General features: G+C 37.6%; 1 protein-coding gene across 1 annotated transcript; it reads left to right on the forward strand.

Annotated features, from left to right (window-relative positions):
* Positions 1-42,645: 42,645 nt before the first annotated feature.
* Positions 42,646-60,214, forward strand: TMEM8B (transmembrane protein 8B; the record flags this gene model as incomplete). Its single annotated transcript, XM_075849232.1, has 11 exons — positions 42,646-42,860; positions 45,434-45,641; positions 48,429-48,562; positions 48,725-48,996; positions 49,084-49,436; positions 51,841-51,937; positions 56,714-56,837; positions 56,918-57,060; positions 58,192-58,370; positions 58,467-58,613; positions 60,098-60,214. Coding segments are annotated over 11 exons (1,989 nt in total), but the record flags the coding sequence as incomplete, so codon positions are not given.
* Between the last annotated feature and the right edge of the window lie 1,316 nt (positions 60,215-61,530).

A 61,530-nucleotide genomic window follows, 5' to 3' on the forward strand; every position in this document is an offset into this window, starting at 1 on the left:
TACTCCCATCATTATTATTATTATTACTATAGAGGCTCTGCTGGGAGTGTCTCCTGTATATTATTATATAAGAGATTATTATTATTATACAGGATGAGGATGATGGGTAATAATCTCCTCTATAATAACATATAACAGGAGGAGCACTCTCATCATTATTATTATTATTACTATAGAGGATCTGCTGGGAGTGTCTCCTGTATATTATTATATAAGAGATTATTATTATTATTATACAGGATGAGGATGATGGGTAATAATCTCCTCTATAATAACATATAACAGGAGGAATACTCTCATCATTATTATTATTATTACTATAGAGGATCTGCTGGGAGTGTCTCCTGTATATTATTATATAAGAGATTATTATTATTACTATACAGGATGAGGATGATGGGTAATAATCTCCTCTATAATAACATATAACAGGGGGAATACTCTCATCATTATTATTATTATTACTATAGAGGCTCTGCTGGGAGTGTCTCCTGTATATTATTATATAAGAGATTATTATTATTATTATACAGGATGAGGATGATGGGTAATAATCTCCTCTATAATAACATATAACAGGAGGAATACTCCCATCATTATTATTATTATTACTATAGAGGATCTGCTGGGAGTGTCTCCTGTATATTATTATATAAGAGATTATTATTATTATTATACAGGATGAGGATGATGGGTAATAATCTCCTCTATAATAACATATAACAGGAGGAATACTCTCATCATTATTATTATTATTACTATAGAGGCTCTGCTGGGAGTGTCTCCTGTATATTATTATATAAGAGATTATTATTATTATTATACAGGATGAGGATGATGGGTAATAATCTCCTCTATAATAACATATAACAGGAGGAGTACTCCCATCATTATTATTATTATTACTATAGAGGCTCTGCTGGGAGTGTCTCCTGTATATTATTATATAAGAGATTATTATTATTATTATACAGGATGAGGATGATGGGTAATAATCTCCTCTATAATAACATATAACAGGAGGAGCACTCCCATCATTATTATTATTATTACTATAGAGGCTCTGCTGGGAGTGTCTCCTGTATATTATTATATAAGAGATTATTATTATTATTATACAGGATGAGGATGATGGGTAATAATCTCCTCTATAATAACATATAACAGGAGGAATACTCTCATCATTATTATTATTATTACTATAGAGGATCTGCTGGGAGTGTCTCCTGTATATTATTATATAAGAGATTATTATTATTATTATACAGGATGAGGATGATGGGTAATAATCTCCTCTATAATAACATATAACAGGAGGAATACTCTCATCATTATTATTATTATTACTATAGAGGATCTGCTGGGAGTGTCTCCTGTATATTATTATATAAGAGATTATTATTATTATTATACAGGATGAGGATGATGGGTAATAATCTCCTCTATAATAACATATAACAGGAGGAGTACTCCCATCATTATTATTATTATTACTATAGAGGATCTGCTGGGAGTGTCTCCTGTATATTATTATATAAGAGATTATTATTATTATTATACAGGATGAGGATGATGGGTAATAATCTCCTCTATAATAACATATAACAGGAGGAGCACTCCCATCATTATTATTATTATTACTATAGAGGCTCTGCTGGGAGTGTCTCCTGTATATTATTATATAAGAGATTATTATTATTATTATACAGGATGAGGATGATGGGTAATAATCTCCTCTATAATAACATATAACAGGAGGAATACTCTCATCATTATTATTATTATTACTATAGAGGATCTGCTGGGAGTGTCTCCTGTATATTATTATATAAGAGATTATTATTATTATTATACAGGATGAGGATGATGGGTAATAATCTCCTCTATAATAACATATAACAGGAGGAATACTCTCATCATTATTATTATTATTACTATAGAGGATCTGCTGGGAGTGTCTCCTGTATATTATTATATAAGAGATTATTATTATTATTATACAGGATGAGGATGATGGGTAATAATCTCCTCTATAATAACATATAACAGGAGGAATACTCTCATCATTATTATTATTATTACTATAGAGGATCTGCTGGGAGTGTCTCCTGTATATTATTATATAAGAGATTATTATTATTATACAGGATGAGGATGATGGGTAATAATCTCCTCTATAATAACATATAACAGGAGGAATACTCTCATCATTATTATTATTATTACTATAGAGGATCTGCTGGGAGTGTCTCCTGTATATTATTATATAAGAGATTATTATTATTATACAGGATGAGGATGATGGGTAATAATCTCCTCTATAATAACATATAACAGGAGGAGCACTCTCATCATTATTATTATTATTACTATAGAGGATCTGCTGGGAGTGTCTCCTGTATATTATTATATAAGAGATTATTATTATTATTATACAGGATGAGGATGATGGGTAATAATCTCCTCTATAATAACATATAACAGGAGGAATACTCTCATCATTATTATTATTATTACTATAGAGGCTCTGCTGGGAGTGTCTCCTGTATATTATTATATAAGAGATTATTATTATTATTATACAGGATGAGGATGATGGGTAATAATCTCCTCTATAATAACATATAACAGGAGGAGCACTCTCATCATTATTATTATTATTACTATAGAGGATCTGCTGGGAGTGTCTCCTGTATATTATTATATAAGAGATTATTATTATTATTATACAGGATGAGGATGATGGGTAATAATCTCCTCTATAATAACATATAACAGGAGGAATACTCTCATCATTATTATTATTATTACTATAGAGGCTCTGCTGGGAGTGTCTCCTGTATATTATTATATAAGAGATTATTATTATTATTATACAGGATGAGGATGATGGGTAATAATCTCCTCTATAATAACATATAACAGGAGGAGCACTCTCATCATTATTATTATTATTACTATAGAGGCTCTGCTGGGAGTGTCTCCTGTATATTATTATATAAGAGATTATTATTATTATTATACAGGATGAGGATGATGGGTAATAATCTCCTCTATAATAACATATAACAGGAGGAGCACTCTCATCATTATTATTATTATTACTATAGAGGATCTGCTGGGAGTGTCTCCTGTATATTATTATATAAGAGATTATTATTATTATTATACAGGATGAGGATGATGGGTAATAATCTCCTCTATAATAACATATAACAGGAGGAGCACTCTCATCATTATTATTATTATTACTATAGAGGATCTGCTGGGAGTGTCTCATGTATATTATTATATAAGAGATTATTATTATTATTATACAGGATGAGGATGATGGGTAATAATCTCCTCTATAATAACATATAACAGGAGGAGCACTCTCATCATTATTATTATTATTACTATAGAGGCTCTGCTGGGAGTGTCTCCTGTATATTATTATATAAGAGATTATTATTATTATACAGGATGAGGATGATGGGTAATAATCTCCTCTATAATAACATATAACAGGGGGAATACTCCCATCATTATTATTATTATTACTATAGAGGATCTGCTGGGAGTGTCTCCTGTATATTATTATATAAGAGATTATTATTATTATACAGGATGAGGATGATGGGTAATAATCTCCTCTATAATAACATATAACAGGGGGAATACTCTCATCATTATTATTATTATTACTATAGAGGATCTGCTGGGAGTGTCTCCTGTATATTATTATATAAGAGATTATTATTATTATTATACAGGATGAGGATGATGGGTAATAATCTCCTCTATAATAACATATAACAGGAGGAATACTCTCATCATTATTATTATTATTACTATAGAGGATCTGCTGGGAGTGTCTCCTGTATATTATTATATAAGAGATTATTATTATTATTATTATACAGGATGAGGATGATGGGTAATAATCTCCTCTATAATAACATATAACAGGAGGAATACTCTCATCATTATTATTATTATTACTATAGAGGCTCTGCTGGGAGTGTCTCCTGTATATTATTATATAAGAGATTATTATTATTATTATACAGGATGAGGATGATGGGTAATAATCTCCTCTATAATAACATATAACAGGAGGAGCACTCTCATCATTATTATTATTATTACTATAGAGGATCTGCTGGGAGTGTCTCCTGTATATTATTATATAAGAGATTATTATTATTATACAGGATGAGGATGATGGGTAATAATCTCCTCTATAATAACATATAACAGGAGGAGCACTCCCATCATTATTATTATTATTACTATAGAGGCTCTGCTGGGAGTGTCTCCTGTATATTATTATATAAGAGATTATTATTATTATTATTATACAGGATGAGGATGATGGGTAATAATCTCCTCTATAATAACATATAACAGGAGGAATACTCTCATCATTATTATTATTATTACTATAGAGGATCTGCTGGGAGTGTCTCCTGTATATTATTATATAAGAGATTATTATTATTATTATACAGGATGAGGATGATGGGTAATAATCTCCTCTATAATAACATATAACAGGAGGAATACTCTCATCATTATTATTATTATTACTATAGAGGCTCTGCTGGGAGTGTCTCCTGTATATTATTATATAAGAGATTATTATTATTATTATACAGGATGAGGATGATGGGTAATAATCTCCTCTATAATAACATATAACAGGAGGAATACTCTCATCATTATTATTATTATTACTATAGAGGCTCTGCTGGGAGTGTCTCCTGTATATTATTATATAAGAGATTATTATTATTATACAGGATGAGGATGATGGGTAATAATCTCCTCTATAATAACATATAACAGGAGGAATACTCTCATCATTATTATTATTATTACTATAGAGGATCTGCTGGGAGTGTCTCCTGTATATTATTATATAAGAGATTATTATTATACAGGATGAGGATGATGGGTAATAATCTCCTCTATAATAACATATAACAGGAGGAGCACTCTCATCATTATTATTATTATTACTATAGAGGATCTGCTGGGAGTGTCTCCTGTATATTATTATATAAGAGATTATTATTATTATACAGGATGAGGATGATGGGTAATAATCTCCTCTATAATAACATATAACAGGGGGAATACTCTCATCATTATTATTATTATTACTATAGAGGATCTGCTGGGAGTGTCTCCTGTATATTATTATATAAGAGATTATTATTATTATTATACAGGATGAGGATGATGGGTAATAATCTCCTCTATAATAACATATAACAGGGGGAATACTCTCATCATTATTATTATTATTACTATAGAGGATCTGCTGGGAGTGTCTCCTGTATATTATTATATAAGAGATTATTATTATTATTATACAGGATGAGGATGATGGGTAATAATCTCCTCTATAATAACATATAACAGGAGGAATACTCCCATCATTATTATTATTATTACTATAGAGGATCTGCTGGGAGTGTCTCCTGTATATTATTATATAAGAGATTATTATTATTATACAGGATGAGGATGATGGGTAATAATCTCCTCTATAATAACATATAACAGGAGGAATACTCTCATCATTATTATTATTATTACTATAGAGGATCTGCTGGGAGTGTCTCCTGTATATTATTATATAAGAGATTATTATTATTATTATACAGGATGAGGATGATGGGTAATAATCTCCTCTATAATAACATATAACAGGGGGAATACTCTCATCATTATTATTATTATTACTATAGAGGCTCTGCTGGGAGTGTCTCCTGTATATTATTATATAAGAGATTATTATTATTATTATACAGGATGAGGATGATGGGTAATAATCTCCTCTATAATAACATATAACAGGAGGAATACTCCCATCATTATTATTATTATTACTATAGAGGCTCTGCTGGGAGTGTCTCCTGTATATTATTATATAAGAGATTATTATTATTATACAGGATGAGGATGATGGGTAATAATCTCCTCTATAATAACATATAACAGGAGGAATACTCTCATCATTATTATTATTATTACTATAGAGGATCTGCTGGGAGTGTCTCCTGTATATTATTATATAAGAGATTATTATTATTATTATTATACAGGATGAGGATGATGGGTAATAATCTCCTCTATAATAACATATAACAGGAGGAGCACTCCCATCATTATTATTATTATTACTATAGAGGCTCTGCTGGGAGTGTCTCCTGTATATTATTATATAAGAGATTATTATTATTATTATACAGGATGAGGATGATGGGTAATAATCTCCTCTATAATAACATATAACAGGAGGAATACTCTCATCATTATTATTATTATTACTATAGAGGCTCTGCTGGGAGTGTCTCCTGTATATTATTATATAAGAGATTATTATTATTATTATACAGGATGAGGATGATGGGTAATAATCTCCTCTATAATAACATATAACAGGAGGAATACTCCCATCATTATTATTATTATTACTATAGAGGCTCTGCTGGGAGTGTCTCCTGTATATTATTATATAAGAGATTATTATTATTATTATACAGGATGAGGATGATGGGTAATAATCTCCTCTATAATAACATATAACAGGAGGAGCACTCCCATCATTATTATTATTATTACTATAGAGGCTCTGCTGGGAGTGTCTCCTGTATATTATTATATAAGAGATTATTATTATTATTATACAGGATGAGGATGATGGGTAATAATCTCCTCTATAATAACATATAACAGGAGGAATACTCTCATCATTATTATTATTATTACTATAGAGGCTCTGCTGGGAGTGTCTCCTGTATATTATTATATAAGAGATTATTATTATTATTATACAGGATGAGGATGATGGGTAATAATCTCCTCTATAATAACATATAACAGGGGGAATACTCCCATCATTATTATTATTATTACTATAGAGGATCTGCTGGGAGTGTCTCCTGTATATTATTATATAAGAGATTATTATTATTATTATACAGGATGAGGATGATGGGTAATAATCTCCTCTATAATAACATATAACAGGAGGAGCACTCTCATCATTATTATTATTATTACTATAGAGGCTCTGCTGGGGGTGTCTCCTGTATATTATTATATAAGAGATTATTATTATTATACAGGATGAGGATGATGGGTAATAATCTCCTCTATAATAACATATAACAGGAGGAATACTCTCATCATTATTATTATTATTACTATAGAGGATCTGCTGGGAGTGTCTCCTGTATATTATTATATAAGAGATTATTATTATTATTATACAGGATGAGGATGATGGGTAATAATCTCCTCTATAATAACATATAACAGGAGGAGCACTCTCATCATTATTATTATTATTACTATAGAGGATCTGCTGGGAGTGTCTCCTGTATATTATTATATAAGAGATTATTATTATTATTATACAGGATGAGGATGATGGGTAATAATCTCCTCTATAATAACATATAACAGGAGGAGCACTCTCATCATTATTATTATTATTACTATAGAGGATCTGCTGGGAGTGTCTCCTGTATATTATTATATAAGAGATTATTATTATTATTATACAGGATGAGGATGATGGGTAATAATCTCCTCTATAATAACATATAACAGGAGGAGCACTCTCATCATTATTATTATTATTACTATAGAGGATCTGCTGGGAGTGTCTCCTGTATATTATTATATAAGAGATTATTATTATTATACAGGATGAGGATGATGGGTAATAATCTCCTCTATAATAACATATAACAGGAGGAATACTCTCATCATTATTATTATTATTACTATAGAGGCTCTGCTGGGGGTGTCTCCTGTATATTATTATATAAGAGATTATTATTATTATTATACAGGATGAGGATGATGGGTAATAATCTCCTCTATAATAACATATAACAGGAGGAATACTCTCATCATTATTATTATTATTACTATAGAGGCTCTGCTGGGAGTGTCTCCTGTATATTATTATATAAGAGATTATTATTATTATACAGGATGAGGATGATGGGTAATAATCTCCTCTATAATAACATATAACAGGAGGAGCACTCTCATCATTATTATTATTATTACTATAGAGGATCTGCTGGGAGTGTCTCCTGTATATTATTATATAAGAGATTATTATTATTATTATACAGGATGAGGATGATGGGTAATAATCTCCTCTATAATAACATATAACAGGGGGAATACTCTCATCATTATTATTATTATTACTATAGAGGATCTGCTGGGAGTGTCTCCTGTATATTATTATATAAGAGATTATTATTATTATTATACAGGATGAGGATGATGGGTAATAATCTCCTCTATAATAACATATAACAGGAGGAATACTCTCATCATTATTATTATTATTACTATAGAGGATCTGCTGGGAGTGTCTCCTGTATATTATTATATAAGAGATTATTATTATTATACAGGATGAGGATGATGGGTAATAATCTCCTCTATAATAACATATAACAGGGGGAGCACTCTCATCATTATTATTATTATTACTATAGAGGATCTGCTGGGAGTGTCTCCTGTATATTATTATATAAGAGATTATTATTATTATTATACAGGATGAGGATGATGGGTAATAATCTCCTCTATAATAACATATAACAGGAGGAATACTCTCATCATTATTATTATTATTACTATAGAGGCTCTGCTGGGAGTGTCTCCTGTATATTATTATATAAGAGATTATTATTATTATTATACAGGATGAGGATGATGGGTAATAATCTCCTCTATAATAACATATAACAGGAGGAGCACTCTCATCATTATTATTATTATTACTATAGAGGATCTGCTGGGAGTGTCTCCTGTATATTATTATATAAGAGATTATTATTATTATTATTATACAGGATGAGGATGATGGGTAATAATCTCCTCTATAATAACATATAACAGGAGGAGCACTCTCATCATTATTATTATTATTACTATAGAGGATCTGCTGGGAGTGTCTCCTGTATATTATTATATAAGAGATTATTATTATTATTATACAGGATGAGGATGATGGGTAATAATCTCCTCTATAATAACATATAACAGGAGGAATACTCTCATCATTATTATTATTATTACTATAGAGGCTCTGCTGGGAGTGTCTCCTGTATATTATTATATAAGAGATTATTATTATTATTATTATACAGGATGAGGATGATGGGTAATAATCTCCTCTATAATAACATATAACAGGAGGAATACTCCCATCATTATTATTATTATTACTATAGAGGATCTGCTGGGAGTGTCTCCTGTATATTATTATATAAGAGATTATTATTATTATTATACAGGATGAGGATGATGGGTAATAATCTCCTCTATAATAACATATAACAGGAGGAATACTCTCATCATTATTATTATTATTATTACTATAGAGGATCTGCTGGGAGTGTCTCCTGTATATTATTATATAAGAGATTATTATTATTATTATACAGGATGAGGATGATGGGTAATAATCTCCTCTATAATAACATATAACAGGAGGAGCACTCTCATCATTATTATTATTATTACTATAGAGGATCTGCTGGGAGTGTCTCCTGTATATTATTATATAAGAGATTATTATTATACAGGATGAGGATGATGGGTAATAATCTCCTCTATAATAACATATAACAGGGGGAGCACTCTCATCATTATTATTATTATTACTATAGAGGCTCTGCTGGGAGTGTCTCCTGTATATTATTATATAAGAGATTATTATTATTATACAGGATGAGGATGATGGGTAATAATCTCCTCTATAATAACATATAACAGGAGGAGTACTCTCATCATTATTATTATTATTATTACTATAGAGGATCTGCTGGGAGTGTCTCCTGTATATTATTATATAAGAGATTATTATTATTATTATTATACAGGATGAGGATGATGGGTAATAATCTCCTCTATAATAACATATAACAGGAGGAGTACTCCCATCATTATTATTATTATTACTATAGAGGCTCTGCTGGGAGTGTCTCCTGTATATTATTATATAAGAGATTATTATTATTATTATTATACAGGATGAGGATGATGGGTAATAATCTCCTCTATAATAACATATAACAGGAGGAATACTCCCATCATTATTATTATTATTACTATAGAGGATCTGCTGGGAGTGTCTCCTGTATATTATTATATAAGAGATTATTATTATTATTATACAGGATGAGGATGATGGGTAATAATCTCCTCTATAATAACATATAACAGGAGGAATACTCTCATCATTATTATTATTATTATTACTATAGAGGATCTGCTGGGAGTGTCTCCTGTATATTATTATATAAGAGATTATTATTATACAGGATGAGGATGATGGGTAATAATCTCCTCTATAATAACATATAACAGGAGGAATACTCTCATCATTATTATTATTATTACTATAGAGGATCTGCTGGGAGTGTCTCCTGTATATTATTATATAAGAGATTATTATTATTATTATACAGGATGAGGATGATGGGTAATAATCTCCTCTATAATAACATATAACAGGAGGAATACTCTCATCATTATTATTATTATTACTATAGAGGATCTGCTGGGAGTGTCTCCTGTATATTATTATATAAGAGATTATTATTATTATACAGGATGAGGATGATGGGTAATAATCTCCTCTATAATAACATATAACAGGGGGAATACTCTCATCATTATTATTATTATTACTATAGAGGCTCTGCTGGGAGTGTCTCCTGTATATTATTATATAAGAGATTATTATTATTATACAGGATGAGGATGATGGGTAATAATCTCCTCTATAATAACATATAACAGGGGGAATACTCCCATCATTATTATTATTATTACTATAGAGGCTCTGCTGGGAGTGTCTCCTGTATATTATTATATAAGAGATTATTATTATTATACAGGATGAGGATGATGGGTAATAATCTCCTCTATAATAACATATAACAGGAGGAGCACTCTCATCATTATTATTATTATTACTATAGAGGATCTGCTGGGAGTGTCTCCTGTATATTATTATATAAGAGATTATTATTATTATTATACAGGATGAGGATGATGGGTAATAATCTCCTCTATAATAACATATAACAGGAGGAATACTCCCATCATTATTATTATTATTACTATAGAGGCTCTGCTGGGAGTGTCTCCTGTATATTATTATATAAGAGATTATTATTATTATTATACAGGATGAGGATGATGGGTAATAATCTCCTCTATAATAACATATAACAGGAGGAATACTCTCATCATTATTATTATTATTACTATAGAGGATCTGCTGGGGGTGTCTCCTGTATATTATTATATAAGAGATTATTATTATTATACAGGAGAGGATGATGGGTAATAATCTCCTCTATAATAACATATAACAGGGGGAGCACTCTCATCATTATTATTATTATTACTATAGAGGATCTGCTGGGAGTGTCTCCTGTATATTATTATATAAGAGATTATTATTATTATACAGGAGAGGATGATGGGTAATAATCTCCTCTATAATAACATATAACAGGGGGAATACTCTCATCATTATTATTATTATTACTATAGAGGATCTGCTGGGAGTGTCTCCTGTATATTATTATATAAGAGATTATTATTATTATTATACAGGATGAGGATGATGGGTAATAATCTCCTCTATAATAACATATAACAGGAGGAATACTCCCATCATTATTATTATTATTACTATAGAGGATCTGCTGGGAGTGTCTCCTGTATATTATTATATAAGAGATTATTATTATTATTATACAGGATGAGGATGATGGGTAATAATCTCCTCTATAATAACATATAACAGGAGGAATACTCTCATCATTATTATTATTATTACTATAGAGGCTCTGCTGGGAGTGTCTCCTGTATATTATTATATAAGAGATTATTATTATTATTATACAGGATGAGGATGATGGGTAATAATCTCCTCTATAATAACATATAACAGGGGGAATACTCTCATCATTATTATTATTATTACTATAGAGGATCTGCTGGGAGTGTCTCCTGTATATTATTATATAAGAGATTATTATTATTATTATACAGGATGAGGATGATGGGTAATAATCTCCTCTATAATAACATATAACAGGAGGAATACTCTCATCATTATTATTATTATTACTATAGAGGATCTGCTGGGAGTGTCTCCTGTATATTATTATATAAGAGATTATTATTATTATACAGGATGAGGATGATGGGTAATAATCTCCTCTATAATAACATATAACAGGGGGAGCACTCTCATCATTATTATTATTATTACTATAGAGGATCTGCTGGGAGTGTCTCCTGTATATTATTATATAAGAGATTATTATTATTATTATACAGGATGAGGATGATGGGTAATAATCTCCTCTATAATAACATATAACAGGGGGAGCACTCTCATCATTATTATTATTATTACTATAGAGGATCTGCTGGGAGTGTCTCCTGTATATTATTATATAAGAGATTATTATTATTATTATACAGGATGAGGATGATGGGTAATAATCTCCTCTATAATAACATATAACAGGAGGAATACTCTCATCATTATTATTATTATTACTATAGAGGCTCTGCTGGGAGTGTCTCCTGTATATTATTATATAAGAGATTATTATTATTATTATACAGGATGAGGATGATGGGTAATAATCTCCTCTATAATAACATATAACAGGAGGAATACTCCCATCATTATTATTATTATTACTATAGAGGATCTGCTGGGAGTGTCTCCTGTATATTATTATATAAGAGATTATTATTATTATTATACAGGATGAGGATGATGGGTAATAATCTCCTCTATAATAACATATAACAGGAGGAATACTCCCATCATTATTATTATTATTACTATAGAGGATCTGCTGGGAGTGTCTCCTGTATATTATTATATAAGAGATTATTATTATTATACAGGATGAGGATGATGGGTAATAATCTCCTCTATAATAACATATAACAGGAGGAATACTCTCATCATTATTATTATTATTACTATAGAGGATCTGCTGGGAGTGTCTCCTGTATATTATTATATAAGAGATTATTATTATTATACAGGATGAGGATGATGGGTAATAATCTCCTCTATAATAACATATAACAGGAGGAGTACTCTCATCATTATTATTATTATTACTATAGAGGATCTGCTGGGAGTGTCTCCTGTATATTATTATATAAGAGATTATTATTATTATACAGGATGAGGATGATGGGTAATAATCTCCTCTATAATAACATATAACAGGAGGAATACTCTCATCATTATTATTATTATTACTATAGAGGATCTGCTGGGAGTGTCTCCTGTATATTATTATATAAGAGATTATTATTATTATTATACAGGATGAGGATGATGGGTAATAATCTCCTCTATAATAACATATAACAGGGGGAGCACTCTCATCATTATTATTATTATTACTATAGAGGATCTGCTGGGAGTGTCTCCTGTATATTATTATATAAGAGATTATTATTATTATTATTATACAGGATGAGGATGATGGGTAATAATCTCCTCTATAATAACATATAACAGGGGGAATACTCTCATCATTATTATTATTATTACTATAGAGGCTCTGCTGGGAGTGTCTCCTGTATATTATTATATAAGAGATTATTATTATTATTATACAGGATGAGGATGATGGGTAATAATCTCCTCTATAATAACATATAACAGGAGGAGCACTCTCATCATTATTATTATTATTACTATAGAGGATCTGCTGGGAGTGTCTCCTGTATATTATTATATAAGAGATTATTATTATTATTATACAGGATGAGGATGATGGGTAATAATCTCCTCTATAATAACATATAACAGGAGGAATACTCTCATCATTATTATTATTATTACTATAGAGGCTCTGCTGGGAGTGTCTCCTGTATATTATTATATAAGAGATTATTATTATTATTATACAGGATGAGGATGATGGGTAATAATCTCCTCTATAATAACATATAACAGGAGGAATATTCTCATCATTATTATTATTATTACTATAGAGGATCTGCTGGGAGTGTCTCCTGTATATTATTATATAAGAGATTATTATTATTATTATACAGGATGAGGATGATGGGTAATAATCTCCTCTATAATAACATATAACAGGAGGAATACTCCCATCATTATTATTATTATTACTATAGAGGCTCTGCTGGGAGTGTCTCCTGTATATTATTATATAAGAGATTATTATTATTATTATTATACAGGATGAGGATGATGGGTAATAATCTCCTCTATAATAACATATAACAGGAGGAGCACTCTCATCATTATTATTATTATTACTATAGAGGATCTGCTGGGAGTGTCTCCTGTATATTATTATATAAGAGATTATTATTATTATACAGGATGAGGATGATGGGTAATAATCTCCTCTATAATAACATATAACAGGAGGAGCACTCTCATCATTATTATTATTATTACTATAGAGGCTCTGCTGGGAGTGTCTCCTGTATATTATTATATAAGAGATTATTATTATTATACAGGATGAGGATGATGGGTAATAATCTCCTCTATAATAACATATAACAGGAGGAATACTCCCATCATTATTATTATTATTACTATAGAGGCTCTGCTGGGAGTGTCTCCTGTATATTATTATATAAGAGATTATTATTATTATTATACAGGATGAGGATGATGGGTAATAATCTCCTCTATAATAACATATAACAGGAGGAGCACTCCCATCATTATTATTATTATTACTATAGAGGCTCTGCTGGGAGTGTCTCCTGTATATTATTATATAAGAGATTATTATTATTATTATACAGGATGAGGATGATGGGTAATAATCTCCTCTATAATAACATATAACAGGAGGAATACTCTCATCATTATTATTATTATTACTATAGAGGATCTGCTGGGAGTGTCTCCTGTATATTATTATATAAGAGATTATTATTATTATTATACAGGATGAGGATGATGGGTAATAATCTCCTCTATAATAACATATAACAGGAGGAGCACTCCCATCATTATTATTATTATTACTATAGAGGATCTGCTGGGAGTGTCTCCTGTATATTATTATATAAGAGATTATTATTATTATTATACAGGATGAGGATGATGGGTAATAATCTCCTCTATAATAACATATAACAGGAGGAATACTCTCATCATTATTATTATTATTACTATAGAGGCTCTGCTGGGAGTGTCTCCTGTATATTATTATATAAGAGATTATTATTATTATACAGGATGAGGATGATGGGTAATAATCTCCTCTATAATAACATATAACAGGGGGAATACTCTCATCATTATTATTATTATTACTATAGAGGATCTGCTGGGAGTGTCTCCTGTATATTATTATATAAGAGATTATTATTATTATTATACAGGATGAGGATGATGGGTAATAATCTCCTCTATAATAACATATAACAGGAGGAGCACTCTCATCATTATTATTATTATTACTATAGAGGATCTGCTGGGAGTGTCTCCTGTATATTATTATATAAGAGATTATTATTATTATTATACAGGATGAGGATGATGGGTAATAATCTCCTCTATAATAACATATAACAGGAGGAATACTCTCATCATTATTATTATTATTACTATAGAGGCTCTGCTGGGAGTGTCTCCTGTATATTATTATATAAGAGATTATTATTATTATTATACAGGATGAGGATGATGGGTAATAATCTCCTCTATAATAACATATAACAGGAGGAATACTCTCATCATTATTATTATTATTACTATAGAGGATCTGCTGGGAGTGTCTCCTGTATATTATTATATAAGAGATTATTATTATTATTATACAGGAGAGGATGATGGGTAATAATCTCCTCTATAATAACATATAACAGGAGGAATACTCCCATCATTATTATTATTATTACTATAGAGGATCTGCTGGGAGTGTCTCCTGTATATTATTATATAAGAGATTATTATTATTATTATTATACAGGATGAGGATGATGGGTAATAATCTCCTCTATAATAACATATAACAGGAGGAATACTCTCATCATTATTATTATTATTACTATAGAGGATCTGCTGGGAGTGTCTCCTGTATATTATTATATAAGAGATTATTATTATTATACAGGATGAGGATGATGGGTAATAATCTCCTCTATAATAACATATAACAGGAGGAGCACTCTCATCATTATTATTATTATTACTATAGAGGATCTGCTGGGAGTGTCTCCTGTATATTATTATATAAGAGATTATTATTATTATTATACAGGATGAGGATGATGGGTAATAATCTCCTCTATAATAACATATAACAGGGGGAATACTCTCATCATTATTATTATTATTACTATAGAGGATCTGCTGGGAGTGTCTCCTGTATATTATTATATAAGAGATTATTATTATTATTATACAGGAGAGGATGATGGGTAATAATCTCCTCTATAATAACATATAACAGGAGGAATACTCTCATCATTATTATTATTATTACTATAGAGGATCTGCTGGGAGTGTCTCCTGTATATTATTATATAAGAGATTATTATTATTATTATACAGGATGAGGATGATGGGTAATAATCTCCTCTATAATAACATATAACAGGAGGAATACTCTCATCATTATTATTATTATTACTATAGAGGATCTGCTGGGAGTGTCTCCTGTATATTATTATATAAGAGATTATTATTATTATTATACAGGATGAGGATGATGGGTAATAATCTCCTCTATAATAACATATAACAGGGGGAATACTCTCATCATTATTATTATTATTACTATAGAGGCTCTGCTGGGAGTGTCTCCTGTATATTATTATATAAGAGATTATTATTATTATTATACAGGATGAGGATGATGGGTAATAATCTCCTCTATAATAACATATAACAGGAGGAATACTCCCATCATTATTATTATTATTACTATAGAGGATCTGCTGGGAGTGTCTCCTGTATATTATTATATAAGAGATTATTATTATTATTATACAGGATGAGGATGATGGGTAATAATCTCCTCTATAATAACATATAACAGGAGGAGCACTCTCATCATTATCATTATTATTATTACTATAGAGGATCTGCTGGGAGTGTCTCCTGTATATTATTATATAAGAGATTATTATTATTATTATTATACAGGATGAGGATGATGGGTAATAATCTCCTCTATAATAACATATAACAGGAGGAGCACTCTCATCATTATTATTATTATTACTATAGAGGATCTGCTGGGAGTGTCTCCTGTATATTATTATATAAGAGATTATTATTATTATTATACAGGATGAGGATGATGGGTAATAATCTCCTCTATAATAACATATAACAGGAGGAATACTCTCATCATTATTATTATTATTACTATAGAGGATCTGCTGGGAGTGTCTCCTGTATATTATTATATAAGAGATTATTATTATTATTATACAGGATGAGGATGATGGGTAATAATCTCCTCTATAATAACATATAACAGGAGGAGCACTCTCATCATTATTATTATTATTACTATAGAGGATCTGCTGGGAGTGTCTCCTGTATATTATTATATAAGAGATTATTATTATTATTATACAGGATGAGGATGATGGGTAATAATCTCCTCTATAATAACATATAACAGGAGGAATACTCTCATCATTATTATTATTATTACTATAGAGGCTCTGCTGGGAGTGTCTCCTGTATATTATTATATAAGAGATTATTATTATTATTATACAGGATGAGGATGATGGGTAATAATCTCCTCTATAATAACATATAACAGGAGGAATACTCTCATCATTATTATTATTATTACTATAGAGGATCTGCTGGGAGTGTCTCCTGTATATTATTATATAAGAGATTATTATTATTATTATACAGGATGAGGATGATGGGTAATAATCTCCTCTATAATAACATATAACAGGAGGAATACTCTCATCATTATTATTATTATTACTATAGAGGATCTGCTGGGAGTGTCTCCTGTATATTATTATATAAGAGATTATTATTATTATTATACAGGATGAGGATGATGGGTAATAATCTCCTCTATAATAACATATAACAGGAGGAGCACTCTCATCATTATTATTATTATTACTATAGAGGATCTGCTGGGAGTGTCTCCTGTATATTATTATATAAGAGATTATTATTATTATACAGGATGAGGATGATGGGTAATAATCTCCTCTATAATAACATATAACAGGGGGAATACTCCCATCATTATTATTATTATTACTATAGAGGCTCTGCTGGGAGTGTCTCCTGTATATTATTATATAAGAGATTATTATTATTATTATACAGGATGAGGATGATGGGTAATAATCTCCTCTATAATAACATATAACAGGAGGAGCACTCTCATCATTATTATTATTATTACTATAGAGGCTCTGCTGGGAGTGTCTCCTGTATATTATTATATAAGAGATTATTATTATTATTATACAGGATGAGGATGATGGGTAATAATCTCCTCTATAATAACATATAACAGGAGGAATACTCTCATCATTATTATTATTATTATTACTATAGAGGCTCTGCTGGGAGTGTCTCCTGTATATTATTATATAAGAGATTATTATTATTATTATACAGGATGAGGATGATGGGTAATAATCTCCTCTATAATAACATATAACAGGAGGAATACTCTCATCATTATTATTATTATTACTATAGAGGATCTGCTGGGAGTGTCTCCTGTATATTATTATATAAGAGATTATTATTATTATTATACAGGATGAGGATGATGGGTAATAATCTCCTCTATAATAACATATAACAGGAGGAATACTCTCATCATTATTATTATTATTACTATAGAGGATCTGCTGGGAGTGTCTCCTGTATATTATTATATAAGAGATTATTATTATTATACAGGATGAGGATGATGGGTAATAATCTCCTCTATAATAACATATAACAGGGGGAATACTCTCATCATTATTATTATTATTACTATAGAGGATCTGCTGGGAGTGTCTCCTGTATATTATTATATAAGAGATTATTATTATTATACAGGATGAGGATGATGGGTAATAATCTCCTCTATAATAACATATAACAGGAGGAGTACTCTCATCATTATTATTATTATTACTATAGAGGATCTGCTGGGAGTGTCTCCTGTATATTATTATATAAGAGATTATTATTATTATTATACAGGATGAGGATGATGGGTAATAATCTCCTCTATAATAACATATAACAGGAGGAATACTCTCATCATTATTATTATTATTACTATAGAGGATCTGCTGGGAGTGTCTCCTGTATATTATTATATAAGAGATTATTATTATTATTATACAGGATGAGGATGATGGGTAATAATCTCCTCTATAATAACATATAACAGGAGGAATACTCCCATCATTATTATTATTATTACTATAGAGGCTCTGCTGGGAGTGTCTCCTGTATATTATTATATAAGAGATTATTATTATTATTATTATACAGGATGAGGATGATGGGTAATAATCTCCTCTATAATAACATATAACAGGAGGAATACTCTCATCATTATTATTATTATTATATAAGAGATTATTATTATTATTATACAGGATGAGGATGATGGGTAATAATCTCCTCTATAATAACATATAACAGGGGGAATACTCTCATCATTATTATTATTATTACTATAGAGGATCTGCTGGGAGTGTCTCCTGTATATTATTATATAAGAGATTATTATTATTATTATACAGGATGAGGATGATGGGTAATAATCTCCTCTATAATAACATATAACAGGAGGAATACTCTCATCATTATTATTATTATTACTATAGAGGCTCTGCTGGGAGTGTCTCCTGTATATTATTATATAAGAGATTATTATTATTATTATACAGGAGAGGATGATGGGTAATAATCTCCTCTATAATAACATATAACAGGAGGAATACTCTCATCATTATTATTATTATTACTATAGAGGATCTGCTGGGAGTGTCTCCTGTATATTATTATATAAGAGATTATTATTATTATTATACAGGATGAGGATGATGGGTAATAATCTCCTCTATAATAACATATAACAGGGGGAATACTCTCATCATTATTATTATTATTACTATAGAGGATCTGCTGGGAGTGTCTCCTGTATATTATTATATAAGAGATTATTATTATTATTATACAGGATGAGGATGATGGGTAATAATCTCCTCTATAATAACATATAACAGGAGGAATACTCTCATCATTATTATTATTATTACTATAGAGGATCTGCTGGGAGTGTCTCCTGTATATTATTATATAAGAGATTATTATTATTATACAGGATGAGGATGATGGGTAATAATCTCCTCTATAATAACATATAACAGGAGGAGCACTCTCATCATTATTATTATTATTACTATAGAGGATCTGCTGGGAGTGTCTCCTGTATATTATTATATAAGAGATTATTATTATTATTATACAGGATGAGGATGATGGGTAATAATCTCCTCTATAATAACATATAACAGGAGGAGCACTCTCATCATTATTATTATTATTACTATAGAGGATCTGCTGGGAGTGTCTCCTGTATATTATTATATAAGAGATTATTATTATTATTATACAGGATGAGGATGATGGGTAATAATCTCCTCTATAATAACATATAACAGGAGGAGCACTCCCATCATTATTATTATTATTACTATAGAGGCTCTGCTGGGAGTGTCTCCTGTATATTATTATATAAGAGATTATTATTATTATTATACAGGATGAGGATGATGGGTAATAATCTCCTCTATAATAACATATAACAGGAGGAGCACTCTCATCATTATTATTATTATTACTATAGAGGATCTGCTGGGAGTGTCTCCTGTATATTATTATATAAGAGATTATTATTATTATTATACAGGATGAGGATGATGGGTAATAATCTCCTCTATAATAACATATAACAGGAGGAGCACTCTCATCATTATTATTATTATTACTATAGAGGATCTGCTGGGAGTGTCTCCTGTATATTATTATATAAGAGATTATTATTATTATTATACAGGATGAGGATGATGGGTAATAATCTCCTCTATAATAACATATAACAGGAGGAATACTCTCATCATTATTATTATTATTACTATAGAGGATCTGCTGGGAGTGTCTCCTGTATATTATTATATAAGAGATTATTATTATTATTATACAGGATGAGGATGATGGGTAATAATCTCCTCTATAATAACATATAACAGGAGGAGCACTCCCATCATTATTATTATTATTACTATAGAGGCTCTGCTGGGAGTGTCTCCTGTATATTATTATATAAGAGATTATTATTATTATTATACAGGATGAGGATGATGGGTAATAATCTCCTCTATAATAACATATAACAGGAGGAATACTCTCATCATTATTATTATTATTACTATAGAGGCTCTGCTGGGAGTGTCTCCTGTATATTATTATATAAGAGATTATTATTATTATTATACAGGATGAGGATGATGGGTAATAATCTCCTCTATAATAACATATAACAGGAGGAATACTCTCATCATTATTATTATTATTACTATAGAGGCTCTGCTGGGAGTGTCTCCTGTATATTATTATATAAGAGATTATTATTATTATACAGGATGAGGATGATGGGTAATAATCTCCTCTATAATAACATATAACAGGAGGAGCACTCTCATCATTATTATTATTATTACTATAGAGGATCTGCTGGGAGTGTCTCCTGTATATTATTATATAAGAGATTATTATTATTATTATACAGGAGAGGATGATGGGTAATAATCTCCTCTATAATAACATATAACAGGAGGAGCACTCTCATCATTATTATTATTATTACTATAGAGGCTCTGCTGGGAGTGTCTCCTGTATATTATTATATAAGAGATTATTATTATTATTATACAGGATGAGGATGATGGGTAATAATCTCCTCTATAATAACATATAACAGGGGGAATACTCTCATCATTATTATTATTATTACTATAGAGGCTCTGCTGGGAGTGTCTCCTGTATATTATTATATAAGAGATTATTATTATTATACAGGATGAGGATGATGGGTAATAATCTCCTCTATAATAACATATAACAGGGGGAGTACTCTCATCATTATTATTATTATTACTATAGAGGCTCTGCTGGGAGTGTCTCCTGTATATTATTATATAAGAGATTATTATTATTATACAGGATGAGGATGATGGGTAATAATCTCCTCTATAATAACATATAACAGGAGGAGTACTCTCATCATTATTATTATTATTACTATAGAGGCTCTGCTGGGAGTGTCTCCTGTATATTATTATATAAGAGATTATTATTATTATACAGGATGAGGATGATGGGTAATAATCTCCTCTATAATAACATATAACAGGAGGAGCACTCTCATCATTATTATTATTATTACTATAGAGGCTCTGCTGGGAGTGTCTCCTGTATATTATTATATAAGAGATTATTATTATTATACAGGATGAGGATGATGGGTAATAATCTCCTCTATAATAACATATAACAGGAGGAATACTCTCATCATTATTATTATTATTACTATAGAGGATCTGCTGGGGGTGTCTCCTGTATATTATTATATAAGAGATTATTATTATTATTATACAGGATGAGGATGATGGGTAATAATCTCCTCTATAATAACATATAACAGGAGGAATACTCTCATCATTATTATTATTATTACTATAGAGGATCTGCTGGGAGTGTCTCCTGTATATTATTATATAAGAGATTATTATTATTATACAGGATGAGGATGATGGGTAATAATCTCCTCTATAATAACATATAACAGGAGGAGCACTCTCATCATTATTATTATTATTACTATAGAGGATCTGCTGGGAGTGTCTCCTGTATATTATTATATAAGAGATTATTATTATTATTATACAGGATGAGGATGATGGGTAATAATCTCCTCTATAATAACATATAACAGGAGGAATACTCTCATCATTATTATTATTATTACTATAGAGGATCTGCTGGGAGTGTCTCCTGTATATTATTATATAAGAGATTATTATTATTATACAGGATGAGGATGATGGGTAATAATCTCCTCTATAATAACATATAACAGGAGGAATACTCTCATCATTATTATTATTATTACTATAGAGGCTCTGCTGGGAGTGTCTCCTGTATATTATTATATAAGAGATTATTATTATTATTATACAGGATGAGGATGATGGGTAATAATCTCCTCTATAATAACATATAACAGGAGGAGCACTCTCATCATTATTATTATTATTACTATAGAGGCTCTGCTGGGAGTGTCTCCTGTATATTATTATATAAGAGATTATTATTATTATTATACAGGATGAGGATGATGGGTAATAATCTCCTCTATAATAACATATAACAGGAGGAGCACTCTCATCATCATTATTATTATTACTATAGAGGATCTGCTGGGAGTGTCTCCTGTATATTATTATATAAGAGATTATTATTATTATTATACAGGATGAGGATGATGGGTAATAATCTCCTCTATAATAACATATAACAGGAGGAGCACTCTCATCATTATTATTATTATTACTATAGAGGATCTGCTGGGAGTGTCTCCTGTATATTATTATATAAGAGATTATTATTATTATTATACAGGATGAGGATGATGGGTAATAATCTCCTCTATAATAACATATAACAGGAGGAGCACTCTCATCATTATTATTATTATTACTATAGAGGATCTGCTGGGAGTGTCTCCTGTATATTATTATATAAGAGATTATTATTATTATTATACAGGATGAGGATGATGGGTAATAATCTCCTCTATAATAACATATAACAGGGGGAATACTCTCATCATTATTATTATTATTACTATAGAGGATCTGCTGGGAGTGTCTCCTGTATATTATTATATAAGAGATTATTATTATTATTATACAGGATGAGGATGATGGGTAATAATCTCCTCTATAATAACATATAACAGGAGGAATACTCTCATCATTATTATTATTATTACTATAGAGGCTCTGCTGGGAGTGTCTCCTGTATATTATTATATAAGAGATTATTATTATTATTATACAGGATGAGGATGATGGGTAATAATCTCCTCTATAATAACATATAACAGGAGGAGCACTCTCATCATTATTATTATTATTACTATAGAGGCTCTGCTGGGAGTGTCTCCTGTATATTATTATATAAGAGATTATTATTATTATACAGGATGAGGATGATGGGTAATAATCTCCTCTATAATAACATATAACAGGAGGAATACTCCCATCATTATTATTATTATTACTATAGAGGATCTGCTGGGAGTGTCTCCTGTATATTATTATATAAGAGATTATTATTATTATTATACAGGATGAGGATGATGGGTAATAATCTCCTCTATAATAACATATAACAGGAGGAGCACTCTCATCATTATTATTATTATTACTATAGAGGCTCTGCTGGGAGTGTCTCCTGTATATTATTATATAAGAGATTATTATTATTATTATACAGGATGAGGATGATGGGTAATAATCTCCTCTATAATAACATATAACAGGAGGAGTACTCTCATCATTATTATTATTATTACTATAGAGGATCTGCTGGGAGTGTCTCCTGTATATTATTATATAAGAGATTATTATTATTATTATACAGGATGAGGATGATGGGTAATAATCTCCTCTATAATAACATATAACAGGAGGAGCACTCTCATCATTATTATTATTATTACTATAGAGGCTCTGCTGGGAGTGTCTCCTGTATATTATTATATAAGAGATTATTATTATTATTATACAGGATGAGGATGATGGGTAATAATCTCCTCTATAATAACATATAACAGGGGGAATACTCTCATCATTATTATTATTATTACTATAGAGGCTCTGCTGGGAGTGTCTCCTGTATATTATTATATAAGAGATTATTATTATTATTATACAGGATGAGGATGATGGGTAATAATCTCCTCTATAATAACATATAACAGGAGGAATACTCTCATCATTATTATTATTATTACTATAGAGGATCTGCTGGGAGTGTCTCCTGTATATTATTATATAAGAGATTATTATTATTATACAGGATGAGGATGATGGGTAATAATCTCCTCTATAATAACATATAACAGGAGGAATACTCTCATCATTATTATTATTATTACTATAGAGGCTCTGCTGGGAGTGTCTCCTGTATATTATTATATAAGAGATTATTATTATTATACAGGATGAGGATGATGGGTAATAATCTCCTCTATAATAACATATAACAGGAGGAGCACTCTCATCATTATTATTATTATTACTATAGAGGATCTGCTGGGAGTGTCTCCTGTATATTATTATATAAGAGATTATTATTATTATTATACAGGATGAGGATGATGGGTAATAATCTCCTCTATAATAACATATAACAGGGGGAATACTCTCATCATTATTATTATTATTACTATAGAGGCTCTGCTGGGAGTGTCTCCTGTATATTATTATATAAGAGATTATTATTATTATACAGGATGAGGATGATGGGTAATAATCTCCTCTATAATAACATATAACAGGAGGAATACTCTCATCATTATTATTATTATTACTATAGAGGATCTGCTGGGAGTGTCTCCTGTATATTATTATATAAGAGATTATTATTATTATTATACAGGATGAGGATGATGGGTAATAATCTCCTCTATAATAACATATAACAGGAGGAATACTCTCATCATTATTATTATTATTACTATAGAGGATCTGCTGGGAGTGTCTCCTGTATATTATTATATAAGAGATTATTATTATTATTATACAGGATGAGGATGATGGGTAATAATCTCCTCTATAATAACATATAACAGGAGGAATACTCTCATCATTATTATTATTATTACTATAGAGGCTCTGCTGGGAGTGTCTCCTGTATATTATTATATAAGAGATTATTATTATTATTATACAGGATGAGGATGATGGGTAATAATCTCCTCTATAATAACATATAACAGGAGGAATACTCTCATCATTATTATTATTATTACTATAGAGGATCTGCTGGGAGTGTCTCCTGTATATTATTATATAAGAGATTATTATTATTATTATACAGGATGAGGATGATGGGTAATAATCTCCTCTATAATAACATATAACAGGGGGAGCACTCTCATCATTATTATTATTATTACTATAGAGGCTCTGCTGGGAGTGTCTCCTGTATATTATTATATAAGAGATTATTATTATTATTATTATACAGGATGAGGATGATGGGTAATAATCTCCTCTATAATAACATATAACAGGAGGAATACTCTCATCATTATTATTATTATTACTATAGAGGATCTGCTGGGAGTGTCTCCTGTATATTATTATATAAGAGATTATTATTATTATTATACAGGATGAGGATGATGGGTAATAATCTCCTCTATAATAACATATAACAGGAGGAATACTCTCATCATTATTATTATTATTACTATAGAGGATCTGCTGGGAGTGTCTCCTGTATATTATTATATAAGAGATTATTATTATTATTATACAGGATGAGGATGATGGGTAATAATCTCCTCTATAATAACATATAACAGGAGGAATACTCTCATCATTATTATTATTATTACTATAGAGGCTCTGCTGGGAGTGTCTCCTGTATATTATTATATAAGAGATTATTATTATTATACAGGATGAGGATGATGGGTAATAATCTCCTCTATAATAACATATAACAGGAGGAGCACTCTCATCATTATTATTATTATTACTATAGAGGCTCTGCTGGGAGTGTCTCCTGTATATTATTATATAAGAGATTATTATTATTATTATACAGGATGAGGATGATGGGTAATAATCTCCTCTATAATAACATATAACAGGAGGAATACTCTCATCATTATTATTATTATTACTATAGAGGATCTGCTGGGAGTGTCTCCTGTATATTATTATATAAGAGATTATTATTATTATTATACAGGATGAGGATGATGGGTAATAATCTCCTCTATAATAACATATAACAGGGGGAATACTCTCATCATTATTATTATTATTACTATAGAGGCTCTGCTGGGAGTGTCTCCTGTATATTATTATATAAGAGATTATTATTATTATACAGGATGAGGATGATGGGTAATAATCTCCTCTATAATAACATATAACAGGAGGAATACTCTCATCATTATTATTATTATTACTATAGAGGCTCTGCTGGGAGTGTCTCCTGTATATTATTATATAAGAGATTATTATTATTATACAGGATGAGGATGATGGGTAATAATCTCCTCTATAATAACATATAACAGGAGGAATACTCTCATCATTATTATTATTATTACTATAGAGGATCTGCTGGGAGTGTCTCCTGTATATTATTATATAAGAGATTATTATTATTATTATACAGGATGAGGATGATGGGTAATAATCTCCTCTATAATAACATATAACAGGAGGAATACTCCCATCATTATTATTATTATTACTATAGAGGATCTGCTGGGAGTGTCTCCTGTATATTATTATATAAGAGATTATTATTATTATACAGGATGAGGATGATGGGTAATAATCTCCTCTATAATAACATATAACAGGAGGAGCACTCTCATCATTATTATTATTATTACTATAGAGGATCTGCTGGGAGTGTCTCCTGTATATTATTATATAAGAGATTATTATTATTATACAGGATGAGGATGATGGGTAATAATCTCCTCTATAATAACATATAACAGGAGGAATACTCCCATCATTATTATTATTATTACTATAGAGGATCTGCTGGGAGTGTCTCCTGTATATTATTATATAAGAGATTATTATTATTATACAGGATGAGGATGATGGGTAATAATCTCCTCTATAATAACATATAACAGGGGGAATACTCTCATCATTATTATTATTATTACTATAGAGGCTCTGCTGGGAGTGTCTCCTGTATATTATTATATAAGAGATTATTATTATTATACAGGATGAGGATGATGGGTAATAATCTCCTCTATAATAACATATAACAGGAGGAATACTCTCATCATTATTATTATTATTACTATAGAGGATCTGCTGGGAGTGTCTCCTGTATATTATTATATAAGAGATTATTATTATTATTATACAGGATGAGGATGATGGGTAATAATCTCCTCTATAATAACATATAACAGGAGGAATACTCTCATCATTATTATTATTATTACTATAGAGGATCTGCTGGGAGTGTCTCCTGTATATTATTATATAAGAGATTATTATTATTATTATACAGGATGAGGATGATGGGTAATAATCTCCTCTATAATAACATATAACAGGAGGAATACTCTCATCATTATTATTATTATTACTATAGAGGCTCTGCTGGGAGTGTCTCCTGTATATTATTATATAAGAGATTATTATTATTATTATACAGGATGAGGATGATGGGTAATAATCTCCTCTATAATAACATATAACAGGAGGAATACTCTCATCATTATTATTATTATTACTATAGAGGATCTGCTGGGAGTGTCTCCTGTATATTATTATATAAGAGATTATTATTATTATTATACAGGATGAGGATGATGGGTAATAATCTCCTCTATAATAACATATAACAGGGGGAGCACTCTCATCATTATTATTATTATTACTATAGAGGCTCTGCTGGGAGTGTCTCCTGTATATTATTATATAAGAGATTATTATTATTATTATTATACAGGATGAGGATGATGGGTAATAATCTCCTCTATAATAACATATAACAGGAGGAATACTCTCATCATTATTATTATTATTACTATAGAGGATCTGCTGGGAGTGTCTCCTGTATATTATTATATAAGAGATTATTATTATTATTATACAGGATGAGGATGATGGGTAATAATCTCCTCTATAATAACATATAACAGGAGGAATACTCTCATCATTATTATTATTATTACTATAGAGGATCTGCTGGGAGTGTCTCCTGTATATTATTATATAAGAGATTATTATTATTATTATACAGGATGAGGATGATGGGTAATAATCTCCTCTATAATAACATATAACAGGAGGAGCACTCTCATCATTATTATTATTATTACTATAGAGGCTCTGCTGGGAGTGTCTCCTGTATATTATTATATAAGAGATTATTATTATTATTATACAGGATGAGGATGATGGGTAATAATCTCCTCTATAATAACATATAACAGGAGGAATACTCTCATCATTATTATTATTATTACTATAGAGGATCTGCTGGGAGTGTCTCCTGTATATTATTATATAAGAGATTATTATTATTATTATACAGGATGAGGATGATGGGTAATAATCTCCTCTATAATAACATATAACAGGGGGAATACTCTCATCATTATTATTATTATTACTATAGAGGCTCTGCTGGGAGTGTCTCCTGTATATTATTATATAAGAGATTATTATTATTATACAGGATGAGGATGATGGGTAATAATCTCCTCTATAATAACATATAACAGGAGGAATACTCTCATCATTATTATTATTATTACTATAGAGGCTCTGCTGGGAGTGTCTCCTGTATATTATTATATAAGAGATTATTATTATTATACAGGATGAGGATGATGGGTAATAATCTCCTCTATAATAACATATAACAGGAGGAATACTCTCATCATTATTATTATTATTACTATAGAGGATCTGCTGGGAGTGTCTCCTGTATATTATTATATAAGAGATTATTATTATTATTATACAGGATGAGGATGATGGGTAATAATCTCCTCTATAATAACATATAACAGGAGGAATACTCCCATCATTATTATTATTATTACTATAGAGGATCTGCTGGGAGTGTCTCCTGTATATTATTATATAAGAGATTATTATTATTATACAGGATGAGGATGATGGGTAATAATCTCCTCTATAATAACATATAACAGGAGGAGCACTCTCATCATTATTATTATTATTACTATAGAGGATCTGCTGGGAGTGTCTCCTGTATATTATTATATAAGAGATTATTATTATTATACAGGATGAGGATGATGGGTAATAATCTCCTCTATAATAACATATAACAGGAGGAATACTCTCATCATTATTATTATTATTACTATAGAGGATCTGCTGGGAGTGTCTCCTGTATATTATTATATAAGAGATTATTATTATTATTATACAGGATGAGGATGATGGGTAATAATCTCCTCTATAATAACATATAACAGGAGGAATACTCTCATCATTATTATTATTATTACTATAGAGGATCTGCTGGGAGTGTCTCCTGTATATTATTATATAAGAGATTATTATTATTATTATACAGGATGAGGATGATGGGTAATAATCTCCTCTATAATAACATATAACAGGAGGAATACTCCCATCATTATTATTATTATTACTATAGAGGATCTGCTGGGAGTGTCTCCTGTATATTATTATATAAGAGATTATTATTATTATACAGGATGAGGATGATGGGTAATAATCTCCTCTATAATAACATATAACAGGAGGAATACTCTCATCATTATTATTATTATTACTATAGAGGATCTGCTGGGAGTGTCTCCTGTATATTATTATATAAGAGATTATTATTATTATTATACAGGATGAGGATGATGGGTAATAATCTCCTCTATAATAACATATAACAGGAGGAGCACTCTCATCATTATTATTATTATTACTATAGAGGATCTGCTGGGAGTGTCTCCTGTATATTATTATATAAGAGATTATTATTATTATTATACAGGATGAGGATGATGGGTAATAATCTCCTCTATAATAACATATAACAGGAGGAGCACTCTCATCATTATTATTATTATTACTATAGAGGATCTGCTGGGAGTGTCTCCTGTATATTATTATATAAGAGATTATTATTATTATTATTATTATACAGGATGAGGATGATGGGTAATAATCTCCTCTATAATAACATATAACAGGAGGAGCACTCCCATCATTATTATTATTATTACTATAGAGGCTCTGCTGGGAGTGTCTCCTGTATATTATTATATAAGAGATTATTATTATTATACAGGATGAGGATGATGGGTAATAATCTCCTCTATAATAACATATAACAGGAGGAATACTCTCATCATTATTATTATTATTACTATAGAGGCTCTGCTGGGAGTGTCTCCTGTATATTATTATATAAGAGATTATTATTATTATTATACAGGATGAGGATGATGGGTAATAATCTCCTCTATAATAACATATAACAGGAGGAATACTCTCATCATTATTATTATTATTACTATAGAGGCTCTGCTGGGAGTGTCTCCTGTATATTATTATATAAGAGATTATTATTATTATTATACAGGATGAGGATGATGGGTAATAATCTCCTCTATAATAACATATAACAGGAGGAGCACTCTCATCATTATTATTATTATTACTATAGAGGATCTGCTGGGAGTGTCTCCTGTATATTATTATATAAGAGATTATTATTATTATACAGGATGAGGATGATGGGTAATAATCTCCTCTATAATAACATATAACAGGAGGAGCACTCTCATCATTATTATTATTATTACTATAGAGGCTCTGCTGGGAGTGTCTCCTGTATATTATTATATAAGAGATTATTATTATTATACAGGATGAGGATGATGGGTAATAATCTCCTCTATAATAACATATAACAGGAGGAATACTCTCATCATTATTATTATTATTACTATAGAGGCTCTGCTGGGAGTGTCTCCTGTATATTATTATATAAGAGATTATTATTATTATTATTATACAGGATGAGGATGATGGGTAATAATCTCCTCTATAATAACATATAACAGGAGGAATACTCTCATCATTATTATTATTATTACTATAGAGGATCTGCTGGGAGTGTCTCCTGTATATTATTATATAAGAGATTATTATTATTATACAGGATGAGGATGATGGGTAATAATCTCCTCTATAATAACATATAACAGGAGGAATACTCTCATCATTATTATTATTATTACTATAGAGGATCTGCTGGGAGTGTCTCCTGTATATTATTATATAAGAGATTATTATTATTATTATACAGGATGAGGATGATGGGTAATAATCTCCTCTATAATAACATATAACAGGAGGAATACTCTCATCATTATTATTATTATTACTATAGAGGATCTGCTGGGAGTGTCTCCTGTATATTATTATATAAGAGATTATTATTATTATTATACAGGATGAGGATGATGGGTAATAATCTCCTCTATAATAACATATAACAGGGGGAATACTCCCATCATTATTATTATTATTACTATAGAGGCTCTGCTGGGAGTGTCTCCTGTATATTATTATATAAGAGATTATTATTATTATTATACAGGATGAGGATGATGGGTAATAATCTCCTCTATAATAACATATAACAGGGGGAATACTCCCATCATTATTATTATTATTACTATAGAGGATCTGCTGGGAGTGTCTCCTGTATATTATTATATAAGAGATTATTATTATTATACAGGATGAGGATGATGGGTAATAATCTCCTCTATAATAACATATAACAGGGGGAATACTCTCATCATTATTATTATTATTACTATAGAGGATCTGCTGGGAGTGTCTCCTGTATATTATTATATAAGAGATTATTATTATTATTATACAGGATGAGGATGATGGGTAATAATCTCCTCTATAATAACATATAACAGGAGGAGCACTCTCATCATTATTATTATTATTACTATAGAGGATCTGCTGGGAGTGTCTCCTGTATATTATTATATAAGAGATTATTATTATTATTATACAGGATGAGGATGATGGGTAATAATCTCCTCTATAATAACATATAACAGGGGGAGCACTCTCATCATTATTATTATTATTACTATAGAGGATCTGCTGGGAGTGTCTCCTGTATATTATTATATAAGAGATTATTATTATTATTATACAGGATGAGGATGATGGGTAATAATCTCCTCTATAATAACATATAACAGGAGGAGTACTCTCATCATTATTATTATTATTACTATAGAGGATCTGCTGGGAGTGTCTCCTGTATATTATTATATAAGAGATTATTATTATTATACAGGATGAGGATGATGGGTAATAATCTCCTCTATAATAACATATAACAGGAGGAGCACTCTCATCATTATTATTATTATTACTATAGAGGCTCTGCTGGGAGTGTCTCCTGTATATTATTATATAAGAGATTATTATTATTATTATACAGGATGAGGATGATGGGTAATAATCTCCTCTATAATAACATATAACAGGAGGAGCACTCTCATCATTATTATTATTATTACTATAGAGGATCTGCTGGGAGTGTCTCCTGTATATTATTATATAAGAGATTATTATTATTATTATACAGGAGAGGATGATGGGTAATAATCTCCTCTATAATAACATATAACAGGAGGAATACTCTCATCATTATTATTATTATTACTATAGAGGATCTGCTGGGAGTGTCTCCTGTATATTATTATATAAGAGATTATTATTATTATACAGGATGAGGATGATGGGTAATAATCTCCTCTATAATAACATATAACAGGGGGAATACTCTCATCATTATTATTATTATTACTATAGAGGCTCTGCTGGGAGTGTCTCCTGTATATTATTATATAAGAGATTATTATTATTATTATACAGGATGAGGATGATGGGTAATAATCTCCTCTATAATAACATATAACAGGAGGAATACTCTCATCATTATTATTATTATTACTATAGAGGATCTGCTGGGAGTGTCTCCTGTATATTATTATATAAGAGATTATTATTATTATTATACAGGATGAGGATGATGGGTAATAATCTCCTCTATAATAACATATAACAGGAGGAACACTCTCATCATTATTATTATTATTACTATAGAGGATCTGCTGGGAGTGTCTCCTGTATATTATTATATAAGAGATTATTATTATTATTATACAGGATGAGGATGATGGGTAATAATCTCCTCTATAATAACATATAACAGGAGGAGCACTCTCATCATTATTATTATTATTACTATAGAGGATCTGCTGGGAGTGTCTCCTGTATATTATTATATAAGAGATTATTATTATTATACAGGATGAGGATGATGGGTAATAATCTCCTCTATAATAACATATAACAGGAGGAATACTCTCATCATTATTATTATTATTACTATAGAGGATCTGCTGGGAGTGTCTCCTGTATATTATTATATAAGAGATTATTATTATTATTATACAGGATGAGGATGATGGGTAATAATCTCCTCTATAATAACATATAACAGGAGGAGCACTCTCATCATTATTATTATTATTACTATAGAGGATCTGCTGGGAGTGTCTCCTGTATATTATTATATAAGAGATTATTATTATTATTATACAGGATGAGGATGATGGGTAATAATCTCCTCTATAATAACATATAACAGGAGGAATACTCTCATCATTATTATTATTATTACTATAGAGGCTCTGCTGGGAGTGTCTCCTGTATATTATTATATAAGAGATTATTATTATTATACAGGATGAGGATGATGGGTAATAATCTCCTCTATAATAACATATAACAGGAGGAATACTCCCATCATTATTATTATTATTACTATAGAGGATCTGCTGGGAGTGTCTCCTGTATATTATTATATAAGAGATTATTATTATTATTATTATACAGGATGAGGATGATGGGTAATAATCTCCTCTATAATAACATATAACAGGAGGAGCACTCTCATCATTATTATTATTATTACTATAGAGGATCTGCTGGGAGTGTCTCCTGTATATTATTATATAAGAGATTATTATTATTATTATACAGGATGAGGATGATGGGTAATAATCTCCTCTATAATAACATATAACAGGAGGAGCACTCTCATCATTATTATTATTATTACTATAGAGGATCTGCTGGGAGTGTCTCCTGTATATTATTATATAAGAGATTATTATTATTATTATACAGGATGAGGATGATGGGTAATAATCTCCTCTATAATAACATATAACAGGAGGAATACTCTCATCATTATTATTATTATTACTATAGAGGATCTGCTGGGAGTGTCTCCTGTATATTATTATATAAGAGATTATTATTATTATTATACAGGATGAGGATGATGGGTAATAATCTCCTCTATAATAACATATAACAGGGGGAATACTCTCATCATTATTATTATTATTACTATAGAGGATCTGCTGGGAGTGTCTCCTGTATATTATTATATAAGAGATTATTATTATTATTATACAGGATGAGGATGATGGGTAATAATCTCCTCTATAATAACATATAACAGGAGGAGCACTCTCATCATTATTATTATTATTACTATAGAGGATCTGCTGGGAGTGTCTCCTGTATATTATTATATAAGAGATTATTATTATTATTATTATACAGGATGAGGATGATGGGTAATAATCTCCTCTATAATAACATATAACAGGAGGAATACTCTCATCATTATTATTATTATTACTATAGAGGATCTGCTGGGAGTGTCTCCTGTATATTATTATATAAGAGATTATTATTATTATTATACAGGATGAGGATGATGGGTAATAATCTCCTCTATAATAACATATAACAGGAGGAATACTCTCATCATTATTATTATTATTACTATAGAGGATCTGCTGGGAGTGTCTCCTGTATATTATTATATAAGAGATTATTATTATTATTATACAGGATGAGGATGATGGGTAATAATCTCCTCTATAATAACATATAACAGGAGGAATACTCTCATCATTATTATTATTATTACTATAGAGGCTCTGCTGGGAGTGTCTCCTGTATATTATTATATAAGAGATTATTATTATTATTATACAGGATGAGGATGATGGGTAATAATCTCCTCTATAATAACATATAACAGGGGGAATACTCTCATCATTATTATTATTATTACTATAGAGGATCTGCTGGGAGTGTCTCCTGTATATTATTATATAAGAGATTATTATTATTATTATACAGGATGAGGATGATGGGTAATAATCTCCTCTATAATAACATATAACAGGGGGAATACTCTCATCATTATTATTATTATTACTATAGAGGATCTGCTGGGAGTGTCTCCTGTATATTATTATATAAGAGATTATTATTATTATACAGGATGAGGATGATGGGTAATAATCTCCTCTATAATAACATATAACAGGAGGAGCACTCTCATCATTATTATTATTATTACTATAGAGGATCTGCTGGGAGTGTCTCCTGTATATTATTATATAAGAGATTATTATTATTATTATACAGGATGAGGATGATGGGTAATAATCTCCTCTATAATAACATATAACAGGAGGAGCACTCTCATCATTATTATTATTATTACTATAGAGGCTCTGCTGGGAGTGTCTCCTGTATATTATTATATAAGAGATTATTATTATTATTATACAGGATGAGGATGATGGGTAATAATCTCCTCTATAATAACATATAACAGGAGGAATACTCTCATCATTATTATTATTATTACTATAGAGGATCTGCTGGGAGTGTCTCCTGTATATTATTATATAAGAGATTATTATTATTATACAGGATGAGGATGATGGGTAATAATCTCCTCTATAATAACATATAACAGGAGGAGCACTCTCATCATTATTATTATTATTACTATAGAGGCTCTGCTGGGAGTGTCTCCTGTATATTATTATATAAGAGATTATTATTATTATTATACAGGATGAGGATGATGGGTAATAATCTCCTCTATAATAACATATAACAGGAGGAATACTCTCATCATTATTATTATTATTACTATAGAGGCTCTGCTGGGGGTGTCTCCTGTATATTATTATATAAGAGATTATTATTATTATTATACAGGATGAGGATGATGGGTAATAATCTCCTCTATAATAACATATAACAGGGGGAATACTCTCATCATTATTATTATTATTACTATAGAGGCTCTGCTGGGAGTGTCTCCTGTATATTATTATATAAGAGATTATTATTATTATTATACAGGATGAGGATGATGGGTAATAATCTCCTCTATAATAACATATAACAGGAGGAATACTCCCATCATTATTATTATTATTACTATAGAGGATCTGCTGGGAGTGTCTCCTGTATATTATTATATAAGAGATTATTATTATTATTATACAGGATGAGGATGATGGGTAATAATCTCCTCTATAATAACATATAACAGGAGGAATACTCTCATCATTATTATTATTATTACTATAGAGGATCTGCTGGGAGTGTCTCCTGTATATTATTATATAAGAGATTATTATTATTATTATACAGGATGAGGATGATGGGTAATAATCTCCTCTATAATAACATATAACAGGAGGAGCACTCTCATCATTATTATTATTATTACTATAGAGGATCTGCTGGGAGTGTCTCCTGTATATTATTATATAAGAGATTATTATTATTATTATTATACAGGATGAGGATGATGGGTAATAATCTCCTCTATAATAACATATAACAGGAGGAATACTCTCATCATTATTATTATTATTACTATAGAGGATCTGCTGGGAGTGTCTCCTGTATATTATTATATAAGAGATTATTATTATTATTATACAGGATGAGGATGATGGGTAATAATCTCCTCTATAATAACATATAACAGGAGGAATACTCTCATCATTATTATTATTATTACTATAGAGGATCTGCTGGGAGTGTCTCCTGTATATTATTATATAAGAGATTATTATTATTATACAGGATGAGGATGATGGGTAATAATCTCCTCTATAATAACATATAACAGGAGGAATACTCCCATCATTATTATTATTATTACTATAGAGGATCTGCTGGGAGTGTCTCCTGTATATTATTATATAAGAGATTATTATTATTATTATACAGGATGAGGATGATGGGTAATAATCTCCTCTATAATAACATATAACAGGAGGAATACTCTCATCATTATTATTATTATTACTATAGAGGATCTGCTGGGAGTGTCTCCTGTATATTATTATATAAGAGATTATTATTATTATACAGGATGAGGATGATGGGTAATAATCTCCTCTATAATAACATATAACAGGGGGAATACTCTCATCATTATTATTATTATTACTATAGAGGATCTGCTGGGAGTGTCTCCTGTATATTATTATATAAGAGATTATTATTATTATACAGGATGAGGATGATGGGTAATAATCTCCTCTATAATAACATATAACAGGAGGAATACTCTCATCATTATTATTATTATTACTATAGAGGATCTGCTGGGAGTGTCTCCTGTATATTATTATATAAGAGATTATTATTATTATACAGGATGAGGATGATGGGTAATAATCTCCTCTATAATAACATATAACAGGAGGAGCACTCTCATCATTATTATTATTATTACTATAGAGGATCTGCTGGGAGTGTCTCCTGTATATTATTATATAAGAGATTATTATTATTATTATACAGGATGAGGATGATGGGTAATAATCTCCTCTATAATAACATATAACAGGAGGAGCACTCCCATCATTATTATTATTATTACTATAGAGGATCTGCTGGGAGTGTCTCCTGTATATTATTATATAAGAGATTATTATTATTATTATTATACAGGATGAGGATGATGGGTAATAATCTCCTCTATAATAACATATAACAGGAGGAGCACTCTCATCATTATTATTATTATTACTATAGAGGATCTGCTGGGAGTGTCTCCTGTATATTATTATATAAGAGATTATTATTATTATTATACAGGATGAGGATGATGGGTAATAATCTCCTCTATAATAACATATAACAGGAGGAATACTCCCATCATTATTATTATTATTACTATAGAGGCTCTGCTGGGAGTGTCTCCTGTATATTATTATATAAGAGATTATTATTATTATTATACAGGATGAGGATGATGGGTAATAATCTCCTCTATAATAACATATAACAGGAGGAATACTCTCATCATTATTATTATTATTACTATAGAGGATCTGCTGGGAGTGTCTCCTGTATATTATTATATAAGAGATTATTATTATTATTATTATACAGGATGAGGATGATGGGTAATAATCTCCTCTATAATAACATATAACAGGAGGAATACTCCCATCATTATTATTATTATTACTATAGAGGCTCTGCTGGGAGTGTCTCCTGTATATTATTATATAAGAGATTATTATTATTATTATACAGGATGAGGATGATGGGTAATAATCTCCTCTATAATAACATATAACAGGAGGAGCACTCTCATCATTATTATTATTATTACTATAGAGGCTCTGCTGGGAGTGTCTCCTGTATATTATTATATAAGAGATTATTATTATTATTATACAGGATGAGGATGATGGGTAATAATCTCCTCTATAATAACATATAACAGGGGGAGCACTCTCATCATTATTATTATTATTACTATAGAGGATCTGCTGGGAGTGTCTCCTGTATATTATTATATAAGAGATTATTATTATTATTATTATACAGGATGAGGATGATGGGTAATAATCTCCTCTATAATAACATATAACAGGAGGAGCACTCTCATCATTATTATTATTATTACTATAGAGGATCTGCTGGGAGTGTCTCCTGTATATTATTATATAAGAGATTATTATTATTATTATACAGGATGAGGATGATGGGTAATAATCTCCTCTATAATAACATATAACAGGAGGAATACTCTCATCATTATTATTATTATTACTATAGAGGCTCTGCTGGGAGTGTCTCCTGTATATTATTAGCATCAGGAGAGGTTGGTACAGCGGTTTCTTTGTAGCCAGAGACAGGGACACCGTGCATTAAAAGTCATAACAGGGCTTTTCCTGTGTTTTTATTCTTGTCAAAGAAACAGCCTCTTGTACAACAAGGCAAAATACAAAATAAATCCTGCTCGTCTGAGCACGAACTAAACAAGATATTATCTAACTATACCGAGTGCCTTCCTACCAGGCACTGGACACAACGTAACACAGGTCTTTACTCACATAGAATACAGGCTACTCCAGACTTAGTAGTCTCCAGTCTGAGTCAGGGGTGAGACTCACACACACTGTGTCTGCACCTTTTTATACACAGGCTGCAGGTGCAGCTAATTGAGCAGCAGCCTTGTCCTACAAACAGAGATGGACTAGGGATTGGGGAACCCGCCCTGCTCTTCTCCAATCCAACTCCAGGCCCTTTTTCCGGCTTTTCCTTAAGCCGAGATTGGAAAGCTAGAGCTTTCTATTGCAAGAACTACTCATTCCCTGGAGCCTAGGATACATATGACAGGATTCTAGGGGAAATGTACCTTCCCTCAATGACTTTACCTGTCACTGTCTCACAAATATATAACAGGAGGAGTACTCCCATCATTATTATAGAGGATGATTTGGATGTTGAAGCACTTGATTTATGGGTTTTCTGGGTTGTATATGAGATGTTGGAGGATTTGGTTGGTGGCTTGTCGGGGTAAGATATGATTTATGGTTTGACGGTTGAATATACAGCTTCGGATTTGGCAATTTATGTCTGGGCTCCTAATCAAAGACACCTGTAAAGTGTCACACTCAGTGCCCTCTATGAAAAAGGTGTAACACACACCTTCCCCCTTTTAGATAGTGTGACACACAGTGCCCCTGAAGAAAGTGCCACACACCGTGCCCCCTGAAAATACTGTCAATTAGTACTCCCTGTGAAAGTGTCACAAACAGTGCTCCCTGTAGAAAGTGTCAAATACATTGCCCTTTGTAAACCGTGCCACACACAGTGCTCACTGTAAAGAGTGTGACACACAGTTCCCCATTTAGAAAGTGCTATAAATAGTTCTCCCTGTAAATAGGGCACACAATGTGCCACACATAGTGTCCCTTTACAAAATGCCACACAGTGCCCCTGTAGATAGTGCCAAATACCAAAATATCTAATGCCCTTTTAGATAGTGCAACACACACATTACCCACTGTAAAGAGTGCAACACACAGTGCAAAACAGTGCCTCCTATTGATAGGGCCATACACAGCGCCTACGCTAGAAATTGTCACAAGTAGTTCCCCATATAGAGTGTCACACAGTGCCCCTGTAGATAGTGCCATATTCACTCCCTGCTGAAGAAAGTGCCCCACACAGTGCCCCTGTAGATAATGCCCCACACAGTGACCTCTGTAGATAGTGCCACACACAGTGCCCCCTTTAGGTAGCGCAACACAGTGCCCCCTGTAGAAAATACAACACATTGCCCACTGTAGGTAATGCCACATGCTGCCCCTGTAGGTAATGCCACATGCTGCCCCTGTAGATATTGTTGCACACAGTGCCCCCTGTAGATATTGTTGCACACAGTGCCCCCTGTAGATATTGTTGCACACAGTGCCCCCTGTAGATATTGTTGTACACAGTGCCCCCTGTAGATATTGTTGCACACAGTGCCCCATGTAGATATTGTTGCACACAGTGCCCCCTGTAGATATTGTTGCACACAGTGCCCCCTGTGGATGGTGCCAAATACAGTCCCAGCTGAAGAAAGCGCCACACATAGTGCCCCCTGTAGATAGCGCCACACATAGTGCCCCCTGTAGAAAGCGCCACATGCATTGCCCACTGTAAAAACTGCCACACGCAGTGCCCCTGTAGGAAGTGCCACACACACTGTTCTCTGTAAATGGTGCCACATATAGTTCCCACTGTAGATAGTGTCACTCAGAGTACCTACTGTAGGTAATTCCACACAGTGCCCCCTGTAGATAGTACCAAACACAGTGCCCTCTGTAGATAGTGCCCCCATTTAGCATTAGTGCCCCCTGACAAATAAAAAATTTTTTACTCACCTAGCTCGGAAATGAATGGAGCTGCACAGCAGGCCTCCTCAGCGACGTTAGGTCTGTAGCCTTTGAGTCGCCGAGATGAGACCCTTGCCTTGGCTGGCGTGATGAAATTAAATCATTGCGCTGGCCTGTGCAGGGATCCTGTCTAGTAACCTTGTGAATGGTGGAGCAGTGAGCTGACAGCTCCCTGCTCCACCATAGTATTCAATTGTATTTGCATCTTGAGGACGCAAATATGTGGCTGTCGCCCGGGGCAATGGGCTAAAGGTCTGGGGCTTATGTCCCGTAACCCAGTGCTAGCGACGCCATATAGAATGACCACTGCGCTCTATATGTGGAATAAACGTGAATGGAGGCTGCGCTCTATATGTGGAACATACGTGAATGGAGGCTGCGCTCTAGATGTGGAACAAACGTGAATGGGCGCCGTGCTCAATATATGGACCTAATGTGGATGGGCGTTGGCATCAGTAATGATGATCTACACTTATTGTGTTTTCTGAACAGCCTGGTTTTTTTTGGTTACACCAAAGACTCATGTCCCTTTGTTTGTGAACATTGAAAACCGTGAACTTATTATATCTGCTGTTGTCTCTTTACAGATGGTCTCTTCGTCACAGATTACTTTACCCGAACCCCAAGGAAGTTGAATCCTTTCCGATCTGTGGGTAGTGTCGAACTTTTTCACTTCCATATCCCGGAAGACACCGTTATTGCTGTGTGGAATCTCATCACCTTCAAAGAGCAGGGGGGAACATTTGGTGACAACTGTCCTGACCGCAGTGTCACAGTGTAAGTGCCAATAGGAACTGTTGTATTTTTCATCTTCTTTTCCTTCCTTGTGTCCCCCTTGGTGCTGCTGCTAATCTGTGCTGCCTAGAGTAGGGGCTCTGAGCAGAATCAGACTCCTTCCCTCTGGCAGCTGACAATATAGTCCCTTCTTATTTTTTCTTCAGATAGGTAACATGGGATCCAGGTTAGTAAAGATAAATACTGTGTGACGTCCACGGTATGCACTCCCTTAGAAACCAATAAAAATATAATAAACTAAAATAAAGGTAGAGAGGGCAAGTGCAGGGTTCATATCGGCTGTCAGGATCTAGCAAAAAAGGAATCTAATCTACACTGCCATCTTACTACAGAGTCTCTGCTCCTACCCTGACAAGAAGTCTCCTCCTCTATACTGCCATGTTACTACAGAGTCTCTGCTCCTACCCTGATCAGCTGAGAAGTCTCCTCCTCTATACTGCCATGTTACTACAGAGTCTCTGCTCCTACCCTGACCAGCTGAGAAGTCTCCTCCTCTATACTGCCATGTTACTACAGAGTCTCTGCTCCTACCCTGACAAACTGAGAAGTCTCCTCCTCTATACTACCATGTTACTACAGAGACTCTGCTCCTACCCTGACAAGCTGAGAAGAAGTCTCCTCCTCTATACTGCGATGTTACTACAGAGACTCTGCTTCTACCCTGACAAGCTGAGAAGTCTCCTCCTCTATACTGCCATGTTACTACAGAGTCTCTGCTCCTACCCTGACAAGAAGTCTCCTCCTTTATACTGCCATGTTACTACAGAGTCTCTGCTCCTACCCTGACAAGCTGAGAAGAAGTCTCCTAATCTATACTGCCATGTTACTACAGAGTCTCTGCTCCTACCCTGACAAGCGGAGAAGAAGTCTCCTCCTCTATACTGCCATGTTACTACAGAGTCTCTGCTCCTACCCTGACAAGCTGAGAAGTCTCCTCCTCTATACCGCCATGTTACTACAGAGTCACTGCTCCTACCCTGACAAGCTGAGAAGTCTCCTCCTCTATACTGCCATGTTACTACAGAGACTCTGCTCCTACCCTGACAAGCTGAGAAGAAGTCTCCTCCTCTATACTGCCATGTTACTACAGAGACTCTGCTCCTACCCTGACAAGCTGAGAAGTCTCCTCTATACTGCCATGTTACTACAGAGTCTCTGCTCCTACCCTGACAAGAAGTCTCCTCTATACTGCCATGTTACTACAGAGACTCTGCTATAACCCTGACAAGCTGAGAAGAAGTCTCCTCCTCTATACTGCCATGTTACTATAGAGACTGCTACAACCCTGACAAGCTGAGAAGAAGTCTCCTCCACTATACTGCCATGTTACTACAGAGACTCTGCTACAACCCTGACAAGCTGAGAAGTCTCCTCCTCTATACTGCCATGTTACTACAGAGTCTCTGCTCCTACCCTGATCAGCTGAGAAGTCTCCTCTTCTATACTGCGATGTTACTACAGAGACTCTGCTCCTACCCTGACAAGCTGAGAAGAAGTCTCCTCCTCTATACTGCCATGTTACTATAGAGACTGCTACAACCCTGACAAGCTGAGAATAAGTCTCCTCCACTATACTGCCATGTTACTACAGAGTCTCTGCTCCTACCCTGATCAGCTGAGAAGTCTCCTCTATACTGCCATGTTACTACAGAGACTCTGCTACAACCCTGACAAGCTGAGAAGAAGTCTCCTCCTCTATACTGCCATGTTATTGCAGAGACTCTGCTTCTATCCTGACAAGCAGGCCTGAAATCTATTTCCATTGGCTGCTCTTCAGTAAACAGAGGATCACTATGCAGAGACCAGGCAGAAGCACTCCTCTGATTAGGTAGACATGCACGGTGCTATACACTTTTATCAGCAGGTGGCATTTAATAAACGTCAGAAATCTTCACTGAATTGTTTTTTTGTAAATGCCAAACATTGTTCATATTTAGAGAACTTGTCATCTGCCCAAACAACTGCATCTGACACCTCAGTTAGATTACAGGCACCTCACCAATTCTGCTGCTTTTTATTTTTTTCTTCTAGCCCCCACCGTTCCTGAGATATCAGGGCCGTTAGTTCTGGTGTCCGATATGCAAATGAGGCCGCTGACTGTCCAGTGGGCGGGTAACACCTGTCACTTGATAATCGGTAACCGCCCAGTTGACAGTCTAAGCCTCATTTGGATGTCGGACACCAGAACTAATGGCCCCGATATCTTAGGAACGGTGGGGGCTAGAAGAAAAAAGGAGAAAGCAACAGAATCGGTGAGGTGCCTGCAAGCTAACGAGATGTCAGCTGTAGTTTATTGGGCAGGGGACAGGTCCTCTTTAAATCTATACAATGAATCTGATATTTATTGGTGGGACGAGCTCCTGACCACTTTCTGGTGAGATTTCTTGACGTTTTGCACAGACTGTAGAGTCTGATGTCGGAGATCATGAATCAGCTGCCGATTGGTGGGATTGACATCTGTTGTGGCTGACAATGATCAGAACCCGTTACTTTAACTGATGTATTTTTATGTGTGAATTTCTTAAATTCTAAATGTTCCTTTTTTATCTCTACAGTTACTTCCGACCTGGAGCCCCCCCTGTGATTAACCCTCTAAATGCCCACTTCCCTCGAGATACAGCTGTTCCGGGGTCATTTACACTGACTCTTACCTGGACTCTTCCCAACCGCACCACAGGGGTCTTTAATGTCACTAGTCCTCTTCCGGGGGACTGGTTCCTGGCCGCCCACCTGCCAAAGGACGAGGGAAAGATAACCATCAAGGTGCCATATATCTTCTCTTTCTTATTCCCCGTTCCTCGGTTATGGAGATCGATTTCCTTCTCTAAGGTTTCTGTCTTCCCTGTGATTCCAGCAGTGGGGGACCGATAGGCTCTGTAATATATCTACACGCAGTATATAGGGGGACCGATAGGCTCTGTGATATATCTACACACTGTGTAGATATATCACAGAGCCTATCGGTCCCCTTATATACTGTGTGTAGATATATCACAGAGCCTATCGGTCCCCTTATATACTGTGTGTAGATATATCACAGAGCCTATCGGTCCCCTATATATTGTGTGTAGCTACACTACCGTTCAAAAGTTTGGGGTCACCCAGACAATTTTGTTTTTTCCATGAAAACTCACACTTATATTTATCAAATGAGTTGCAAAATGACTAGAAAATATAGTCAAGACATTGACAAGGTTAGAAATAATAATTTTCTCCTTCAGACTTTGCTTTCGTCGCTCCATTTGCAGCAATTCCAGCATTGCAAATCATTGGCATTCGAGCTGTTAATTTGCTGAGGTAATCGGGAGAAATTTCCCCCCATGCTTCCAGAAGCCCCTCCCACAAGTTGGATCGGCTTGATGGGCACTTCTTGCGTACCATACGGTCAAGCTGCTCCCACAACAGCTCTATCGGGGTGAGATCTGGTGACTGCGCTGGCCACTCCATTACAGATAGAATACCGGCTGCCGGCTTCTTCCCTAAATAGTTCTTGCATCATTTGGAGTTGCTTTGGGTCATTGTCCTGTTGTAGGATGAATTTGGCTCCAATGAAGCGCTGTCCACAGGGTATGGCATGGCGTTGCGGAGTGATAGCCTTCCTTATTCACAATCCCTTTTACCTTGTACAAATCTCCCACTTTACCAGCACCAAAGCAACCCCAGACAATCACATGACCTCCACCATGCTTGACAGATGGCGTCCGGCGCTCTTACAGGATCTTTTCAGTTGTTCTGCATCTCACAAATGTTCTTCTGTGTGATCCAAACACCTCAAACTTCGATTCGTCTGTCCATAACACTTTTTTCCAATCTTCCTCTGTCCAATGTCTGTGTTTTTGCCCATATTAATCTTTTCCTTTTATTAGCCAGTCTCAGATATGGCTTTTTCTTTGCCTCTCTGCCCTGAAGGGCAGCATCCCGGAGTCGCCTCTTCACTGTAGACGTTGACACTGGCGTTTTGCGGGTACTATTTAATGAAGCTGCCAGTTGAGGACCTGTGAGGCATCTATTTCTTAAACTAGAGACTCTAATGTACTTGTCTTGTTGCTCAGTTGTGCAGCGGGGCCTCCCACTTCTCTTTCTACTCTGGTTAGGGCCTGTGTGTGCTGTCCTCTGAAGGGAGCAGTACACACCGTTGTAGGAAATCTTCAGTTTCTTGGCAATTTCTCGCATTGAATAGCCTTCATTTCTAAGAACAAGAATAGACTGTCGAGTTTCACATGAAAGCTCTCTTTTTCTAGCCATTTGTAGAGTTTAATCGAACCCACAAATGAAATGCTCCAGATTCTCAACTAGCTCAAAGGAAGGTCAGTTTTATAGCTCCTCTAAACAGCAAAACTTTTACAGCGGTGCTAACCTAATTGCACAAGGGTTTTCAAGTGTTTTCTAATCATCCATTAGCCTTCTAAGACAGTTATCAAACACAATGTACCATTAGAACACTGGAGTGATGGTTGCTGGAAATGGGCCTCTATACACCTATGTAGATATTGCATTAACAACCAGACGTTTGCAGCTAGAATAGTCATTTACCACATTAACAATGTATAGAGTGGATTTCTGATTCATTTCAGGTTATCTTCATTGAAAAAAACTCTGCTTTTCCTGCAAAAATAAGGACATTTCTAAGTGACCCTAAACTTTTGAACGGTAGTGTATATAACAGAGCCTATCACACCCCATATGTACTGTGTGTAGATATATCACAGAGCCTATCTGTCCCCTTATATACTGTGATACTTATATAGGCTCTGTGGTATATCTACACACAGTATATAGGGGAACCGATAGGCTCTGTGATATATTTACACACAGTATATAGGGGGACCGATAGGCTCTGTGATATATCTATTGGTCCCCCTATATACTATCTATTGGTCCCCCTATATACTGTGTGTAGATATATCACAGAGCCTATATAAGTATCACAGTATATAAGGGGATCACTAGGCTCTGAGATCTACACTCAGTATATAGGGGGACAGATAGGCTCTGATATATCTATCGGTTCCCCTATATACTGTGTGTAAATATATCAGAGCCTATCGGTCCCCCTATATACTGTGTGTAAATATATCAGAGCCTATCGGTCCCCCTATATACTGTGTGTAGATATATCACAGAGCCTATATAAGTATCACAGTATATAGGGGGACCACTAGGCTCTGTGATCTACACACAGTATATAGGGGGGCCGATAGGCTCTGATATATCTACACACAGTATATAGGGGGACCAATAGGCTCTGTGATATATCTACACACAGTATATAGGGGGACCGATATATACTGTGTGTAAATATATCACAGAGCCTAAGTCTCTGAGGTGTGGCGGCTGCTTCTTCCGTCTCTACTTTTAGTATAGGAACGATCCGCTAGGTCCTGTCTGACAATCTGGTTGGTTTGGATTCACATCCTATCATCCACAGAGTGCACATCCCTAGTAACAGGTGATGATGGGGGTATCTGTCCAGGCCTTCTCTCTTTCACCATAATTTGTAAGATTTATATTGTCGTGGGTGGCAGCCATCTTTCTGTCTCTTTCTTACAGGGGCTTCATGATGAGTGCCAGTATCTCTTCCAGCCACAACTCATTGTGCAGAGGGCAGTCGCTGTGCCCGTCTTATACCCGGGTTATGTCACGGAGCAGATGCTTCCAGCTCACAATCGCTCGGCTCTGTACAAGTGAGTGCCCTCCTGTTGTCTAGCAGGTATGGACGTGCCTTGGAGAAGTCCCTGGCCTCCAGGATGGAGCAGCATCTCCAGGAATGTCCAAGTCCCGTTCTCATGCAGAAGACATAATATATAAAGGATGGGGGGATACTAAATGTATGACTCTTCTTACAGGGTCTTCGTTCCTCAGTATACCTCAGGGCTACGGGTCAGGCTCATGGGCTGTCGCATCGGCCAGCGATCTGTTGAAAATTGTCCCCTTCTCCTGAGACTTCGTGCCAAAGCTCCCCCTTTACATAACTCTTCCAGCCAGGACTGCTCTACGCCTTCAGTGTGCCAGCTACTGCTGTCTCTACCATTGTGGCAGCACTGGTATTATATCCTCGTAGACAGGACTGGTGTTTCAGGTGCTGCTATTTACTTCCGGCTGACTACACAGCTGCAAGGTGGGTGCAGGTGAATGGTTCACGATGGGGGGGGGGGGGGGTCGTTGTACGTTCCCACTTTAATCTTGTCTCTTTATGTCTTTAAAGACTGTTCCCAGCCAGGACTGTCTCCATCATCTACAGGCCCCGGCTCTTCTCTTAATATGCCTCAGTCTTTTGGAGCTGCAGGGGGTTTGTCATCTTTGGAAAGCCTTCCATCTCCAGGGTTTTCACTCTCCGCTTCTAACATGTCTTGGGGCGACTCCACCATTCTAAAACCCTCCTGTTGGCCTATACGTCCTACCCTGAGGAACGAGCTGGACACCTTCTCTGTTCATTTCTACATATTCTTTGGACCTAACGTTGCTGTTCCACCTGATCGACCAGCGCTCTTCAGCATCAATCTGTTGCCAGTGCTGGACAGTGGTGGGGTGCTGAACCTGGAGCTTCGCCTCAATACAGTGAGTATACAATTTGTGGTTAGTGGAGGCACCATCATGTGATTGAGTTAAGTGGATAAATGGTTGTGTGATTGTGGTGAGTGGAGGCACGGTTGTGTGATTGTGGTGAGTGGAGGCACGGTTGTGTGATTGTGGTGAGTGGAGGCACGGTTGTGTGATTGGGGTGGGTGGAGGCACGGTTGTGTGATTTGGGGTGAGTGGAGGCACGGTTGTGTGATTTGGGGTGAGTGGAGGCACGGTTGTGTGATTTGGGGTGAGTGGAGGCACGGTTGTGTGATTTGGGTGAGTGGAGGCACGGTTGTGTGATTGGGGTGAGTGGGGGCACGGTTGTGTGATTGGGGTGAGTGGGGGAACAGTTGTGGGATTGTGATGACTGGGGGCACAGTTGTGGGATTGTGGTGACTGGGGGCACGGTTGTGGGATTGCGGTGAGTGGAGGCACGGTTGTGTGTTTGTGATGACTGGAGGCACGGTTGTGTGATTGGGGTGAGTGGAGGCACGGTTGTGTGATTGGGGTGAGTGGAGGCACGGTTGTGTGATTGGGGTGAGTGGAGGCACGGTTGTGTGATTGAGGTGAGTGGAGGCACGGTTGTGTGATTGAGGTGAGTGGAGGCACGGTTGTGTGATTGGGGTGAGTGGAGGCACGGTTGTGTGATTGGGGTGAGTGGGGGCACGATGGTGGGATTGTGGTGAGTGCGGGCATGGTAGTGGGATTGTGGTGAGTGCAGGCAGGGTGGTGGGATTGTGGTGAGTGCAGGCACGGTGGTGGGATTGTGGTGAGTGGAGGCACGGTGGTGGGATTGTGGTGAGTGGAGGCACGGTTGTGTGATTGGGGTGAGTTGGGGCACGGTTGTGTGATTGGGGTGAGTGGGGGCACGGTGGTGGGATTGTGGTGAGTGCGGGCACGGTGGTGGGATTCTGGTGAGTGCAGGCAGGGTGGTGGGATTGTGGTGAGTGCAGGCACGGTGGTGGGATTGTGGTGAGTGGAGGCACGGTGGTGAGTGGAGGCACGGTGGTGGGATTGTGGTGAGTGGAGGCACGGTGGTGGGATTGTGGTGAGTGGAGGCGCGGTGGTGGGATTGTGGTGAGTGGAGGTGCGGTGGTGGGATTGTGGTGAGTGGAGGCGCGGTGGTGGGATTGTGGTGAGTGGAGGCGCGGTGGTGGGAATGTGGTGAGTGGAGGCGCGGTGGTGGGATTGTGGTGAGCGGAGGCGCGGTGGTGAGATTGTGGTGAGCGGAGGCGCGGTGGTGAGATTGTGGTGAGCGGAGGCGCGGTGGTGAGATTGTGGTGAGCGGAGGCGCGGTGGTGAGATTGTGGTGAGCGGAGGCGCGGTGGTGAGATTGTGGTAAGGAGGCGAGATTGTGGTGAGATTGTGGTGAGTGGAGGCGAGATTGTGGTGAGATTGTGGTGAGTGGAGGCGAGATTGTGGTGAGATTGTGGTGAGTGGAGGCGAGATTGTGGTGAGATTGTGGTGAGATTGTGGTGAGTGGAGGCGAGATTGTGGTGAGATTGAGGTGAGTGGAGGCGAGATTGTGGTGAGATTGTGGTGAGTGGAGGCGAGATTGTGGTGAGTGGGGGCGAGATTGTGGTGAGTGGTGGTGGGATTCTGGTGAGTGCAGGCAGGGTGGTGGGATTGTGGTGAGTGGAGGCACGGTGGTGGGATTGTGGTGAGTGGAGGCACGGTGGTGAGTGGAGGCACGGTGGTGGGATTGTGGTGAGTGGAGGCACGGTGGTGGGATTGTGGTGAGTGGAGGCGCGGTGGTGGGATTGTGGTGAGTGGAGGTGCGGTGGTGGGATTGTGGTGAGTGGAGGCGCGGTGGTGGGATTGTGGTGAGTGGAGGCGCGGTGGTGGGAATGTGGTGAGTGGACGCGCGGTGGTGGGATTGTGGTGAGCGGAGGCGCGGTGGTGAGATTGTGGTGAGCGGAGGCGCGGTGGTGAGATTGTGGTGAGCGGAGGCGCGGTGGTGAGATTGTGGTGAGCGGAGGCGCGGTGGTGAGATTGTGGTGAGCGGAGGCGCGGTGGTGAGATTGTGGTAAGGAGGCGAGATTGTGGTGAGATTGTGGTGAGTGGAGGCGAGATTGTGGTGAGATTGTGGTGAGTGGAGGCGAGATTGTGGTGAGATTGTGGTGAGTGGAGGCGAGATTGTGGTGAGATTGTGGTGAGATTGTGGTGAGTGGAGGCGAGATTGTGGTGAGATTGAGGTGAGTGGAGGCGAGATTGTGGTGAGATTGTGGTGAGTGGAGGCGAGATTGTGGTGAGTGGGGGCGAGATTGTGGTGAGTGGAGGCGCGGTGGTGAGATTGTGGTGTGCGGAGGCGCGGTTGGGTGATTGGGGTGAGCGGAGGCACGGTTGTGTGATGATTATCAGGGTTCTTAGTGACCGGTTTTGCTTTTCTTTTTGTTAGTCCTCTGCCCAGGGAGAGAACATGACGGTTTTTGGATGTCTGAACCATGGAGTCCCGCTGATTTCTGGAGATGACTTGTTCATCAGCTGCCACACAGGTCACTTCCTACAATATGTCACTTACAGGCAGCACTAGGCCGGGGTGACCGTGCTGTGTCCCCTGTGCAGTGGAATCAGCGGAGGTCTCGTGTGTCTCTTACTCCAGGCAGGCAGCACTAGGCCGGGGTGACGGTGCTCTGTCCTCTGTGCAGTGTAGTCAGCGGAGGTCTCGTGTGTCTCTTACTCCAGGCAGGCAGCACTAGGCTGGGGTGACGGTGCTCTGTCCCCTGTGCAGTGGAGTTAGCGGAGGTCTCGTGTGTCTCTTACTCCAGGCAGGCAGCACTAGGCCGGGGTGACGGTGCTGTGTCCCCTGTGCAGTGGAGTCAGCGGAGATCTCGTGTGTCTCTTACTCCAGGCAGGCAGCACTAGGCCGGGGTGACGGTGCTGTGTCCCCTGTGCAGTGTAGTCAGCGGAGGTCTCGTGTGTCTCTTACTCCAGGCAGGCAGCACTAGGCGCTGGTGACGGTGCTGTGTCCTCTGTGTAGTGTAGTCAGCGGAGGTCTCGTATGTCTCTTACTCCAGGCAGGCAGCACTAGGCCGGGGTGACGGTGCTGTGTCCTCTGTGCAGTGGAGTTAGCGGAGGTCTCGTGTGTCTCTTACTCCAGGCAGGCAGCACTAGGCCGGGGTGTCGGTGCTGTGTCTCCTGTGTAGTGGAGTCAGCTGAGGTCTCGTATGTCTCTTACTCCAGGCAGGCAGCACTAGGCTGGGGTGACGGTGCTCTGTCCTCCTGTGCAGTGGAGTCAGCGGAGGTCTCGTATGTCTCTTACTCCAGGCAGGCAGCACTAGGCCGGGGTGATGGTGCTCTGTCCCCTGTGCAGTGGAGTTAGCGGAGGTATCGTATCTCTTACTCCAGGCAGGCAGCACTAGGCCGGGGTGACGGTGCTGTGTCCCCTGTGCAGTGGAGTCAGCGGAGATCTCGTGTGTCTCTTACTCCAGGCAGGCAGCACTAGGCCGGGGTGACGGTGCTGTGTCCCCTGTGCAGTGGAGTTAGCGGAGGTCTCGTATGTCTCTTACTCCAGGCAGGCAGCACTAGGCCGGGGTGACGGTGCTGTGTCCCCTGTGCAGTGGAGTCAGCGGAGATCTCGTGTGTCTCTTACTCCAGGCAGGCAGCACTAGGCCGGGGTGACGGTGCTGTGTCCCCTGTGCAGTGTAGTCAGCGGACGTCTCGTGTGTCTCTTACTCCAGGCAGGCAGCACTAGGCCGGGGTGACGGTGCTCTGTCTCCTGTGCAGTGTAGTCAGCAGAGGTCTCGTGTGTGTCTCTTGCTCCAGGCAGGCAGCACTAGGCCCTGGTGACGGTGCTGTGTCCCCTGTGCAGTGGAGGCAGCGGAGGTCTCGTCTGTCTCTTACTCCAGGCAGGCAGCACTAGGCCGGGGTGACGGTGCTGTGTCTCCTGTGCAGTGGAGTCAGCGGAGGTCTCGTATGTCTCTTACGCCAGGCAGGCAGCACTAGGCCGGGGTGACGGTGCTGTGTACTCTGTGTAGTTTAGTCAGTGGAGGTCTGGTATGTCTCTTACTCCAGGCAGGCAGCACTAGGCCGGGGTGACGGTGCTGTGTCCTCTGTGTAGTGGAGTTAGTGGAGGTCTCGTGTGTCTCTTACTCCAGGCAGGCAGCACTAGGCCGAGGTGTCGGTGCTGTGTCTACTGTGCAGTGGAGTCAGCGGAGGTCTCGTATGCCTCTTACTCCAGGCAGGCAGCTCTAGGCCTGGGTGACAGTGCTGTGTCCCCTGTGCAGTGGAATCAGCGGAGGTCTCGTGTGTCTCTTACTCCAGGCAGGCAGCACTAGGCTGGGGTGACGGTGCTCTGTCCTCTGTGCAGTGTAGTCAGCGGAGGTCTCGTGTGTTTCTTACTCCAGGCAGGCAGCACTAGGCCGGGGTGATGGTGCTGTGTCCCCTGTGCAGTGAAATCATCGGAGGTCTCGTCTGTCTCTTACTCCAAGCAGGCAGCACTAGGCTGGGGTGACGGTGCTCTGTCCCCCGTGCAGTGGAGTTAGCAGAGGTCTCGTGTGTCTCTTACTCCAGGCAGGCAGCACTAGGCCGGGGTGACGGTGCTGTGTCCCCTGTGCAGTGGAGTCAGCGGAGATCTCGTGTGTCTCTTACTCCAGGCAGGCAGCACTAGGCCGGGGTGACGGTCCTGTGTCCCCTGTGCAGTGTAGTCAGCGGACGTCTCGTGTGTCTCTTACTCCAGGCAGGCAGCACTAGGCCGGGGTGACGGGGCTCTGTCTCCTGTGCAGTGTAGTCAGCAGAGGTCTCGTGTGTGTCTCTTGCTCCAGGCAGGCAGCACTAGGCCCTGGTGACGGTGCTGTGTCCTCTGTGTAGTGTAGTCAGCGGAGGCCTTATATGTCTCTTACTCCAGGCAGGCAGCACTAGGCCGGGGTGACGGTGCTGTGTCCTCTGTGTAGTGGAGTCAGCTGAGGTCTCGTATGTCTCTTACTCCAGGCAGGCAGCACTAGGCTGGGGTGACGGTGCTCTGTCCTCCTGTGCAGTGGAGTCAGCGGAGGTCTCGTATGTCTCTTACTCCAGGCAGGCAGCACTAGGCCGGGGTGACGGTGCTCTGGCCCCTGTGCAGTGGAGTTAGCGGAGGTATCGTATCTCTTACTCCAGGCAGGCAGCACTAGGCCGGGGTGACGGTGCTGTGTCCCCTGTGCAGTGGAGGCAGCGGAGGTCTCGTATGTCTTACTCCAGGCAGGCAGCTCTAGGCCGGGGTGACGGTGCTGTGTCCCCTGTGCAGTGTAGTCAGCGGAGGTCTCGTATGTCTCTTACTCCAGGAAGGCAGCACTAGGCCAGGGTGACGGTGCTGTGTCCTCTGTGCAGTGTAGTCAGCGGAGGTCTCGTATGTCTCTTACTCCAGGAAGGCAGCTCTAGGCCGGGGTGACGGTGCTGTGTCCCCTGTGCAGTGTAGTCAGCGGAGGTCTCGTGTGTCTCTTACTTCAGGCAGGCAGCACTAGGCCGGGGTGACGGTGCTCTGTCCCCTGTGTAGTGGAGTCAGCGGAGGTCTCGTCTGTCTCTTACTCCAGGCAGGCAGCACTAGGCCGGGGTGACAGTGCTGTGTCCCCTGTGCAGTGGAGGCAGCGGAGGTCTCGTCTGTCTCTTACTCCAGGCAGGCAGCACTAGGCCGGGGTGACGGTGCTGTGTCTCCTGTGCAGTGGAGTCAGCGGAGGTCTCGTATGTCTCTTACGCCAGGCAGGCAGCACTAGGCCAGGGTGACGGTGCTGTGTCCTCTGTGTAGTGGAGGTCTCGTATGTCTCTTACTCCAGGCAGGCAGCACTAGGCCGAGGTGTCGGTGCTGTGTGTCCTGTGCAGTGGAGTCAGCGGAGGTTTCGTATGCCTCTTACTCCAGGCAGGCAGCTCTAGGCCGGGGTGACGGTGCTGTGTCCCCTGTGCAGTGTAGTCAGCGGAGGTCTCGTATGTCTCTTACTCCAGGCAGGCAGCACTAGGCCGGGGTGTCGGTGCTGTGTCCCCTGTGCAGTGTAGTCAGCGGAGGTCTCGTATGTCTCTTACTCCAGGCAGGCAGCACTAGGCCGGGGTGACGGTGCTGTGTCTCCTGTGCAGTGTAGTCAGCGGAGGTTTCGTATGTCTCTTACTTCAGGCAGGCAGCACTAGGCCGGGGTGTCGGTGCTGTGTCCCCTGTGCAGTTTAGTCAACGGAGGTCTCGTCTGTCTCTTACTCCAGGCAGGCAGCACTAGGCCGGGGTGACGGTGCTGTGTCCCCTGTGCAGTGTAGTCAGCGGAGGTCTCGTATGTCTTACTCCAGGCAGGCAGCACTAGGCCGGGGTAATGGTGCTGTGTCCCCTGTGCAGTGTAGTCAGCGGAGGTCTCGTATGTCTCTTACTCCAGGAAGGCAGCACTAGGCCGGGGTGACGGTGCTGTGTCCCCTGTGCAGTGTAGTCAGCAGAGGTCTCGTATGTCTCTTACTCCAGGAAGGCAGCACTAGGCCAGGGTGACGGTGCTGTGTCCTCTGTGCAGTGTAGTCAGCGGAGGTCTCGTATGTCTCTTACACCAGGAAGGCAGCTCTAGGCCGGGGTGACGGTGCTGTGTCCCCTGTGCAGTGTAGTCAGCGGAGGTCTCGTGTGTCTCTTACTTCAGGCAGGCAGCACTAGGCCGGGGTGACGGTGCTCTGTCCCCTGTGTAGTGGAGTCAGCGGAGGTCTCGTCTGTCTCTTACTCCAGGCAGGCAGCACTAGGCCGGGGTGACGGTGCTGTCTCTCCTGTGCAGTGTAGTCAGCGGAGGTCTCGTCTGTCTCTTACTCCAGGCAGGCAGCACTAGGCCGGGGTGACGGTGCTGTGTCTCCTGTGCAGTGTAGTCAGCGGAGGTCTAGTATGTCTCTTACTCCAGGCAGGCAGCACTAGGCCGGGGTGACGGTGCTGTGTCTCCTGTGCAGTGTAGTCAGCGGAGGTCTAGTATGTCTCTTACTCCAGGCAGGCAGCACTAGGCCGGGGTGACGGTGCTCTGTCTCCTGTGCAGTGTAGTCAGCGGAGGTCTCGTCTGTCTCTTACTCCAGGCAGGCAGCACTAGGCCGGGGTGACGGTGCTCTGTCTCCTGTGCAGTGTAGTCAGCGGAGGTCTCGTCTGTCTCTTACTCCAGGCAGGCAGCACTAGGCCGGGGTGACGGTGCTGTGTCTCCTGTGCAGTGTAGTCAGCGGAGGTCTAGTATGTCTCTTACTCCCGGCAGGCAGCACTAGGCCGGGCTGACGGTGCTCTGTCAATTGTGCAGTGTAGTCAGTGTAGGTCTCGTCTGTCTCTTTGTCGCTCTCTCCATGACGTTACGTTTTTTTCTCTGCAGATTCGCTCTCCGGTTTCGCTTTATCAGTAAATACGACAAATGGCGTCAGCCGCCTGCGAGTCCCGTACCCCCAGACAGGCACCTGGTATCTCAACCTGCGCTCCCTCTGCAGCTCTGAGCACGGGTGAGGACCCTGTACATGGACTACAGCTCTCATCATGTACCCTTCACCACGTCTGACTCTTCTCATGTCCCGGTTCTTAGATGGCGGCAGTGCAGTAACATCAGTGCAGAGCTGAACCTGCGCACCTTCCTGTCTCCGTGTATTAATGAATGTGGCGCCTATGGACAGTGCAAACTGCTGCGCACCAATAACTACCTGTATGCTGCCTGCGAGTGCCGAGCAGGTGAGGAGGGGGTTAAAGCAGCCGCCCATGATGTCACAAGTGAAGTCGTGATGTCACAAATCGTCTTGCAGGGAAATGAACATCCAACTTATATATATATATATATATATAACAGTCTCTGGGATGTTACACGCTGAATACAGGCTGTCTCTGAGATGTAATGTGCTGAATGCAGGCTGTCCCTGAGATGTACCATGCTGAATGCAGGCTGTCTCTGAGATGTACATATGCTGAATGCAGGTTGTCTCTGAGATGTACCATGCTGAATACAGGCTGTCCGTGAGATGTAACATTCTGAATACAGGCTGTCTCTGAGATGTAACGCTGAATACAGGCTGTCTCTAAGATGTAACATGCTGAATACAGGCTGTCTCTGGGATGCTACACGCTGAATGCAGGCTGTCTCTGAGATGTAACATGCTGAATGCAGGCTATCTCTGGGATGTGACATGCTGAATGCAGGCTGTCCCTGAGATGTGACACGCTGAATGCAGGCTGTCCCTAAGATGTAACATGCTGAATGCAGGCTGTCTCTGGGATGTGACATGCTGAATGCAGGCTGTCCCTGAGATGTGACACGCTGAGTGCAGGCTGTCTCTGAGATGTAACGCGCTGAGTGCAGGCTGTCTCTGAGATGTAACGCGCTGAGTGCAGGCTGTCTCTGAGATGTAACGCGCTGAATACAGGCTGTCTCTGGGATGTGACATGCTGAATACAGGCTGTCTCTGAGACGTAACATGCTGAATACAGGCTATCTCTGGGATGTGACATGCTGAATGCAGGCTGTCCCTAAGATGTAACATGCTGAATGCAGGCTGTCTCTGGGATGTGACATGCTGAATGCAGGCTGTCCCTGAGATGTGACACGCTGAGTGCAGGCTGTTTCTGAGACGTAACGTGCTGAATGCAGGCTGTCTCTGAGACGTAACGCGCTGAATGCAGGCTGTCTCTGAGACGTAACGCGCTGAATGCAGGCTGTCTCTGAGACGTAACGCGCTGAATGCAGGCTGTCTCTGAGACGTAACGCGCTGAATGCAGGCTGTCTCTGAGACGTAACATGCTGAATGCAGGCTGTCTCAGATATAACATGCTGAATGCAGGCTGGCTCACCATTTTGACATTATCTTGCAGGCTGGAGTGGCTGGGGCTGCACGGATAACTCTCAAGCCTTCACATATGGCTTCCAGCTTCTATCTACTCTTCTGCTCTGTCTCAGTAATCTCATGTTTCTTCCTCCTGTTCTCATTGCTCTGCGCAGCCGGTACCTCCTGGAGGCCTCCGTCTACATGTTCACCATGTTCTTCTCCACTGTGAGTATGAGATGACAGCGAGTTGCACGTCCAGGCTGGTTTCTAATTGTCACATTCTGTATAGTGGATCTCATATATGACCATTTATTCATGCAGTTCTATCACGCGTGTGACCAGCCGGGGATCGTGGTGTTCTGTATCATGGAGTACGATGTGCTGCAGTTCTGTGATTTCCTGGGCTCCCTCATGTCCGTGTGGGTGACAGTTATCAGCATGGCACGGCTACAACCAATCATCAAGCAGGTCTGAGTCATCATAAACCAATCACGTTTGATTATTGTTTTCAAAATGTACAAAAAGAGAGACAGGAGAATGATCTGCAGACAGGAGAGAGAGGAGGAGAAGGATCTGCAGACAGACAGAAGAGAGAGGAGGAGGATCTGCAGACAGACAAGAGAGAGGAGGAGGATCTGCAGACAGACAGGAGAGAGAGGAGGAGGATCTGCAGACAGACAGGAGAGAGGAGGAGGATCTGCAGACAGACAGGTGGAGGATCTGCAGACAGACAGGTGGAGGATCTGCAGACAGACAGGAGGAGGATCTGCAGACAGACAGGAGGAGGATCTGCAGACAGACAGGAGGAGGATCTGCAGACAGACAGACAGGAGAGAGAGGAGGAGGATCTGCAGACAGACAGAAGAGAGGAGGAGGATCTGCAGACAGACAGGAGAGAGAGGAGGAGGATCTGCAGACAGACAGGTGGAGGATCTGCAGACAGACAGGTGGAGGATCTGCAGACAGACAGGTGGAGGATCTGCAGACAGACAGGAGGAGGATCTGCAGACAGACAGGAGAGAGGAGGAGGATCTGCAGACAGACAGGAGAGAGGAGGAGGATCTGCAGACAGACAGGAGGAGGATCTGCAGACAGGAGGAGGATCTGCAGACAGACAGGAGGAGGATCTGCAGACAGACAGGAGGAGGATCTGCAGACAGACAGGAGGAGGATCTGCAGACAGACAGGAGGAGGATCTGCAGACAGACAGGAGGAGGATCTGCAGACAGGAGGAGGATCTGCAGACAGACAGGAGAGAGAGGAGAAGGATCTGCAGACAGACAGGAGAGAGAGGAGAAGGATCTGCAGACAGACAGGAGAGAGAGGAGAAGGATCTGCAGACAGACAGGAGAGAGAGAGGAGAAGGATCTGCAGACAGACAGGAGAGAGAGAGAGGAGAATGATCTGCAGACAGATAGAAGAGACAGGAGGAGGATCTGCAGACAGACAGGAGAGAGAGAGGAGAAGGATCTGCAGATAGCAGATCCTCCTCCTCCTCCTCTCTCTATTCTATCTATCTGCAGATCCTCCTCCTCTCTCTCCTGTCTGTCTGCAGATCCTCCTCCTGTCTCTTCTATCTGTCTGCAGATCCTTCTCCTCTCTCTCTCTCCTGTCTGTCTGCAGATCCTCCTCTCTCCATTCTGTCTGTCTGCAGATCCTTCTCCTCTCTGTCCTGTCTCTCTGCAGATCCTCCTCCTTTCTCTCCTAGCTGTCAGCAGATCCTCCTCCTCTCTCTATTCTGTCTGACAGCTAGGAGAGCGAGGAGGAGGAGGATCAGCAGACAGACAGAAGAGACAGGAGGAGGATCTGCAGACAGATCGAGACAGGAGGAGGATCTGCAGTAAAAGGAGAATTTTTGAATATTTTGCCTCCGTTGTCATTATAATAGAAATTAAGGACAATATCCAGTTTTATACAGAAATAACTGGAATTACGTCTTTTTTTCTTCCCAGGTTCTTTACCTGCTGGGGGCCATGTTGCTGTCCATGGCTCTACAACTGGATCGGCATGGCTTGTGGAACCTCTTGGGGCCCAGTTTGTTTGCTGTGGGCATCATGGCCATTGCCTGGGTAAGTGATTAGTGAATCTCTGTCTGACTTGGAGCTTGAGAGGGTTAATAAGAAGAGATGGGTAAACGGGGTCACTCAGAATTAGCCGTAGTAGGGTGACCAGGGTGAACCCATACGTCAGTCATCACTATAATCTTCCCTGCAGCGGTTCAGGATGAGGTGCATGTTTGTAAAAGTTTTTAGTACATTACATGGTGCCCTAAAAAATACAACTCGTGCCGCGAAATACAAGCCCTACACGCGGCTGCATCGACGGAAAGAGTTATAAAATATACAAAAATATAATAGGACACAGCTCAAAAAAAGATCCTCCGCCTGATTGGTCCAGGATTGTCCACACATGGAAGTCGTATAATAGAAGTCACCGCAGGACACACGACATCAGAGTGGCAGAAGAATCAAAGAATAAAATATGAAATCACAAAATACCCATGATGCCCCTGGTGTCATACATAAGTTCCTGCGGCCCCATCCACCATGCTCCCTGATCCCCCCCCCCTGCCATGACCGCTGATCCCCCCCCGCCGTGACCGCTGATCCCCCCCGCCGTGACCGCTGATCCCCCCCGCCGTGACCGCTGATCCCCCCCCGTCGTGACCGCTGATCCCCCCCCCCGCCGTGACCGCTGATCCCCCCCCCCGCCGTGACCGCTGATCCCCCTTGCCGTGACCGCTGATCCCCCCTTGCCGTGACCGCTGATCCCCCCCTTGCCGTGACCGCTGATCCCCCCCCTTGCCGTGACCGCTGATCCCCCCCTGGCCGTGACCGCTGATCCCTCCCCCCCGCCGTGACGGCTGATCCCCCCCCCCCCTGCCGTGACCGCAGTTCCTCCCCACCCCTCCGCCGTGACCGCAGATCCCCCCCACCCCTCCGCCGTGACCGCAGATCCCCCCCACCCCTCCGCCGTGACCGCAGATCCCCCCCCCTCCGCCGTGACCGCAGATCCCCCCCCTCCGCCGTGACCGCAGATCCCCCCCCCTCCGCCGTGACCGCAGATCTCCCCCCCCTCCGCCGTGACCGCAGATCTCCCCCCCCTCCGCCGTGACCGCAGATCTCCCCCCCCCCTCCGCCGTGACCGCAGATCTCCCCACCCCTCCGCCGGGACCGCAGATCTCCCCCCCCCCCTCCGCCGTGACCGCAGATCTTCCCCTCCGCCGTGACCGCAGATCTACCCCCCCCCCTCCTCCGTGACCGCAGACCCCCCCTCCATGACCGCAGATCCCCCCCTCCGCCGTGACCACTCTATCTAATAACTGGCCGTGCCCTCCTCCCCCTAATGACTGGATGTGCCCTCCTCCCCCTAATGACTGGACGTG

Source organism: Rhinoderma darwinii, unplaced genomic scaffold (assembly GCF_050947455.1).
Source record: "Rhinoderma darwinii isolate aRhiDar2 unplaced genomic scaffold, aRhiDar2.hap1 Scaffold_710, whole genome shotgun sequence".
Taxonomy (NCBI): domain Eukaryota; kingdom Metazoa; phylum Chordata; class Amphibia; order Anura; family Rhinodermatidae; genus Rhinoderma; species Rhinoderma darwinii.